The 72,089-nt window shown below is 36.7% G+C and overlaps 2 protein-coding genes across 2 annotated transcripts; both read right to left on the bottom strand.

Annotated features, from left to right (window-relative positions):
- Nucleotides 1-12,750: 12,750 nt before the first annotated feature.
- On the bottom strand, nucleotides 12,751-46,262 carry LOC139726088 (lactadherin-like). The gene is made up of 9 exons (XM_071637169.1): nucleotides 46,230-46,262; nucleotides 44,673-44,679; nucleotides 33,463-33,648; nucleotides 31,921-32,025; nucleotides 30,554-30,883; nucleotides 28,393-28,712; nucleotides 26,087-26,170; nucleotides 23,798-23,947; nucleotides 12,751-12,894 (listed from the first exon to the last, which is right to left on the bottom strand). The coding sequence occupies exons 1-9, from the start codon at nucleotides 46,260-46,262 to the stop codon at nucleotides 12,751-12,753; spliced, it is 1,359 nt and encodes a 452-aa protein (XP_071493270.1).
- A 14,554-nt stretch (nucleotides 46,263-60,816) lies between these two features.
- LOC139726087 (lactadherin-like) lies at nucleotides 60,817-70,046 on the bottom strand. Its single transcript, XM_071637168.1, has 7 exons — nucleotides 70,001-70,046; nucleotides 68,454-68,558; nucleotides 67,806-68,135; nucleotides 66,943-67,265; nucleotides 66,365-66,521; nucleotides 64,478-64,692; nucleotides 60,817-60,960 (listed from the first exon to the last, which is right to left on the bottom strand). The coding sequence occupies exons 1-7, from the start codon at nucleotides 70,044-70,046 to the stop codon at nucleotides 60,817-60,819; spliced, it is 1,320 nt and encodes a 439-aa protein (XP_071493269.1).
- Nucleotides 70,047-72,089: the final 2,043 nt, after the last annotated feature.

The following is a 72,089-nucleotide window of genomic DNA, read 5'->3' as shown; positions in this document are numbered from 1 at the left end:
TACTTCAAATTCACTGGTAAGTCTTCAAATTGAAGAAAGTTTTCGATTTTAAGTTGATATTTGTCCGCTTTTTTATTCTGTCATGATCGTGAATGCTACAATGCGTAGCACCATTACGCTATGCGTATGGGGCTGCTGGTCGTAGTTGGCCTACTCCGTACTTGGCTATGATCGGCAGCGGACATGTATTCACAATCGACTTCTAAGTGCTGCCAGTGACTCAAGCATCTCGAGTGCACTTTCGAATTACAACGATAAAATCATTACTAATCCACATGTAAACTAATAATAGTAGACCGAACTTCAGTAGAGTCTAGTTCTGTGTTTTCAAACTGATTAGTCAATTAGACGTACGTGATACGTGAGCGTGATTGTATCCGATGTACAGAGTGCATGCTATCAAGTGTGTGTGCAATGTGAATGTGTTTTGTAGTGCTAGCTAGCCTAGCTAGCTAGCTATCGTAAGCGACATGACAGTTAAGTTTTCTGCATGTTGTACATTGATCGGACGAACCTCGTGAGTGCAGTGACATGTTTACGCACGAACGTATGTACATGCACAACACCATAGAGATATATACTACATCTCTATGGCACAACACACACACACAACACACACACACACACATATGGGTCAGAATTTTGAACGATGTACAATTGAGTCAAAACAAGGCAAATCTTAAAAAATAGGAAATTCTCCAAATCATTTATCTTACCTGAAAGAGTATATCTCAAGCTTGAATATGAACCCAATTATACTAGGATTTTCCCAGAGGAACAAGTTTTTATTCACCGAGGAAGTTAACCATGTCCAGAGCAGCGAACGTCCGTGGGGAATAGTACTGCACTTACATTTGAATACCATTTAACATAGTTTGCAACGATCTGATTCAGTTCAAAATCGTAACGAAATATCTTAAGGGACAGGTGGACGTGTTGGCAGAATATCAAGCTTGTACTCTTAACCTGTACGTAATGGTAGACAGCTGATGATTTAACCGAATTCGTCATTTCTGTTGAAATATTGCTCTTCCGCTAAACACTTTCTCCACTTTACGCGCATTTTACAGAAACTCAATATATCGACCTCTTATTTCACTATCCCATACTTTAATCCTCACTCCCAAATAATAACATACCCTTCTATCATGTATCTGATCTAGGCAGTCTCTATAACCCAACAAACATAGCATAGTTTTCATCACGGAGGTTCGCATATAGCTCACGGACGTTCGGAACAAACAAGATATTGAACAATACAGCTCTCTTGAGTTGGAAACGCATTCTATTCACAACCAAACGCAATTTCATGTCAAGAACAAACTCCTCCGCAAAATCCTGAATAGATATTCCCAATTCTGAATTCTAAAAACTTCTAAAAGCTTGTTTATCTTCTCATACAGAGGAATCAAAGAAAACAATTTTTCCATCTCTCGTAAATGATAGTAGAATCGTTTGTGTAATCTCAGTGACGTAGTCCATCCTTGAGAACGAATATATTTATCAAAATATCATCACGAAGAAAAGGTTCAGGTCCTAAATTTGTTATGTAAAGTCTACATTGCAAAATTCGCTTTTAACGAACATGGTCACAGCTAATTACGACATAGAACTAACATAGAAAAACAAAAGAAATGTGCTCCGTTATAGAAATAGAAAGTTTCGCTGGGGAGGGCAAATGAATATACGTTAGGAAGAAATCCCTCTGCGTTTGCTTCTTGTGTTACACACTGTTACCGAGGAGAATTTGTGTTATTGTATTAGTCAAAAATGACATTAGGTTCGATACTGCGAAATTTCGTCATAACAAGACACAATAAGTCCATGTAACTTGGACGGATGTTTGTGACTTCGATATTGTACAATATGGTTTGTTATAACAAACATTTTGTATAGGCATAGCGCGTCATTTCGGAGTCTTGTTATTCATACAGTTTGTCAATCCGAAAATTGATAGAGTTCGTATAATCACGAAGCTTTTATTCGGTAAATGATAAGAATCTCCGAAGGTTAATCGAAAGGTTTATAGATTGGAAAATGAACACTCAGGTTCGCTTATCCCAATGTGGAGAAACAAGTTAACAACCAAATCCTCAAAATTTCAAAACCTCATGATAACCGTTTTCACCTAAGTGAATGTCAGGCCAATTCCACTTTTAGAAGAAAGGACCTAAAGGTAATGAACTTTAATATTAAATTTTCGGACTAACAAACTTTCGGAATAGGAACATTTTTAATAAGAAACCTTCTGAATTAACTACGATTTTTTTTTAATTTTCGGAATAGCAAACCTTTAGACATTCGGATTAACGAATCTTTGGAAGAGCGAACGTATCAAAGTGCAACCTTTAACCTATTCTTAATCACTGCTTTTTGGGCATGTGTTTTCAAAGTAAGCACAAAAGCAAAAACAAATGGACGATCCCTCTGTCTGTTAAATGTAAAATGAAAAGAAAATAATCTTTGAAAGAATTACAGATTAACATTGCTTTTCATTGATGAGTATAAAAAAAAAACACAATGTCATGATAAGCGGAGGATTTGCGTGTTTTCATCAGATAATAATTGTATACTGCATTATTTTTGTTCGCTTGTGACAGCATTTCGATGAATAAAAAAATAAACAAAGAAACACAAAAAAAAAAACTTCTCCAGAGGAATTTGGTATAACTGGAGTGCACTGGCAAATCTTTTCCCTGTTTGTTGGAGCCCGATTTCTTCTCTGTTTCTCCTCATTTTCATTCAACTGCTTCCACGTCCTTTGAAACTTTTCCGTTTCTTCTTCAACACATGCCCATTACAGACTTCATATGTCATTATCCTGAATGTGATTGCGTAGCACTTTTCGGATTTGTTTTGGTTTGTTTTGTTTTGTTTTTGTTTTCTGCTTGGTCGCAGCATGTTCAGGCTACTCAGGGAATGAGAGAAAAATCGTCGTGAACGGAAAAATAGGAATGAATGAAGGCATTTAATATCATGACAATTACAGCGAACGTCCGTTATGGAGACCAAAACTGGATGTGTTCTGTTTAAGACGGCAGCTACCATACTTAAAAGATAACCACTTGGAGCATCTGTCACTAAAAAGTCGCACTGTTCTTCTGTCTCCTACTATGTAATCCCTTGACTTATTCTACCAACGAACATCCGTGACCAAAACGTTTTCCATTTGTTATTACAGGTAAATTGAGAGCTGAATGCTATTCACTTTTGGGTATGAGAGACTTGGTGATTTGGTAATATTTTCAAGTAACATTAACTTAATGTGCAGTGATATATTTGTAATTATCAGAAATTTCCTTTCTCGGACAGAACGTCCGTGAACGAAACTTTCAGAACATGTAACAGTACGAATTGCCTCCAGAACCTCATTAGAAAGAAATTTTAATGCACTGAAATTACAGATTACACAAAATCCCATTTTCCTATAACTTTGTTTTCAGTGTTAAGTTGTTTTTTGTATAAATAGAGGGAAAACAATCGTAAAATTGCAAGTAAATTTCCAACTGTTTGTTCATCATGATCACATAACGCCTTAAAAATTCTGAGACTACTGCTGTAAACTCATTGTTTACTTTTTAAAACTTTCCGTGTCGCTATTGGAGCCAAAAGTTTTAAAGAATACAGGACACTTTCGGGACAAGTTATACCTATCGGTGGGGTTGCTTACGTCTCGGACGTTCGCTGGAATTGTCACGGACGTTCGTTCTACAACTAGGGTCATTTTCCAGGACGGATAACTAATCGGCAGAGAGTACCTAGCCTTCCTAACTCTTTCACAATTTTGGAAGGTATTGTCAATGCAAATTATAAGAATTTTGACATCCTTACAACATATGTATTGCTCAGAGGGGGGGAAAATGTGAATTTTCAGAGAAAAAAATAATTATTTGCTTGGTTTTCGGTGAATTGTATGGTCAAAAAACTGCTGACAAACCTCAGTCCGCTCCAAAAATGACATGCAGCTCCTCGGCTAGAGAGCCAAAGGTAAAATGTACCTTCGCCATCAAAGCAAGATGGTGTCCCACTCGAAAACGTTTTAATCATTACGGACGTTCTTTTTTTTCTCGGAGGTTCGTCTAAAAATATAATTTCGGTTCCTATTCGACAAAGGATGGACAGAAACTCAAAACAAACATATTATCTTGTGGCTAGATCTTAGTTGATTACGACTCAGAACAATATCGCCAATAACGTTTAATGGGCTACGATCTTTATTAGAAAATAGAGGAAGCACGTCCGTGACGAAAACTGGGTATAATTTTGCATAAAAGAATGTAACGTCCCATGTACAGACAGCAGACGTACAATTTTTGCAGGAAATGTTCATTAGGTGGAACACCAAATTTTCATATACATTACAATTGGGACAACAAAGTAGAATTTGCAGCAGCGATAGAATTAAGAGCATCACGGACGTTCGTCTGTTTAGGGCTTTGATATTTCAATTGTTCTCTGTAATTTTATACGTGCTCATAAAGTTCTTATAAATTTGTAATACATACCCATGATATGTCAGATCCAGAACATGGTCAGAAATTAGATGCCACGTACCATAAAAAAGGCACATCGTTAGTTTGAAAAACAAAAAATATTGTGAAAATAGCGTTTTTACCGTATTTTTACGCTTTAAGTCCTTGTCAAGTGAAAAATATCAGGCTAAAGTCAACCAAACCATACATTTCCTGAAAGGAAATTTACCAATCTTTGAGATGACATGAAAAAATCTGGTTTCTTAGATCATCCTGGCGTGTCCTAAGGGAAAGAATGTCATAAGGTGCGAAAATTGGCAATTGTACATCGTTCAAAATTCTCACCCATATACATATACATACACAGGTACGAGTAGCTACGCTGCATCGGGTGTGCGCTGCATGCACACGCGCGATCGATCCACACAATAATAATACGTATAATAAGAAATACGTTTCATGTGTACACAGAGAGTAGGCCTGTGGAAATATGCGAGTTGAGTCTGTTCATTGTGTACAAGTTGGCCCAGCTATACACGCGCTTGCGCATTTCAGTATTTCAGCTCAACCAATGAATAATTCATGTCCCATAGCGTTTCCATGTACGAAAAAAATATTCGCCGCCGAAACAACGCCAGTCCTGCGCGTATCATCATACAGTAATTATTTTTCACGAGTAGGCTACACAGCTGATGTCGGCGTAGTCGCTGCGCAAACCCTACGCAAACCCCGGTGTAAACCCCCTTTTAAGGATAAAATGCATGCACATGAATAGAATAAGCACACGTTTTCATGTCCTTGCATTACACATCTCAGGACAAATAAAGATTAACAGTGACAGTGGAATTTCTCATTTCATTTCATTTCATTTCATTTATTAAGTTTCCACACAAATCATTAAGTGTGGTATCTACAACATCCATCCATGACAATGTAAAGTAACACATAGATTATAAGTTCAGAATATACAAATAGCCCCAAATCAATTCAAATCAATCTCAAGTACATACATGATAATGACAGACAAATAAGATTGTGTGGCAGGAACCTATATAGAAGCAAATGCTTGTAAGAGTAGGTTCCACGAAAGAAAGTCAAACACAGGCAGTTACACTCACACACACACACACACTCTCTCTCTCTCTCTCTCTCTCTCTCTCTGCACGCACGCAAGTGCACATGGACAAGCGTGCGTCCTCACACTCACACACAAGGAGAAAGAGAATAAGAAAGAAGAATATCTAGAGAATTCAAACTCTTGCCATTGTTCAGGACTATTGTCTGGGTGTTAAACACTCCCATACACACCAATTGACCCCTGTGCAAAATTAAAGTGTTGTACAGCGGTTTAAAAAAGAGCAAAATCTGACGCCTAACCTTTTATAAGAGTAAATGTTGAATTTAATGCAACTGATATATGCTTTCATTCTTTAATTACCTCTGATAAAATTGTACATTATTTAGCTATTACACATATCAATGCCGTTGGTATCTGATATATAGTGTTTTAACTATTAACAATCAAAAGGGGGAACTTTTTTAATATCTAGTATCATACGTTTGTATTACAGCTGTAGATATTGTTTGAATTTGTATTTACTTCAGGACATTTAACCTTCAAATACGAGTTGATGATGCGTCTTTGCGATTTTTTTTTGTATTATTTGGATGTGGAAACAAATAAATGACATGAAATGAAATGAAACATTCAAAGATTTCACACTCATTAATAGACAGGAAATTGCGATTTCAGAACCTTTAATATTGTGTGTCTAAACTTTTAACATGCTTACTACTCATGACATGCTTGACATAAAGTTCACAACCAGAGAAGAAATTTTTATTTTCTTTACGAGTGTTTCACAAATGTGACTGTGCATCACAAAACCAACAAATGTTGCACGGCCTGTTTTTGTTTTTGTTTTCTTTTCATGAGGACTCAACACAGGTGAAAAGCGAATAACAAGTCAAACTTTTGTTTTTCTTATATTCTCTGTAAGAGTAATTCTGCTTCGAATATTTCTTAAGTTTTGGTCATCAAACAAATAGGAAATAGAATACCTGAATATAGAAACGACCCAAGTCATTACACAAAATTTAGAAAAAATAGATATCTTGAAATGATTTTCTTATTTTGTTATTTTTTTCGGCGAGTGGAATGTCATTTATACAAATCTAAATGTAAAACAATCATTTGACCAATTACTTATCTTTGCATGATTTCGTAAAGCGTCTCCAAAGACGATAGGCAAATTTGGACCTGGATCGTTTTTTATATTCAGGTATTAAATTGTCTATGTGGCAGGATTGTTTTTTTTTTTGTGGAACACTTTGTTTCGGTCTGACGAAGGTGTTTTTACGGTCGATTTAGTGATTCGGAGCACAAATAACCCTTCATTTTTTCCCATCTCTAACAACTTTTAAAATGATGATGCTATGATTTTGGAAATTAGTATCAGTGATGAATAGAATGTACATGATAATATTTAAAAAGAATAATTAGTTTAGTAATCCCTTCACAGTGGTTATTATAGATTCTTATGTCCTGTACTTTGTTTCCTTCATTGAAGAGAGCAATAAGCCTTAGCTTTAAACTTTTTTTTTTCTCGTTACACACTTTTCCGTAGTGTGTACATTTTTTCCATTATCTAGATGGGTAGGGATAGTCCATTTCTATTGAATTATGTGTCATTTAAAGCTTAGAGTCTGCTCAATTCGTATCCACCCTACCAGAAATCAATTCATGATGTCTTTTTGGTAGTTTTGTGATGCAGGGTCACAAATAGTGATTAGACCACTATACATATAAGCAGAATGCTGTTATAGTATACATATGCATTTAGAATTTTTGAATGCACTTGACATCATCTTAAACTGTTTATATTACAAGAAATCCACTCTATATTTTTTTCAAAACTTTTATTACGTCTACCTTTGTAACTTTGTAGCTATAGAACAGCATGTCGTCAAGAAGCCACAGCAGAATTAACATACATGATGTTAACTTGTAAAATGTGCAGCACTAATTCTACGGGGTCATCCCACGAGACCGACATCCATGAGTCATACAGCCCACGATTTCGACACTAGGCAAATAAAGCCCATGAATTCGACAATAGGAAAAAAAACCAGAGTTCGACAGATACAGCACGGGGTTTTATATGTCGGTCTCGTGGGCCTTGTTAGCTTAGTGTCAAACCCATGGGCTGTTTGACTCGTGGGCTGTATAACTCGCTGGTGTCGATCTCGTGATGTGCACCTTTAATTCACTACATATTGATGAATAGACAGGACATTGTCATAACAGTACCATAAATATTGTGTGTAACAATGTTGTGTTTACTATTCATGACATGCCTGGCAGAAATGCCAAGGCCATGTGAAAGTTATGATATTCGTACAGAGTGGGTCACAAATGGCGATTCTGCAATCTAAATACCTGCAAACTATAATATACAGTTAGATCTAGCATGCACGTGATATCACCCGAACCTGCTTGTATTACACAATAGTCAGCACAAACCTTACATTTTTTTTTTATATCTGCATATGCCAATTCTGTTGCTCAAACAACATTTTGTCAAGTAGCAAGCGCAAGTAACATTTAGCTTGTACAATGTGCATCACTCATTCACTGCTCGCTGTGTAACGGATAAATAATTGTCATTCCAGTACCGCGTTAGCATTTGTCACATTATAATTACTTCAGGACATGCCTGACAGAAAGCTCATAACCTGATAAGTCATTACATTCTTCGACAGTGTTTCACAAACAGCGATTCTGCAACCTACACACGGGTAGAATAGTTAACATTCAAGAGTTGTAAGATGCATGCGATACCATATATATATATATATATATATATATATATATATGTATATATATATGTATATATTTAATCATTATTAAAAGTAATCTAAAGCGATTTTACATAATTTATAACTTATCGCAATTTTGTTGCTCAGATATTGTGTTGTCAAACAGCAAGCAAAAATAACATATCCCATAATATAAGCATCACTCATTTACTGCGTTGGGTGCATGCTGATTTCAGACAGGGAATTGTCATCGCAGTATACCACTATAGCGTGTATCACAGCTGCATTATGTTTACTTTTCGTGACACACTTGACAAGATGTTCAAACCAGAGCAAAGTGCGTTTTATCTTCCTAGAGTGTTTGACGAATAGAGATTTTGCAACCTTCATGCTCGCAAAAAAAAAAAGGATTTCGCCATATAAACACGCACGTGATACCAATTAAACTTGTTTTAACAACACGAAAATTCAACCCACTGCGTTACTTCTAACAGTTACTTATGACGAATATAATCAGTGTAATCAGCATGGTCAATAGGAAACAGTTCCAGTCTTGGAGTTTGTTTTCGTTAGAGTCTACTATTTTACAGAGATATGGCAAATCTCAAGTCATTTTAATACATGTAGTTTTATGTATAAAAAGCTCAAGTAGTATATAGCTTGTAAAATCTGCATCACTCATTCACTGCACGCTGAATAACAGATAAGGACTTTTCACTGCAGTACCGCGTTATTAGCGTCTTTCCCAACATTATAATTACAATTCATGACATACCTGACAGAAAGTTCAAAGCCAGAAAAGTCATTTACATTCTACGACAGTGTTTTAGAGACAGAGATTTGCAAACTACACACGCGCAGTATACTTTACATTCAAAAGTTGTAAGATGCATGGGACACCACCTATTATTTTTTTTTTTACAAAAGGAATCTAACACGATTTGTACATAATTCTATATCTAACTTAATTGCAATCTTGTCGCTCAGATATTGTGTCGGCAAATAGCAATCATAATTAACAAATGCTATTATATAAGCATCACTCAATTACTGCGTTGAGTGCATACTAATTTCAGACAGCGAATTGTCATGGCAGTGCCCGGCTAGCGTGTGTCACAGCTGCATTACATTAACTTTTGATGACATGCTTGACAAGAAGTTCAAAGTGGAGCAAAATGTGTTTTATCTCCCTAGAGTGTTTCACGACTAGAGATTCTGCAACCTTCATGCCCGCAGAAAAATAAAGATTTCGTCATTCTAAAACGCACGTGATACCAATTATACTTAATGAAAAAAAGATAATATTATTCAGAGGGGTGAAGGCTCAGGTTTGAGTTTCTTCAGTTTGTCTCCCTCTAGAAATGAAAATTTGTGAAGATCGCAACTGCTGATCTGTAAATTAACAAAAAGGGAACCAGTGGGACTCGAACCTGTCATCTACTGCTTTCCGGGCAGCGACACTACCACCAGGCTGTCCCTGGTTGCCGCCAGTGACACGATGAACATGGAATAAAATACCCAAGCTCCGAGATTCCGACATTGTTATGTTAAGTAGTCCATGTTGGACATGGCATAGGATGAACGAAAGAAAGATATTATTATTCAGAGGGGTGAAGGCTCAGGTTTGAGTTTCTTCAGTTTGTCTCCCTCTACAAATGAAAATTTGCTAAGATCGCACTGATCTGTAAATTAACAAACATGTCGGAAAAAAGGAACCAGTGGGACTCGAACCTGTCATCAACTGCTTCTATCTTGGAGCTTGGGCTTTGTTCCATGTTCATCGTGTCACTGCCGGCAACCTGGGACAGCCTAGTGGTAGTGTCGCTGCCCGGAAAGCAATAGATGACAGGTTCGAGTCCCACTTGTTTCTACCAAAAAATGTTTATTCTACCAAAAATGTTCGAGATAAACTGCTAAAGAAACACACTTTTCTGCCCGTTTTATGATACCAAATTTTGGCATAATGTAAAAGAAGGCCCGCTCTTTCAGAAAATACGAAAAAGTCAAGTTCGGCACGGTTGACCCATTTCACTTATTTTCAGTCCTCACGCAAAATCAATGTGTGCGACTTTATGTTCGTTTTGAGGTGCACGGTCACATATAGACTATTTCAACTGTACCTTGTTTTAAGAAAAAAGTTTGAGTGGGTAATGCATAACAGATTTTAGAAGTTTTCATTAAAAAAAAAGAATATATAACTATATATATATGCATTGTATATTACATTGTACTTTACTTTGTTTGTATGCCAATGCAACATTGTGTACTTTCGTCAAAAATGAAATAAGATGAAAAGAAATGCAATGTGCGAGCCTGTATGGTTTCCACAAATTCTTTTTAACTGAAATGCCTATTATTGAAATACAAGATCGAAAAAATAATGAAATAAAAGTCAATGAAAATGTAATTGGAATATTATATGGATCTTTCAGAGGCTTTTAATTGTATTTCTCATTCTATTCTGTTAAACAAATTATAGTATTTTGGTATCAGAGGTATTTGTCTGAAATCATTTGAGAGTTTTTGGCAGAATGCAATATACTGTTTTTGATTCTGTTTCTTCTGATATTAAAACGATTTGCACCGGGGTTCCACATGGGATGATTCTAGGTCCTTTTCTTTTCTTTTTTATTTTGCTTTATATGAATGATATTGCTATAAATTCTTGCCTGATTCTACCTTTCGTTTCATATGCTGATGACACTACCATTCTTGCTCCACATAGTAATATATATATATATATATATATATATATACATATATATATATATAAAATAGAAAAGTTGCGCAGTTTGTTGGCGTTTTAAAACGTTAGAAGTTGAATTATCCCCCTTTCTCTTATTTCATATTTACATTTTTTTTACCTCATTTGTTGTACTGAAATATTATATGGGGAAACACTTTTACTTACAGACTTGCGTCATGCGTCATGTTACAAAATCTTCACATTAAGCTCACACCTAAATCACTTATTTAACGATTGAAAACACTAAAGTTGTATGATATAAATAAAGTTCATATAACTTCCGCAATGCAACGTTTTCACACATATGCACTCTCTTCTTACATCATGAATAATCACATGTTCATATTAAAGTAAAATATACATACTTATCATACACGGAGCTACAATAATGTTCATCAATGGAAATGTCCTTGTACGAAATTAAAGCAACTCTTTGTCATGCAGGACCAGTTTTTTGGAACCCGGATAAACCCGGATAATTATAATAAGCAAAAATAATGATTTATTAAAGAAGCATCATAAGAGGCATTATTTTGTCTTTTCATTAAAACTACGTAATTAACCATCTTTTTATGTCTGTTTATTATTCATTTTTTTTTGTATTGATGTATGTGTATGTTTATGATTTAGGTACCTTCTATATAAAACTGATTTATGATTTCCGAAAATAACTTACATTCCAATTTTAGATAATTTTGACAACGGTGTCCGCGCGCCTACAGGCTTTTTTGTTTTTTATGTGTACACCGTTTTCCATTTTACTTTTTGCCTGTTGTAATCTTTAACAATTTATGACTGTAATCTTCATGTTCTTGATGTGTACTTTATATGTCATTGCTTATATGTTTTATCTTGTAACACTGGATGTTTAATGTTATATTTTGTGATTTGACGTCGAGAAAAGGGATTTGAATTGAATTGAAGTAGTAGTTGGTCACTTGTCCAACATATTTGAAAAATACGTGAGGAAAAAAAAATCTAAGTTATGGAACTAAAGGATAAATGATCAACAACCGTAAGAAAGTGAGACACGTAGTAACTCCATTGTAACAGTTGGCAAGAGCATGAAGAGCATATATCAAATATGAATCTCTTACCATTGTGCATTAAAGGTTTCAGTAAGTATTTTTTTTGTGTGTGGAGGATTGGATGGGAGTTAGTGAAAATCTACAAAAGAAATTGTAAACTATTAGCTCAATAAACCTCGTAAACGTTGTTGTAAGTATTTTTGTTTCGTTTTAAGTTCGTTTATTTTGCATTGTTTTGAGTGGGGAGGGAGTGGGAGAAACAAAAGCTCTTATCACCATAAGTTTCAAGATTATGTCAACTGAAAAATAATTGTATCAATGATATCAAAGTGATATCATGATATAGAAATTGATTTGATAACATGATAAATTAAAACAGACATGCAATTAATTTCATGTTTAATGTTAGACAAATTCAAAAATTCATAAACATGGAAAGAATGATATGATAATTGAAAACTGCAAACAAATACGATTTCATAATGAAGGATCATAATTACGCGAGAAAACATGATCATTGTTAGTCTACTGCACAATAAAAAATATATATCCACAGAATTCCATATTTGGCCAATTGAGTTGCCAACACAATTACATATAGGGACATAAAAAAGCAAAGGAGACGATACGAACAAATAAATAAATCCAATTAATTCACTTGAGGGATCATTATATGAAGAAGCCCTCAAATAACATGGCCCAGAACTTCGACTCTCATCGATGGAAAGTTCATGGACGTGATTGGATGGAACCTGACGTAACGCGCCCTCACCGGCTTAGGTAGTAACGAAGTCACGTGGGAGTTTCTGTCATAATTAGCTGGGTACACCTGATAAGATATCACACACAAAGAAAGACAAACTTTAGCACAACAGTCAGACCGCAACTGTTTATGATTATAGAGATAATGAGGCAAAAACCTGGGATTGCATGCAGTACACAAGGACACGTGAGACCTCTTTGTCCATCTTGCATTATACTTCACGAGTTCAGACACCGCTTTTTGAAATTGCAATAATTCATGATCACATCATGTGCTTTGAAAATATGAGCGTGAAACTTGATAGGAGATATTTTGAGCTTTTTAACTCTAGATCATTCTGTTAACTTGACCCCTGAGTAAGTACTATCAAAAAGATGAAGTAAGCATTAACAAATTGAATGTCCTGTTTTTATTCATTAACTACATTATTGAATCAATCTGGTTCATTTTAAAGGTTTGTACAACATTTTAAAGAAATTCATTTTAGTGCTTTAATAGTTCAAGCGCCAGGAAAATAACAGGCAGAAGCAAAATGTACTAACGGATCCAGCATTTCAGGTTTGTGATTAGCTAATTGTAAACCAAATGAGAGTAACTCTAAGACAAGACGACCCGTCATCACAACCTTGATGTGCGCCAATAGGGATTGTTTTGTTCATTTTCCTTCGTCTAATCATAGCTTAGTAGTGAATTCTCTTTCAAGTATTTTTTGTTTTTTACATGAGCATGATTGTGGGTGAAAAGTAACCACATGCATTCGTTATTGTGCGAGTGGAAAACATTTAAAGTACTCATAAGGAGAAAAAAAATAGCCCGATTTCATAAATAAGGTGAACTGTAGATTTCTGGAAAGCTTAGATCTGTAGAAATATGGATAATTAAGTTTCAGAAGGTGAAAACGATGGATAGATGGTGTTTTGAGATTCTTTTCTGACCACCAGAACCCAATCTGACGGCAAAATTTCCGGACCAAACTTATGACGTCACGCAAGAAACGAACCAGCTAGCCCTGCGCTGATGCGCTGTTGTTACACATCGCCGTGGTTCAAAGCGTGAGTTCTGCATGATCTGTATGAACATTTCAGCGAGGCATCTTCCTAAGAAAGGAGGTACGTGAACTTTGTTACATATAATTTTCGATTTTTTTTTCGTATGTCTTGCTTAGAACTAAGAAGAATACAGCGCTACTTCTATACTTTTACTTCAAGTGCTTTTGTGCCATAGTATCGACCCTCGAACAGTCGGTACTTGCTAATTCGTGCTAAAACTAGAAGCTCGTAACAGTCTGGTCGGGCTAGTAATTCCCTTGAAATTTTGCACATCCATCTTCGTCTGTATAGATCTAACATGTTATATCTTTAGATAGAGCTAACGTTAAAGATCTAGACTAGCAAATTAGTCCTATTCCTAGAGTCCTGAAAAAAAATGTTCCCAAGACACCCTCTGAACCCTGGAAATTTCAGGATTCTAGCTAAATACATATGGGTGAGAATTTTGAACGATGTGCAATTGCCAATTTTCGTACCTTATGACATTCTTTCCCTTAGAACACGCCAGGATGATCTAAGAAACCAGATTTTTTTCATGTCATCTCAAAGATTGGTAAATTTCCTTTCAGGAAATATATGGTTTGGTTGACTTTTGCCTGATATTTTTCATTCCACAAGGACTTAAAGCGTAAGGATACGGTAAAAACGCTATTTTCACAAAAAAAAATGTTTTTCAAACTAATGATGTGCATTTATAATGGTACGTGGCATCTAATATCTGACCATGTTCTGGATCTGACATATCATAGGTATGTACCACAAAATTATAAGAACTGTATGAGCACTTATAAAATTACAGAGAACAATTAAAATATCAAAGTCCTAAACAGACGAACGTCCGTGATGCTTTTATTTCTATCGCTGCTGCAAATTCTACTTTGTTGTCCCTACTGTAACGTATACGAAAATTTGGTGTTCCACCTAATGAACATATCCTGCAAAAATTGTACGTCTGCTGGCTGTACATGGGACGTAATATTCTTTTATGCAAAATTATACTCAGTTTTCGTCACGGACGTGCCTCCGCTATTTTCTAATAAAGATCGCAGCCCATGAAACGTTATTGGCGATATTGTTCCGAGTCGTAATCAACTAAGATCTAGCAACACGATAATATGTTTGTTTTGAGTTTCTGTCCATCCTTTGTCAAATAGGAACCGAAATTATATTTTCAGACGAACCTCCAAGAAAAAAAGAACTTCCGTGATGATCAAAACGTTTTCGAGCGGGACACCATCTTGCTTTGATGGCGGAGGTGCATTTTACCTTTGGCTCTCTAGCCGAGGAGCTGCATGCCATTTTTGGAGCGGACTGAGGCTCGTCCGCAGTTTTTGGACCATGCAATTCACCAAAAACCAAGCAAATAATTAATATTTTCTCTGAAAATTCACCTCCTGATCCCCCTCTGAGCAATACATAATGTTGTAAGGATGTCAAATTTCTTATAATTTGCATTGACAATACATTTTCAAATTTTTGAAAGAGTTAGGAAGGCTAGGTACTCTCTGCCGATTAGTTATCCGTCCTGGAACATGACCCTAGTAGTAGAACGAACGTCCGTGATAATTCCAGAGAACGTCCGTGACGTATGCAATCCCTCCGATAGGGATAACTTGTCCCGAAAGTGTCCTGTATTCTTTAAAACTTTTGGCTCGAATAGCGACAAATAAAGTTTTACAAAGTAGAAAATGAGTTTAGAGCAGTAGTTTCAGAATTTTTAAGGCGTTATATGATCATGATGAACAAATAATTGAAAATTTACTCACAATTTTACGCTTGTTTTCCCTCTAATTATACAAAAAAACAGCTAAACACTTAAAACAAAGTTATAGGAAAATTGAGTTTTGCGTAATCTGTAATTTCTGTGCGTTTAAATTTCTTTCTAATGAGGTTCTGGAGACAATTTGTACTGTTACAGGTTCTGAAAGTTTCGCTCACGGACGTTCTGTCCGAGAAAGGAAATTTCTGACAATTACAAATATATCACTGCACATAAGATTAATGTTAGTTTAAAATATTAGCAAATCACCGAGCCGCTCATACCCGAAAGTGAATAGCGTTTAGCACTCAATTTACCTGTAATAACAAACGGAAAACGTTTTTTTCACGGATGTTCGTTGGTTGAATATTAAAGTCAGTGGATTACATAGTAGGAGAAAGAGGATCAGTGCCACTTTTTAGTGACAGGTGCTCTAAGTGTTTATCTTTTGAGTATGGTAGCTGCCGTCTCACACAGAACACATCCAGTTTTGGTCTCCATAACGGACGTTCGCTGTAATTGTCATGATATTAAATGCCTTAATTCATTCTTATTTTTCTCTTCATGACGATTTTTCTCTCATTCCCTCAATAGCCTGAACATGCTGCGACCAAACAGAAAACAAAAACAAAACAAAACAAACCAAATCCGAAAAGTGCTACGCAATCACATTCAGAATAATGACGGAAGAAGTCTGTAATGAGCATGTGTTGAATAAGAAACGGAAAAGTTTCAAAAGGACGTGGAAGCAGTTGAACGAAAATGACTGAGAAACAGAGAAGGGATCGAGCTTCAACACACAGAGAAAAGAAATGCCAGTGCACTCCCGTTATACCAAATTCCTCTGGAGAAGTTTTTGTTTGTTTGTTTATGTTTTTTATTCATCGAAATGCCGTCACAAGCGAACAAAAATAATGCAGTATACAATTATTGTCTGATGAAAACACACAATTCCTCCGCTTATCATCACATGGTGTTGTTTAATACTCATCAATGAAAAGCAATATTCATTTGTAATTTTCTCCAAGATTTTTTTTTTCATTTTAAATTTAAGAGACAGAGAGATCGTCAATTTGTTTGTGCTTTTGTGCTTACTTTGAAAACACATGTTAAAAAAAGTAATGATTAAGAATAGGTTTCAGGTTGCACTTTGATACGTTCGCTCTTCCAAAGATTCGTTACTCCGATGTCCAAAGGTTTGTTATTCCAGAATGGAAAAAAAAAATTGTAGTTAATTCAGGAGGTTTGTTATTAGAAATGTTCTTCGAAAAATAGATATCAAGGATCATTATTTTTAGGTCCGTTCTTCTAAAAGTGGAATGGGCCTGATATTCGTTTAGGTGGAAACGGTTATTATGAGGTTTTGAAATTGGAGGATTTTAGTTGTTAACTTGTTTCTCCACATTTGGATAAGCGGAAATAATTTGTCATGTTCCAATTAATAAGCCTTTCAGTTAACCTTCGGAGATTCCTATCATTTACCGAATAAAAAAGCGTCATAATTATACGAACTCTATCAATTTTCGTATTGACAAACTGTATGAATAACGAGCCTCCGAAATGACGCGCTACAAAAGGTTTGTTATAACCTGTTCCATACGGGAACCTGGTGGCCTCTGTATTAAGTCTATGGGGGTTTCAAAATTCAGTGTGGAACGGGATAACAAACCATACTGTATGATATCGAAGTCACAAACATCCATCCAAGTTATATGGACTTATTGTGTCTTGTTATGACGAAACTTCGCAGTATCGAACCTATTATCATTTCTGACTAATATAATAACACAAATTATCCTCGGTAACAGTGTGTAACACAAGGAGCAAACACAGAGGGATTTCTTCCTAACGTGTTCGTTTGCCCTCCCCAGCTAAACTTCGTATTTCTATAACGGAGCACATTTCTGTTGTTTTTTCTATATTAAATCTTTGTCATAATTTTAGCTGTGATCATGTTCGTTATATAAAAAGCAAATTTTGCATTGTAGACTTTATATAACAAGGTAAGGACCTGAATATTTACTTCATGATAACGAAATTTTGATAAATATATTCGTTCTCAAGGATGGACTACGTCACTGAGATTACACGTACGTTTGTACGTTCATTTACGAGAGATGGAAAAATTGTTTTCTTTGATTCCTCAGTATGAGAAGATAAACAAGCTTATATAATTGAGAATTGGTAATATCTATTCAGGATTTTGCAGAGGAGTTTGTTCTCGACATGAAATTGCTGTTTGTTGTGAATAGAATGCGTTTCCAACTCAAGAGAGCTGCATTGTTCAATATCTTGTTTGTTCCGAACGTCCGTGAGCTACATGCGAACCTCCGTGATGAAAACTATGCTATGTTTGTTGGGTTGTAGAGACTGCCCAGATGAGATACATCTTAAAAAGGTATATTATTATTTGGGAGTGAGGATTAAAGTGTGGGATAGTGAAATAAGAGGTGAAAATATTGAGTTTCTGTAAAATGCGCGTAAAGTTAAGAAAGTGTTTAGCGGAAGAGCAATATTTCCACAAAATCACGAATTTAGTTAAATCATCAGTTGTCTACCATTACGTACAGGTTAAGAGTACAAACTTAATATTCTGCAATCACGTACACATGTCCCTTAAGATATTTCGTTAGGATTTTGAACTGAATCAGATCTTTGGAAACTATGTTAAATGGTATTCAAATGTATGTGCAGTACTATTCCTCACGGACGTTCGCTGCTCTGGACATGGTAAACTTCAGCGGTGAATAAAAACTTGTTCCTCTGGGAAAATCCTGGTATAATTGGGTTCATATTAAAGCTTGAGTTATACTCTTTCAGGTAAGATAAATGATTTGGAAAATTTCCTACTTTTCAAATTTTGCCTTGTTTTGGCTCAATTGTACATCGTTCAAAATTCTGACCCATATATATATCAGATTCGTATCCCAGATATGGATAACTAACTAAGGGTTTGGCTTTAGTCCGTAGTTTGTTTATAGGGAAGCAGAGCTAGATATAGTATGTAGGTTTAAATTAGACTTTAGAGGTCTACAAGCTACTGCAGAGTTCTACAGTAAACAGTCCCTATACTTTTGTGAGACGTAACTATGCCCTGCCTCTAAAACACACCGCCCCATTTTATCAAAAGATGAAATCGATATTAATTTCCTTACCACACAAGTTGCCATAGACTTACAGTTGAAATTAACTTTATAATCAATTTTGACTCTTTATAAAACAGTGTCCTTTTGTCCTAACGGCTTCTGCTGCTAGCTTAATTGCTGCTGGCGACCGGCTGGCAGCTAGAATGCGTCCACTAAACACGCTTTATAAGCTACGGTGCCCATAACCCTAGCTACTCGTGTATCAGTATTCAAACAAATGGTAGTGAGAGCGCGTTTACACCGAGCACGTTAACGCCAACCATCATGATTTTTTTTTTTTTTGGGGGGGGGGGGGTGGGGGGTGTAGGCTATGGTGCGAAAAAGAGAATCATTTCTGGTTCTCTTAAGAAAAAAAAAGACAGTATTTCGACAGAAAATCACCAAAAAATATGGTTCTTATGTTTTAATCAACGGCAGCAATCAGTCACCAGTAAAAGTTTACTTAATAGCGATATTAGGGAGGTTTAGATTTTCGCGACTGAGAGGTTCAGAGGAAAAAAAAAACATGCTTTGAGCATGCGCAGAATCGCATATCAAAGTCGATGCATATAATATAGCTTGCGCACTTGAGTTTTCACTACGCGTTAGCAGTCAGACCGCGAAACCCTGAAAAGCCTTCGCATTTATAATAACGCATATGCATGGACCTCCCGGACATGAATAGGTAATGAGCTGGTAGACCACATTTTTAGAGTCCCTGTAAATCTAAATGACATTAGCAATCAACATGATTATTCTATGCATCGATAAAAAGCTGAAGAGTTGTACTTTGATGAAATCCTACCACTCGATAGGTTGTGACATATGAAATATATTGAAGAAGGAAATTATAAAAAATAAAATGTGCATATTTTTTATTTTTCTTTGGGGGTACACTAGACCAATGCAATAAACATGGACCAAAATGGAAGAGGTATAAAATGAAAGAGGAAATAATTATTCTATGAAAATATTGGTTGTCGAATAAATCATTGCGTTGTACCATTCATTTTTGACAAGATTTCAGTTTGCCGCGAATGCGCGTACCTGATTTGTTAATTCTCTCGGAGTGGAGAGTTGAACGAACTTTCGCGGAAGGACAGTAAACGTGAACTTTATTGACCGATTCTGTGACGCGGTATGTGTATTTTTGGCATGGGCGCAGCCATAGTGGGTGTATCGGCCGACCCCCCCCCCCCCCCCCCCCCACTCCGCACTCCCCCACCCCTCTCCCTACATTAGCACGCGCGCAGAATGAAAAACTGCTTTAGCCAATGGGCGTCTCGTACTGAGTACGCGAATACTTGCTAGTGCGCGAACCTTGTTACAAGTGCGTGATAAACATGTTGCCCGAGGTGGGGGAGAGCAGGGGGGGGGGGGGGGGTCGGCTGATACACCGGCTATGGCTGCGCCCTGTGCCGTAAAATGTCTGCTGCCCTCAACGAACCCGAATCGGTCAATATACATGTAATACTCTGTATGTAGATGACAGAGTAGGAACCTACGTGTGTGTGTGTGTGCGTGTGTGCGCGCGCGCACGATGTATGTATATGCGCTCTGGCTCAGGCAGCTGCAATTAACTCCACGTAAACAACAAGAACTACAATCCACTCTGGTCGACAGCTCAATTTTGGCTTGGATTTTGTTTACTCAATTAGATACACTTATTGTTGCATTAATGCATTCCATATTAATCAATAATAAAAGATCTAACACTGACTTTGCACACATGAGTTCTTTGGGGATCTCTTTTTTGTATTAAAATAATCATTCCATATTGATCCACTGTATACATCGCTGAGTAATTTATCTAATGATACCCTTGGAGCGCATGACCACGCATGTATCTTAAATTTCCACACCATGATTTTGACCCGACGAGACTTTCAATTTTTATAGTTTTCTAAGCGAGGGACCAATTCAGTTCTGACAGTGCTGTTATAAGAAGTATTTCTAGAACGTTGAATATCAGTAATGAGGTGATTCAACCTTGGAACGGGTCGGGTGAACAATAAATAGAAAGCCTTGCCATAATTTGTCTTAGGGTCGTTTTGAAAATATCGATATAATGCAGAGATAAGAATGATGGTATCATAAGGTCATTTTATATGATGTAAGCATTAAATGATGTGATTTATTTCAAATGTTCACAAACCATGTCAATTAGTCACTGATAGATGTTCATGTCGTCAATAAGTGACTCACAATTTCAGAGCCCTCCCCCTTCCCCTCTCTCCCTCCCACTCCTCTCTCTCTCTCTCTCTCTCTCTTCCCTCCCTCTCAACTCTTCTCTTGGTCAGCGATGCAGGCTAACATGCAATGATTTTCCCTAGAACAACCAATAGAAATCATTGTAGGCGGTCAATGCAATATTCCTTTCTAAACAGTTGTTTTCAGAAAAGCTGCAGAACACTATGCTATTTTTTTTCTTTGGGGGTTATCTTTCTTTCTTTTTTTCTTGTAGATGGGGGGGGGGATACCGTGGATGGGGTAGTGTAGACATCTTGGTCATTTTCGCTGTTTTGCACATTTAAAATTTGTGAATTGTATGTTTCTTTTTTTTGTACTGATCATAATCATAGACATTAACATAATGTATCCCTATATGACCGGGTCGCTGTGTTTTCAACAACACGCATGTCAAATTTCGCATATATTTTTTGTACATTTTGTTGAAAAGTGAAAATAAAATCTGAATCTAAATTTGAATTGGAATTAGAATTAACATGGACCAAACGAATGCGGTGCATGGTATTATTATCATTTTTTATTGTTATGATGCACGGACATGAGGAACAGCCCTTTTGGCTGAATCATGTGCTGTCCTGGAGTAAATGCAATTATGAAATTAATAAAAATGTATTCTTATCAACCATGACACTCTTCTTCTTAGTATGAATTATCTTATTGGTGATCTTTGTGGCCATCACCTTATATATTTTCACATTACTGATACCTAAAAACAACGTCTCTTATTATTGCAACAAAATGTCAATTACTCTTGCCCTAAGAGAAAAATATTCCTGGGTAAAGTGGCCATGTATTTAAGTGTAGTGACGAGTATGTATGTGTGTGTGTGTGTGGGGGGGGGGGGGGGGGTACAGTGCGTTATTCCGAAGATTCGTTATTCCGAAGGTTTCTTAGTGCAAAGGTACGTTAATCCGGAGATTCGTTATTCCGAAGGTTCGTTAATCCGAAAAATGACACAAAGCTCGTTATTCCGAAGGTTCGTATCAAACCCTATTTCAGTTTCAGATCAAAGAACCTTCGGAATAACGAACCCTATTTCATTTTCGTATAAACGAACCTTCGGAATAATGAACCCTATCATTTTGGGATAAACGAGCTTTCGGAATAACGAACTTATTTCATTTTCGGATTAACGAACCTTCGGAATAACGAACAGCACCTGTGTGTGTGTGTGTGTGGTGGGGGAGGAGGGGGGGGGGGGTTGAACGGACATTAATCGCCTTTCTTGGCCGTAATACATTGAGATCGCTCTCGGTTACAAATCATACCAGGTCTAATCTGAGGACTTGTCTACGCCACTGCCCCCTCTATACCGTCGGAGCTTTTGAATTTCTCAAGAAGAATTCAACAATCTTTGGCCGGTGCCCATTTCGGTGGAATGATATTTAAAATCTTTTTAATTAAATAGATTCTGGGACAGTAGGATTGCCTGAATCATGGTATCTATCAACTCTTGATCCATATGTTGTCGGTCTTCGTGGTTCGCTCTGACATGTGTGTTGGAAGTTGACAGTGGGGCTCGGGGGAGGGTGTGGGGGGGGGGGGGGGGCGGAGACTTTAGAGGATGTCTCCGTCCCACACGAGGGAGTTTTTTTTTTATTTTCAAAATTGATATGATTTGATGCGTATTTGACGGAATAATTGCTTTTTTTAACCCGTTGAGGACGAGTCCCGAGTATTCTCGGGCAAGTGTCTGTGGGAAATGCGTTTTGTAGCAAATTCAGTCCGTCCTTAACGGGCTAAAGAGAGGAAATGTACGGAAAATTTGGCTGAATTTGTTATTATTCGCAACCTCTTTATCCAAGATCGACATAATATGCGCGTCTTCATTGTGTGAGAGGTGGACCGAATGCATTTTCAGAATCAAAGTCAAACCATGTGATGCACACCTTTGGTGAAATATTTGAGAATGTTCAATCAAATATTAATACATTGTAATCTTCAACATGTTCCCATTGCAGATCATCGTGACAAGGTCTATAAAGAGTGCTAAAAGAAATAAGAAAGCTAAATTAAAAAAAACAAACAAGGGGGGTGATCCTCAGAAAATATATATGGTATATATATATATATATATATATATGAAGGGTTTGTTTGCAAAAACCGATAAGTCCATTTTTGAAGATTTTGATGTACGATCTCTGTCATAATGTACAAAATAATACCTTTTAAATGATATATTGGTCACTACATATAAAGGAATATTTTTGAAGTTATGGTCAAAAGAAGCACAATTTTTCTTATTATTCTCTTTATTTTTCTTGACCTTTAATCGCAAATATCTCCATTTGGCAAATATGGACTTATCGGTTTTTGCAAACAAACTCTTCATATATATATTTGACTTTTAATATGCGCCATCACTTCGTCGCGCTATTCCCGCGGATTTCGCGGTCCTGTGATTCCAACACCAGTGCTAATGATCGATAATTTTGATCGGTATCGCCTCGTTAATCTGACGTGTTGGAACGGCTCGATTTAAGACTCTTCTCGGGCTAGCACTATAGGTACTAGCACCGAACTTGAAATCACACAATGTCCCGCTGCACTCGTAAAAGGTCTTGAGTCTTTTGTGACGTCACAGTTCAGGGCTCGAAAAGGACGCGGCTGTAAATTGTTGTTCAGTGAATTGATTAGTTTTAACTCACAATTTCTCAATGGCGCGAATATATTTTGATAAGACAAAATGATAATCTGTTTCAGGAGTATTTCCCTCTTCTGTGATACTTTTTCTTTCATAAGATATTCCTAATATAAATATCTCGTTCGTTGCACTTTAACTCTACCTTGGGTCCACGGGATAGCGGGTCGGTTGTAAAAACCCAATCGGTATCATCCAGGGAGGTGGAGATGTACATGGACGTTGCCCATTGTTCAGCATTTGATCTACCTTGAGTAACAACACCTGTGACGATGTACTCCTCTCCGAGGTCAATCTATTGCAAAATAGAAATATAACAAAGTACATTGTACAGTGATTGGGTTTTGTCCCCTAAATAGAACGAGGAGTCCTTCTAGCCTATTTCTTTCTCTTCTGTTTCCTTCTCACTACATTCCATTATGGCTATTCCTTTTTCCTTCGTATTCATGTTTCTTTCTTAGCATCACCTGTGTACTTGACCATGTATGTTTTATTGGGCCAAATAGTTTGTTTTTGTTGTAGCTAAGAGACATCGACAGTTGATTAAAACTGTTTAGTTCTTTGTGCACTCAATGAGGCCCCAATATTAAGGTCGGCATACTGAGTATCCTCCTGTATTGAACTTTGATTTTTTTTCCTTTAATTATATCCCTGTTCTCTGTCACAATGATTTGCTTACCCACATATGCAAAATATCCATGAATAATAATGAACCACGTGTAAGATGTGCATATTCCGAAAGTGATCATAGTTGATTATACGTACCGTGCAGAAACAATAAGATGAAATGAAATGATATAAAAACACTCAAGTGAACAAACAGGACATTGACTAAAAGTAAATGTTAGGTCTTATTCATCGACAAACCGTGTTTTTCTCCATGATATCAAGAGGATCAGTATTTTTTTCCGAATTCAGGTAGGATTCAATTGTTATAATGAAGACAGACATATGTTTGTAGTGTGTAGATCTGATGAATATCATTTCTAACGTGAATCAATGAAAATGATGTCAGTGTAATTTACGATATTGATATTCGAAACTGCAAACAATGTGACTGTTGGGTATGTACGTATGGACAAACATTTTGCCAATTATGAAATTGATCGAATCGCCAATCAACTTGAAAAAAAAAATAGTAATCTTGTTTATGAACGTTTTCCGTCTCAGAATAATGAACTTCCTTTGGAATGCGGCGAGACACAAATGACTGAAAAGAAGGAAAATGTCAAGAGGTTTAGATTGACATGGCACAAATTTCTAAGATATTCTACAATGTTCACCGCTGATCATGGAAAAATCACAAGGAATACACACTAACATTCCCCTCTACCTGTCCACAGTGAATATTATGGTACATAATTCCTATGTCAGAGTGTATAAAACCATATTATAGTTTTAAGAATGTATACCTCATTTTATGTTCTCATACTTCCCGATCAGGAAAATAGCAGTTCCTGACACAGGATGAATAGAGAATGAATGATTGAATATCTAAACAATTGTACATTGTAGTAATTTGCAGTCAGTCACACTCTTTTTATTTCTTTGAACCAGAACACTGTCTGGTTCTTCGTACAGATTTCACCGATATCCAATTGTCTCATTTTGCCCTCTTTGAAATACTGTATACAGATTTGGGCATACTGCAGTGATATTGTCAAGTCTGTTAGAAAATGTTAGATCTAAGACTGATATTTTTCGTCAATGAGTAAATGTCCGTTGTGTGCATGTTTGTACGTGTGTGTGTTTGTAAACATGCTTAGTATACTTTATCGTTGTTGTTTCCCCCAGCACATTTAGACTCTTATTATTTTGCCCTTTCTGTACACGTTTTCAGAACTTGACGTCATTAAATTATGATTATGTTCTGCCTTCCTGTCGAGTACTTACTTATTCATAAATTCTGTCGATTACGTATTTTATCAGTTAAAAACATGCCTTCAACTCCTTCATGTATTTGAATACATGCATTTGTATCTATCTGCGTCTCAAATGTATTTAGATTGTCGGGGCGATCGTTAATAATCGTCCCGGCGCTGTATAGGCATGCTAACCTAGAAACATTGAATTGCATATTACTTGAATATGACACAATTCTGAAGCAAATAAATTTCCCACAATAGATATACAATGTACTCTTAAATGAATCCCAGAAGGATTGGAACAATCATCCCCCAGCATTCCACTGATTCCCACTGATCAGTTTTACTAAACATCCCCTTTAAATGCAAAATGGTATGCACGGAGAACCCGATATCAGTTTTTGTCTCGTGAAAGTAAAGGTAGTAAACAATTCTTACTTTCAGCCATCCGTCTTGATCAGAAGGATGTGGTTTCCATACTGCCGAAATACCATGCGAAGCAGGATTCATGTTCAGCCGGCCATGCTGCGGCAGGGTAACGTGGTTGTATGTAGAAGACGACGACATACTTGAATCAGGAATCCGACCATCTTCGACCCCGAGAGGGACGCCTTGATCGAGTGGACAGAGCTCACTCTCGTTATCAATTGCGGCTAGAATCAATAACCATTAAATAGCCAGTTTACTGTTAGCTTATGTGAGCAATGATACAATTCACTTTTTCTCTTTTTCTCAGTTGGTAGGTATTTTACTTCTTTTAAAATAGCATAATGCACAAGCTTGTCCGACGTAACAATTCGTGGAATTCATGTTCAAAGAAGAGAATAAGCTTGCGTCTATACTAGTTGACCAGAATTGGGTCAGCAACCACTTCATTAGACACCCATGCCTTCATTTTTGTATAGATAACGTTAACCACCTTTTCTATTGATATCACCAAATACATGCACGCTTGCCAAGCGGATAGGCTCGCCAGCACCATATATCGCGATTATGGATATTGTTGTTACATTATAAAGGATGGTTATCTCAGTGAAGTTAAAAGCCAACATGCCTGATTATATAACCGACCTTTTGATAATCATGTGCGAAATAAAACTGTGAGCTCCAATATCATGTCAAAGTTTGTTTACAATATTCGTGCTTATATCTGTAATAAAAACATAGCGAATAACCTCACACAAAAACGAACATACAATACAATGTAGTGTGAAATATTTTATACCTATGGTGTAAATTATGGAAATGTAATTGATACATAATTCATTTTATCTTCAAATCACGCCTCTTATCTGTATATCGACATATCCTGTAACATTGCCAAAAGGAAATTTCATTTATGTGTACAGCTATGAAGAAAAGAAAATAACGACAAACAAAATAATCAAACAATGTTATCTATTCTTTTTAACTTGGAAGACGGAGTAAATAATAATTAACAAACAAAATAGAGTAAACCAGCACAACACAGAGACCATCGCATAGAGACTCACTTATACAAACACGGTCACGTAGTGAATACATTGTGAAAAAAAGTGAAAGAGTAATTACATGGAAATGCTGCAAAAATAAAAATCGAAATAAGCTATATTTCAGATATCTGTCCTCAATCAAAACAAATAGTTTAGAAAATATGGAACTACATGTAGTATGCTTGTTTGTGAATGTGAGTCAAATCGTAACTTACTGTTTACCTTCATTTTCACTACTAATAAGTCTTTGCCCTACAGGTAAAGTGAACCACTTCTTGCAAACCTTTTAGGATCTTTCCCATTACAATCATGCCAACAATTAACATCTATAATACATTGTTTATGCCACTCCGGTCAATCACTCTAAATTGTTGGACTTTTTCATTTCAATTTACACGCATTTTGACAGACGGCCCAGCTGGAGGAAGAGGTTCTGTTAAAATCAATATACACACTCTTTATAAACACATAATGCGTGTTTAAATTGTTGCCCTGTTCGTGGTGTCGACATAGCCTGATACAAAGTTGGGACCGTGCACATACTGATATGAGTGTGTGCTTACATGTCTAAAAATCAAGAATATCTACCGATATTATATTGCACAGGTCCATAGCCAATCAGCTCCAGTCGGAGACTCATGTACTGGTAGTAAGTTTGTGGATGGAGTCGAATATATCGCGCAAACATAGCTCGCCTGAAGTAGTGTCTCACTTGACTCGTCCTATCATAATTAGCGGGAAATACCTTCGATGGCAAGAACGTTATGAAAAACACTAGTGAACAAACGGCAACAATTTATGAATTATTAAAAAAAGGGTTTCTGTGAAGTGCACACAAACTAACTTACTGTTCACACGAAAGTAACTGTTAAACCATGAATACTTGAAGAGTTTGTTCGCAAAAACCGATAAGTCCATTTTTGAAGATTTTGAAGTACGGTCTCTGTCATAAAGTACAAATACCTTTCAAATGATATATTGGTCACTACATATAAAGGTATATTTTTGAAGTTATGGTCATAAGAAACAAAAATGTTCTTATTATTCTCTTTGTTTCTTGACCTTTAATCGCAAATATCTCCATTTGGCAAATATGGACTTATCTTCATTTTTTTATTATACATTAATAACTTCGAATGTATGATAGGTAAACGGTATTACAATAAATCGGGTTTAAAAGCTATTACCTTAACATTCTCATTTCTTTACGTGTAGCCTTGACGCGGCTCTTGGTAAAGTTGACATGTAGATAATCTTTGAAAACGATGATATTAATTTGGTTTTATTTAGAGAATCCTTTAATCATCATCTGCATGGTGGGTATATTTGCTGTCAATTTTGTGCGTGTCACAACCCTACCTTCGCCAGCATGAACAATCTGCTTTAAGAGGCATGAAACTCACCTTTACGCTGCTCGTGAAAGAATCCATATAATCTGTCCAAACTATACTGTCTAAGCTGTATGACAGTTTATATGACGTGACATACTGGTCAAGTGAGGCCCTTCCCTGTGTGATGATACCAGACACCAGGTAGTTCGATCCGAACTGAACCTGCAACCACTGAAATGTGTTTAGGACGCTGGTACTCCACGATTCAGGTCCGTTGAGACGAGCGTCTTGGGTACACTGGCCATCGTAACACGATGAAGCGGTGATGCTGGAGTCTGGAATGGCGCCACTTTCGAGACCAAGAGGAGTACCAGGAAACATGCTGGGACTCTCTGAGAGATATTGTGACACGGACAAATAAGATATGAAAATTCTTACCCGTTATTTCAGTTCATAATATATGTGACTCTGCACCTCAAAACAAACACAAAGTCGCCAGACATGAACTTTTAGTTAAGACCATATACTGAAAAGAGCAGACTTTAAGCTTTAAAATGATGTATCACTCAAATAAAATGGACTCTCCTAACCTATCTAAATATTGGAAAGAAAGCAAAAACTCAGGAAAAGTGTGAACTGAGAAAAGAGGCTCTGAAGTACAGTGTCTATTCAAGCGCTTAATCTTTACCAAACCGTGCTGGCTGTGCGATGAATGGGACAAAAAACAGGAAGTAAACCACCAGAGTAACAACAATGAAGGGATTATCAGATTAAACTGAAATTAAGCATGCCTCATTAACACATTCTGTCCATAATTAATGCCAACTTTCAAAGCAGTAGCACTATCTTTTCAAAAGTTATTAGAGTTGAAAGTGAAGAGTGTGGACAAGGTTTTTCAGAAATGAAAAAGGGATTCTAAAGACACACCGAATCACACTATTCTACCAGAAATGTTCGAGATAAACTGCTAAAAAAACCACACTTTCCTGCCCGTTTTATGATACCAAATTTTAGCATAATGTAAAAGAAGACCCGCTCTTTCAGAAAATATGAAAAAGTCAAGTTCGGCTAGGTTGACCCATTTCACTTGTTTTCAGTACTCACGCAAAATCAGTGTGTGCGACTTTATGTTCGTTTTGAGGTGCACGGTCATATATATATATATATATATATATATATATATACATTGTATAGGTGACACTGCACCTCAAAACAAACAAAAAGTCGCCAGACATGCATTTTTAGTTATGACCATATTCTGAAAGAGCAGACTTTAAGCTTTAAAATGATGTATAACTCAAATCAAATGGACTCTCCTAACCTATCTAAATATTGGAAAGAAAGCACAAACTCAGGAAAAGTGTGAACTGAGAAAAGAGGCTCTGAAGTACAGTGTCTATTCAAGCGCTTAATCTTTACCAAACCGTGCTGGCTGTGCGATGGATGGGACAAAAAAAAAACAGGAGGTAAACCACCAGAGTAACAACAATGAAGGGATTATTAGATTAAACTGAAATTAAGCATGCCTCATTAACACATTCTGTCCATAATTAATGCTAACTTTCAAAGCAGTAGCGCTATCCTTTCAAAAGTTATTAGAGTTGAAAGTGAAGAGTGTGGACAAGGTTTTTTCAGAAATGAAAAAGGGATTCTGAAGACACACCTAATCACACTATTCTATCAAAAATGTTCGAGATAAACTGCTAAAAAACACACTTTCCTGCCCGTTTTATGATACCAAATTTTAGCATAATGTAAAAGAAGACCCGCTCTTTCAGAAAATATGAAAAAGTCAAGTTCGGCTAGGTTGACCCATTTCACTTGTTTTCAGTCCTCACGCAAAATCAGTGTGTGCGACTTTATGTTCGTTTTGAGGTGCACGGTCACATATATATATATATATATATATAAACAGTGAATATACATGCATGAAAATACGAGTGTTATGCATATGAACGCAAATATATATATATATATATATATATGGAGAGAGAGAGAGAGAGAGAGAGAGAGAAAGAAATTCTATATGCAATTGGTATGTGTGCGTTTGTGGATATATAACTTCATAGGACGTGTACGGTCCGCCACAAGTATATACAATTGCATGGACACCATGGAAACCCAAATATGACAGCTGCATACGTGCTATCCAGCCATATCTGCAAATGGAAAATGAGAACAGACAAACAAACACGCAAACATAACACTCATACGTAAATATGAAACATATCACCTGAACAACACACAATGCCGATGGTAGCGTCTACACCATCATCTGTCTCTTCGTCCATCCAACAGTCGGTGATATTCGTGGAATTTGTTGGGCAACTGACCACACCCACTTTGGCGTATACATCCTGTGACGATTCGCCGTAGAAGTTCCCATTAACTGTTCCGTAAAATCCCTGGAATCCGAGGTACTGGCAGACCAGACGAGATGCATTTACCGTCCATTCATTTTGGCGTACGAGTCTAAATTTGTCTGGGCTGTAACGAGGTGCAAAGACGATTCTCCCTTCATTCCTGTTTCCTCCAAGGATTCTGACAGTTTCGATGAAAACAGCTGAGAGGAGTGATCAGAAGTCCCAAAAAAGAATATCTCAAATGAAATTATGCATAAACACGAAAACAAATAAAAGAAAAATCCTCACCCATGTATATAAGTTACAATTTAAAACTAGTTTGTGATTATTATAGTAAAACCAACGGAAAACACTGATGAGAATTATACACTTTGGCGATCTCTTTTGAACACACGTTTTATAATTGAAAAGAATTCAACACCAAAAAAAGAATCAAGACAATGGACTCTACCGCATGAGGTAATCTTCTGCATAAAGGTATTCAAGAAGAGGAAGCTAAATTTACTACTAAGACATCATTTGTGACAGTGCACCTCAAAACGAACGTAAAGTCGCACACAATGATTTTGCGTGAGGACTGAAAATAAGTGAAATGGGTCAACCTAGCCGAACTTGACTTTTTCATATGTTCTAAAAGAGCGGGTCTTCTTTTACATTATGATAAAATTTGGGATCATAAAACGGGCAGGAAAGTGTGTTTTTTAGCAGTTTATCTCGAACATTTTTGATAGAATAGTGTGATTAGGTGTGTCTTTAGAATCCCTTTTTCATTTTTGAAAAACCTTGTCCACACTCTTCACTTTCAACTCTAATAACTTTTGAAAGGATTGTTCTACTGCTTTGAAAGTTGGCATTAATTATGGACAGAATGTGTTAATGAGGCATGCTTAATTTTAGTTTAATTTGATAATCCCTTCATTGTTGTTACTCTGGTGGTTTACTTCCTGTTTTTGTCCCATTCATCGCACAGCCAGCACGGTTTGATAAAGATTAAGCGCTTGAATAGACACTGTACTTCAGAGCCTCTTTTCTCAGTTCACACTTTTCCTGAGTTTGTGCTTTCTTTCCAATATTTAGATAGGTTAGGAGAGTCCATTTGATTTGAGTTATACATCATTTTAAAGCTTAAAGTCTGCTCTTTCAGAATATGGTCTTAACTAAAAATTCATGTCTGGCGACTTTTTGTTTGTTTTGAGGTGCAGGGTCACATTTATGCAACAGATATTCTGTTTCCAACCTTTTTCACACCGAGTGCCCTGCCAACCGTCGAGACACGTGCAGTTGAAACCGTCGTCCGTCTCAGTACACTGGGACTGATGAAGACACGGGTCAGACAGACAGGCTGTTTTTACAAGAGTGTATAATAGATGGTAAATGTGTAAACACTATGTTATTCCTTTGATTATTTTTACCGTGGTAACTTAAAAGTATTTTTGAAGCTTCTTTACTTAAAAATCTTGCAATGTTCTTGCAATTAATTTGAGTTATGATTTGATTTTATTGTTCGAATTCTCAAGCACAAATATAATAATACAATATAAAGATGTAATACAATATAACAACACAATCTATAGAACATAAGACAAGACACAACGTCGTAATCAAGAGAACAGATAATTTAACCATCATGGAATGTTGGGAACCTACTAAAAAGCAGAGCTTGCATTGTATATATGCCAAGATGATAACGTTAGTGTCTTATTAAACAACATGATAACGAAAATGTTGAAAGAATGAAGCGGGGATTACAGGAAAGGAGAACCAAAAGATAGATTAAACCCACCAAGAACATCAGAAAATTAACAAATATGTCGGAATCGGAACCAATCTGACTCGAACCTGTCATTTACTGCTTTCCAGGCAGCGACACTACCACCAGGCTGTCCCTGGTTGCCGGCAGTGACACGATGAACATGGAACAAATACCCAAGCTCCGAAATTCCGACATTGTTATGTTAAGTAGTCCAAGGCGGACAAAGCATATTAAATGAAAGAAAGGAAGATAAGGTAGAGGGAGACAAAGTGAAGAAACTTGCACCTGCACCTTCACCCCTCTGAATAATATCTTTCTTTCTTTCATTTAACATCAGAAAAGTTGAATGCAAAGTTAGCTATTAAAAGTAAATATATTCTTTCCTCAACAATAATGATGACGAATGCTTGTCTCGGTTGTCCGGGTGTTCCCTACAACCAGTTCATAAATCGTATATAGAATATGTGAAGAAAAAAAACCCCGAGGATTTCAGACTCGCAAAACTGTACATCTAAAGTAGACTCAATATACATCATATACGTATACAGGACAAATGTATATTAGTATTTTCAGTGAGATTATTTTCATCTTCTATGACTTTTTCCACATCACCAACTTCAGCAACCTCTGTGCCATGAGTTGAAAGGAAACAAATAATTGTGTCTTCATATTAATCTATTGGAAAGAGAGTTTGCTTATGTATTTTCTGAGGGTCCCATCTTTATTTAATTTGTACTATGCATACTTATAATTATCATATTAAACGATACAATTATGCTTTCTTCATGTTGTTGCCCATCTTCACATGTTTTTTTTTTAATTACGTTTTTGCCTCTATAACGTTCTGCTTATAAATTGTATATAATTTCACTTTTTGATGAAAATAAAAATAAATTTGAACTTGAACTTGATAAAAATGTACAGATAAACAGCTTGTTTATTAAGTTGTACCAAGCCGCACAACGGAACAGTGCTCCAGTATACCATGTTGTATTACGTAAATCCTATTTAAGATTTAGGACGTACCTGGTCTCGTGCAGATGTATCTTGTCGGGTTTTCGGGAAGTTTCATTCCTGGCGGCAGCTGCGGTAAAGTGTATGCGTGCGACTTCACGGGTTTAGGTATGTACTGAATAACGGCCCCATTATCTGACAGCACTGAAGGGCATGGGGCTTGGGTGAGCTGGGGGCACACTGCAGTATCGCATGATGCTGCAAAAGAAATGGAATAGGAAAACATTGTCACTACCTTCTTAAGAAAAAGAAAAGACAGAATCACAAGATATCAACACCCTTGTAAACCCAGCAAATATTGTCATGTTAACATGGAAACTTTGGCATGGTGCATTACTTTCATACCCAACTATTGAAAAGTGTCATTCAAAACTTGATTACCACAAATGCCTTCAAGTCCCAATGGGATCAAACAGTTTAATACTCATGATGAAAAGAGAAACAAACGATGGAGTGGTGCGCAGAATAACTGACTGGACACATTGTTCAATGCTGTTTGACGTGGCGGAGGAAGTAAGATAAACCTTTTAGAAAATGATGACGATGACGATGATGAAGATGATAGTAGTAGTAGTAGTAGTAGTAGTAGTAATAATAATAATAATAATAATAACACTAGTAATAATAGTCGTAGTAGTAATAGTAGTAGTAACAAAAATATTAATAAAATCAAGATGATATGGTTTTCTTTGTCGAAGGTAGCCTATTTCGGATGGATCATGCTGTAACAGATGGCCTTGCTAGTAATATCACCCCTGCATTCTTGGGTACGTAGACCCGTTTTTACAACTGGGTCGAGAGGGAGGTTTAATTATTGCCACTTGGTCTACTTTCAGAGAGTCTACTTCCCAGCTCGTCTAATACTACAGGGTTAATCTCATTTAATCTACTATCAAATTCATCTAGTGTCCGTACGGTCTAATGCCCAGTTTGGCTAATTATCGTTTCGTCTGCTGACCAGATGGTCTACTTGCACCTTTGTCTCCTTGGATTTTTCCCACTTTGTCTAATAAACAGTGGGTATTACACGATATGGGCATAGCCCATATGGAAGTAGTAAGCCAACTGGTAATTAGGTTAAGTGGCAGTTGGACTAAATAATCATTAGGCGAACTGGCTGTACACGAAACATGATTTGACTATGTGGGTTGAAATTAAATGGCGATTAAACGAAGTGGGAGTACACCAAGTGATAGATCACCGAAAGGGCCATTGCCGTTGTGATTAAACCTTGCCCAAATATGAAAACACTAGACTGGGATCGAACTCGGGTCCTTTGATTGAATGCTAAAAGTAAAACGTTTATGTCACAGTGTCTCCACAGTGATCTCAATATTGTAAAGGATTAATTTGAATTTGAAATTTAGTATTTGAATATTTCGAAGGTATACAAAAGTGATCGTACATGGTATAATAATAAACATGTATATACATGTATATATAATATAACATGTATATCAAAATAATGCAGATAAGCTTTACTCAGATACAAGGCGGTCTTAATACTTTAGGAGATGAAAGAAGATTACAAAATAATTCATAGTTTGTAGAGGTGACTATTCAACAGAGGATTTCTGTGTGCGAAATTACACAGATACCAATGCGCTCATTCAGACCCAAGGATTTCTGCCGAACACGGCTTTCAGTGTTAATTGAACAGAGTGGCAGTTATTCAAATTAAGTATATTTTAAGCCTAAACAAATGTCCTTGTTTTAACGTATTGCTGTAAGCCGTATAGCCCATATGGAAGTAGTAAGCCAACTGGTAATTAGGTTAAGTGGCAGTTGGACTAAATAATCATTAGGCGAACTGGCTGTACACGAAACATGATTTGACTATGTGGGTTGAAATTAAATGGCGATTAAACGAAGTTGGAGTACACCAAGTGATAGATCACTAGGGAGAAAATAAGGAGAAAAGTGATAAAACCGGCTTTCCATGAGGGTACAATTTCAAACACTTTCACAAAATACAGCTCAGATTTACACTTTTGCTCATATTTTCGAACGGAATTGACTTTTGTATTATATGCTTTATCATTAGGTGAAATTTCATTGCATTTGATACATTAACGAGCAGCATATACCCAATATTTTTTTATGTGAGCGTTAAAAAAGAATCTTCAAATTGCTCAGAAAGATGGCGGCTTCAAGCATCGAACATCAAAGGCACAAATGCACCTGTGGAATTCTTTTGTCCATCCATAGAAAACTGACAGCTGATTGAATAATTATAGTCAGTTGTAACTCCATCTCTCGAACCTCCTGGACTGCATAATACTATCCCTGTGCAAACAGGTTCTTCTATATACATAGGGCCGCTTATTTGTGAGAGGAGATATTAAAACAGCAATTGTGCTTGGGGAGGCAAAACTACTATTTGCTGGCTTATTTTCATAAACGGTGTTTCGTCATCTCTTATGATTAAGATTACATGGATTTAGAAATGGTTGATAAGAGTTAAACTTTATACTTATGCTCTAGTCTTAATATTAGGTAATTGCATAGTCTGGCCACTTGACTTTGGAATGAAAATATTACCAAATTTGATAAATGAAAAGTTTGTAAGATACGAAAAAAAATGCATTTCCAATTGTCTCAATTCAACTCGTAATGAATTCGAACATGCAACCCTGTCGACATGTAAAGCACAGTTTACATAAGATCAATAGTGCAACATACAAAATATAATCTTACGATTTCATATCAGGGCTACTGAGCTATTTTTTTTTTTTTTTTTAGATATAAACATATAGAGGTAGGACTTATTGGTTTAGAACTGTCCCATTATCATACAGATGGAACTATTTTAACCAAACTAGCAAAACAGTTTCAAAATACAACTCAACTTTGTTTCCACATAATAATTATTAAAGCAGAACCTGTGCCGCCAACGTCAAATTTCATTTCATTTCATTGATTAAGTATTATGCAGTTTCCACACAAAGTATATAGAGTGTTGTATTTTGCAACATCCGTCCATAACAATGTAAGTTAACGCATTAGTTCAGTATAATTTACATGACAAAAAATCAAATGAAATCAATCTCAAGTACATTACAATCATGACGGATGAATAAAATTGTGCGATGAGAACCTACATAGAAGCAGATGCTTGTAAGAGTAGGTCAACAGAAAAAAGTCAAACCCAGGCAGTTAACCCACACATTACACACACTCTGCACGCATGCAGAGGACTATTGGGTACTGAAATAATATGTGCCCTGACATTATTGTTATAAATTTGTCATGATAACGTTATGGTATTTAGGGTCTTCCAGCGAGATTTGGTAAACCAGCATTTTTAACAAGCACTGCAACCTGTCATATCTCGAGGTATTGTAGAATATGGTGTAAACCGGAGGAGGGGAGCAGTCGGCAGTACACATTGCCTCTAATCCAGCCCTAAAGTCTGGCTATGATGGTGGAGATTAGAATCATTTTTACTTCAATAAATCAGTGCTTCTGTAATTCAATTCTTTTTTAATATTAAGAAGGTTGGTAATTGATAGCTTTTGTTTTACAATTATCATTATGAATGTAAAAAAGTTTGTGTCGGTTTGTGTCGTCAAACTTAAGTTCTTCGATAGAGTAGTAAGTGTTGGGCCCGGGCACCATGGGGATTGATGGCTTCGAGGCAGAGCACGTCTAAATAAAAAAAAAAAATCATCACATTGTCATATATTCTTATTCTACCCCCTTCCCTTCCCGGTTACAGCTCGTTGTTCCGAAGGTTCGTTATTCCGAAGGTTCGTTATTCGGAATTTCATTTTCGGATTAACGAATCTCCGGAATAACGAACCTTCGGAATAACGCCACATTAATGTTCGGATTAATAAACCCTTTTTCTTTTTCGGATTAACGACCCTCTAGGTATAGGGAATTTGTGTGTTTCGGATTAACGAATCTTCGGAATAACGAACCTTCGGAATAGCGAACCTTCGGAATAACGAACAGCACCCCCCTTCCCGGGAGAAGATAGGTCTTCTTCCTCAGTACAGGCCTTGTCCTCACTTTAAGCTAGGCACTCAAATGTACTACACAGTATAAGAAAGTGTTCGCTTGCCCCAATGAAAATTTGCACTATCGTTTAGACATTTCCATCACCCACCAACCCTGTTTTCTCCTTTCTTTTTTCTGCCCTTGATTGCCCTTGGCAAGTTTACGATTGGTCCCTGTCAGGCTATGTCATTTATCTGTGATCCCCCCTTGATTTTTTTTCCCTTTGCACTTTAACGCAGCGCTTTTGATCATTGTATCACTGTTGTGATACGTCATGATCACATTTACGCTCACAGTGTTTTAACGTGACAGGTGATTTTGTAACGGCGCTTTTAAAAAGACAAGGAGACGGTAATAGGAAAGTAATTCAATTCAATTCAATAGTGTATTTATTTCCATCATCAAAAAGAAAAGAAAAAGTTGACATAATTCAAAGTGATACAATTTTTTCATTTTTCTTACACTCGTCTGATAAAGGATTTTTTTTTTCAAATACAATATAAAGTATATGCACGATTGATATCATAAAAAAGAAACAATGGACTTTGCCATGGCAACAAAAATAGTAAATAATCACAATGATGGAAAATAGTGTTCCACTATTATCAGAAAGCCAAGCTTGTAAGACGTGGAACACTGGGACAAAACAACAACAGCACCAAGTTGTTATACCAATAAAACATATTCATTTTAAATTCTTCTATATACTATTAATTACTCATTGATATATGAGTAATATGTGACCTTGCATCACAAAACCAACAGTCCCCAGACATGTATTTTTGGTTGTGGGCAGATTCTGAAAGAGCAGTCTCTTAGCTTTAGAATGATGTATACCTCAATTGAAATGGACTCTGTTTTATCTAAACGAAATAAAGCACACACTCTGGGAAAATGTGAAGCAAGAAAAAAGGCTTTGAAGTACAGCGTCTATCTGTCTATTCAAACGCTTAATCTTTTCCAAACCGTGCTAGCTGTGCGATGAATGTGACAAAAAAAAACCCCAAAAACAAACAGGATGTAAACTACTGGAGCAACAACAATGAAGGGACAATCAAATTAAGTTGAAAATGAAATGCTTCATTAATACATTGTGTCCATGATTAATGCTAGCTTTTAAAGCGGTAGCGTTATCCGTTCAAAAGTTATCAAACTTAGAAATGAAGAGTGTGCAAAAGATTATCATGAAATAAAAAGGGGCCTCTAAGGCATATCTGATCTCACTACTGTATAAAAAAAAATAGTTGATATAGAAAAACTGCTGAAAATGCACTTTCCCATTCATTTTATGATCCCTAACTTAAGAATATTGTAGAAGAAGGGTAGCTCTTTCAGAAAAATATCAAAAAATTCTACGTTGACTGGGTTGACCCGTTTCACCTTTTTCGAGTCCTCACGTACATTCAAGGGGTGCGACTATTTTGTTCGTTTTGTGATGCACGGTAATATATGTATATATTTGAATGACACAAAATCTGGTGAGAGTTGCATGGTTTCTCGACATACGATTACAGAAAAAAAAAAAACTGTTTGGGAAATAGGGCCTATGGAGATCACTTACTATTCAACTATCTATTATGAACGAGAGCCCTGGACAAGTTCCATTAGTGAAATGACTGCATGGTTCAGTAATCAAGTTATTAATATGTGTGTTCAATACGACTTTCGAATGTCAATATTCAATGTGTCTCTTTCAATCTAGGCACTCAAAAGTACTACACAGTACAAGAGTGAGGACTATTTTTGTGTTATGTAGCTACAGAGTGCACCTTTGAATTAAAAACAAAAGTCTCCGCCTACCCCGAGGAGTATTTGCACTATCGTGTAGAAATTGCCATTACCCACCCTCCATTTTGTTGTACTTATTTTTTTTCCCTTCGAAAGCTTACAATTGGTAACTGTCAGGCTATGTAATTTATATCTGACACCTCCCTCCCCCTTACTTTTTTTTTCCTTGCAGGCTAAAGCAGCAATTTTGATCATTGCATCACCGTTACCGTGAAACATCACGATCACATTCGCCCTAACAATGTTATAAACGTGACAGATGATTTTATTTATTTATTTATTTTTTTTTTTTGGTAACGGCGCTTTAACAATGGTAACGAGGAGGTGCTAGAAAAAGTATATATATTGGATGACACAAAACTGGTGAGAGTTTCATGGCTTCTCGACATACGATAAAAAAAAAATGTCTGGGAAATAGGGCCTATGGAGATCACTTACTAATCAACTATATGAACGAGAGACCTGGACAAATTCCATTAGTGGAATGAATGGTTTCATTAAAGTTATTAATATTTGTGTTCGATACGACTTTCGAATGTCACTATTGCGCGCGTTGTCGGGTACGTCATATACGACCCTGCACCACAAACCATACAAAAAGTCGCCAGACATGGATTTTTAGTTGAGGGCAGATTCTGAAAGATCAGACTGTAAGCTTGAAAATGATGTATAAGTCAATTCAAATGGATTCTCCTAACCTATATAAATATTGGAAAGAAAGCACATACTCTGAAAAGTGTGAACTGAGAAAAGAGGCTCTGAAGTACAGCTTCTATTCAAGCGCTTAATCTTTACTAAGCCGTGCTACCCGTGCCAGGAATAGGACAAAAACATGATGATAACCACTGTAGCACCAACAATTAAGGGATTACCAGATTACGCTGAAATTGAGCATGGTCTATTACCACATTCTGGTAATGATAAATATTAACTTTCAGAGCAGTAGCATTATCCTTACAAATATTATAAGAGTTAAAAGTGATTAGGGTGCAAAGCATTTTCAGGAAATGAAAGGGGCCTCTTAAGAAAAACCTAATCACAATACTTTACCAAAAAAGGGGTTGTGGAAAAACTGCTGAAAACCCACTTTCCCATTCAATTTATGATCTTAAACTCAAGAATGATGTAGAAGAAGAAAAGTTCTTTCAGAAAGTATGGAAAACTCAAAATTGACTTGGTTGACCCATTTAACCTTTTTTGAGTCCTCACGTAAAATCAAGGGGTGCGACTTTTTGTTTGTTTTGTAATGCACAGTCACATATGGTAATTTTCATTCTTTTATACCAAGGCATAAGCTGGCAAATGTCTGGTGATGAATAATCTGCATCAACTTTTGGATAAAAAATAATACTAGTGTACATTTACATTCACTAGTCTCGTTCGCACAAATCTCCTATATGCGCTACGTTTGTGTGTGTGTGTGTATGTATGTGTGTGCATGTATTTTAGATGCCATTAACAATTCATAATTATTTAGAGAATAAACGTTTTGTTTATTCATGTTATAGGCAGCTTCCTGGTCTCGATACCAAAATTAGCGATATGATCATTTTTCCTTGTCATGAACTCCTTCCTGCTAAGAGAGATCAGAACCGAATTATTTTCTTTGCTTATAAGAGGCTACACCCCAGTTTTTCTCATCTTTTTTTCAGATGACTCTTATATTTTGTTTTGGTATGGATTAGAATATCAAGTAGAAGAGAAAACACGAGGTTGCTATAGGGAAATTTGTCAAGAGGGTAAAATAATATGATCCGTTTAATCATCGATTCGGGGCGATCGGACATCTGATATAGTCTTTTTTTTTTCCTTCTTCTTTTTCTTTTTCTTTTAGTAAATTACAGAATACCGGCAGCCGATCATGGGTAGCGCCTCCAAATTTATTTGCCCTGATAAAAAAAAAAGAAAAGCGTAATTAGTCCTCTTTTACAGCGAAGGTCGGTGATTCGGCTGCCGACGATTCAATTTGTTTAATTGTGACCCTGCATCCCACAACCAACAAGAGTCGCTTGACAAGAATTTTTAAATGTGCGCAGATTCTGAAAGCGCAGACTCCAAGCTTTGAAAGGATGTAAAGCTCAATTCAAATTAAATCTCCTATTAAACATATATAAATATTGGAAAGAAAGAACACACTGTGTAAAAGAGTGAACCGAGAAAAGAGGCTATGAAGTACAAAGTCTATTCAAGCGCTTAATCTTCAACAAACCGTGCTAGCTATACGATGAATGGGACAAACAAAAATAAAAAATGAAAACAGGGTGTAAACTACCGGAGCAACAACAATGAAGAAATCATCAGATCAGGCTGAACGTAAACATGCTCTATTAAAACATTCTGTCCATGATCAACGCCAACTTTCAATGCAGTAGCGTTATCCCAGGCCTTCAAAAGTTACTAGACTTCAAAGTGAAGAGTGTGCAAGGGGTTATCAAGAAATGAAAAGGGGCCTCTAAGGCATACCTGATCTTACTACTCTATATAAGAAAGCGTTGTAGAAAAAACAAATGAAAATGCACTTTTCCATTTATTTTAAGATCCCAAACTGAAGAATAATACAGTATAGTAGGGTAGCTCTATCAGAAAATATGAAAAACCTAATATTGAGTTTCTCTTGTGTTATCACGTGAAATCAAGGGGAGCTACTTGTTTTTCTTCTTTATTGTTATGCACGGTCACAATTTCGTTTTCCTCCATCTATGCGGTGAGAGTGCAGTATCCATGTTGTTCTCGGGGATTCAGGGGTGTCCCTCCAATAGTGTTCAGTCAAACCTATCTTAGCGGCCACCTGCTTATAGCGGCCACTGACAAATCTCCCTCACGAAATTCCTGTATTATGGACCCTTTATATAGCAGTCACCAGCCTCACTCGGTCAACGGCCACTCATTTTGGTGTCCCGTGGTGAATACCTACATGCGTTTAGCAGCCACAGAAATTTAACTGAACCATTAAATCAGCCATGAATACGTTGACTTTCACGTTCACTGTGTGCATTGTACCGAGTCCTACCTCAGTCACAATCACAGTCATGCTCTTTGCCATGAAAAGCCGTCTTACCTCAAACCTGACCAGATCTAGACTCAAGTATAACGTAATGCCGCTCTAAATAGATGTTACAAAGGCAAAGAAAGCTGCTAATAATATGGTAGAATTTGACCAAAATGCAAACAATTAGTGATTAAAATACTTTTGATTAAGGGTAATAGGGTTCATGTCTGGGCATTATTTGTTGCCTACGTCAGCTTCACACAATATTAATCCCCTCACACTCATACGTGAACACCATCCATGTCAACCGGTACGAACCAATGCAGTTGCTCAGGCCAGATATGCTATCAAAAATTTAAAAAAAGGATAGAAATAGCCCCCCCCCCCAAAAAAAAAGAAAAACAAAACAAAACAAAACAAAAGAAAAACAAAAGAAAAACAAAAAACAAAAAAAAAAACCCACCACCACCACCACCACCAACAACAACAACAACTCACCAAAAAGAAAATCAACATATACTAGCTGCCCATGCAAACTTACTTGCTTGGTTCTTTTATTTTTCAAGAATAACATGCGGTATTTTATATCATAATACAATGCAAGTGTTGAAACTCAAAATGGTCACGGACCTTTCTATAGAAGCCACCTGTCCATAGCGGCCTCTTTTCTTGTTTCCCTTGGTTTGCCGCTATAGACGGCTTTGACTGTTCCTCTACATCTTTTTTTCCCCTTATTTTTCTGGGGGGGGGGGGGGAGGCAGGGGTTGGCGGGGCCTCAATCTTGCAGTCCTTATTGGATATCAAGTAATGTGCAGTTTACTGCTTCCAGGTTAGCGTCCCTGGTCAGTGACGGAGCATTAATCTGCACATTACTTGAATATGAGACCGTTCTGAAGCAAATCATTTTCACACAACAATAGATATACAATGAACTCTTGAATGAATCCCACAAGGATTGGAACAATCATCTCCCAGCATTTCCACTGATTCCCACTGATCAGTTATCATACTAGCCTTCCCCTTTAAGATGAAGAGAATGATATTATCCATTGCTCAAGTAACAAAGACAGATGTAATGGCATTTTGAAAGGGACCGACTGACGTGGAGATAACACGCAAAGCAGTACTTTTTTTAAAGGTAAACTCAATTGACTGTTCAATTGTAAGAGCGTCATCAAATCAAATAATCGTGTTGATGAGTGCAAGGATTTTTATTTGTTACGTATGGTACTGCATATGGAAATTTGGGTAAAAATTGGTCTAGAATACATGAAATATGCTAAGGTGAGAGTATTTTTCTTCTTGTATTACATGCAATATTAATTAAATAAATTCAAATTGATCTTTCAGAATCGATGAACCATCAAGTCGCACAAATCACAATGTCTACAACTCATCAGCATGTGGAATTTGTTAAAAACAAGGGGGGGGGGGTGGTGGTTGGGACAGTTATAGTTCGCCCTAACAAGCTGGTACGGATTTAAAGTAGACATTTTTCACACATTTTCATTGTGTATTTCACAAGAATTCAATCGAATTCAAAGACGTGTCCTCTTTTCTTCACTTATGCGCATATGGGTGTACAAGAAAAGTGAGAAAATAAATAAGAGCAAACGCAAGTTTATGCAACCGGCGACACTTCGTGGTGGAGTCAAGAAAAATGCAATTTGCCATTACACCACTGACAATTGACAAGGACACAAATATATTCACACATTAACTACCAAACACTCTCTTCTGACCCAGCCCAGCGCGAAAAATCAGTCGCGCGAAAATATCCACTTTTACAGCATACATGTAATACATTTGATCAGCTGTTAGAGGTAAAAAATATAAATGAAATTATTTCCAAAAACAATTAACCTGACATCACCTAAAAAACAAACAAACAAACAAACAAACTACTCTGATCATTCATTGAATTATACCAAAATGATAATAATACATTTCAGTAGATCCACCCAACATAATCATATTCCGCATCTAATATACAAACATTGGGAAATTTGTCTATAAATATAATAGCTGGATCATCACGTAAAATATGTTGCTATCAGGTTTCATATAAAAATAATGTCTAGCGCTGGAGATACAGACAACGATGCTTTTGGAGAATAAATATGACGTCTTGCAGATGTCACGGTTGGGTGATCGCAAGGAGGAAAATATTGAGTCCATCCCAAGATCATGGAAAAATAAGTGATGTAAGTTTCATGACAAAAGACGTTAAACTGTTGCTTGGGACAACTAATGATTCACAAGCAATGTATAAAAAGAAAAAACAGGTTTGAAAACAATTAAAGAAACAAACAAACAAACACACCGATTTGTTCAAACACAGTTGGTTACTTATTACACGGAACAGTTATTTGACGAGAGAACAAAAACAACAGCAACAACAACAACACCACAACAACAACAACAACAACAAGGCATTACTTACCAGACGGCTGCCACAGCAGAAACGAGAACCATATTGAGACTAAAATTCCCTGGAATTCATTGAGAAAAAAAAATCGAAGCGTTCCTCAATAATAAGTAACAAAAATATAACGAGTAAGATCTGTTCTTTGTATTTACTTTCAAGAAGTACTAAGTAGGCCTAATGGACGCTATAGCAGTCATTCAAAATAATGGCGTCTGACATCATCATGTCTTCATTGATGCCAATTAATGTATCCACAACCGGGCTATTTGAAAACCGCTATTATGTTAAAAAACATTGGTTAGAATACTAGAAGCAACACCGGATACTTCAATGTGCTATATATATCATGATAACAGCATTATAACTCAATTATCCACTAAAGCACATGGTACGAATGGCCGATCTTCTTATTTGGTGAGGGGTATCTGACTTGTTTTCAGAGTGAAATAAGCCTTAGTGATGATATCTATAAGATTTCATTCAAATGAGGAATGAATTGGAGTAGTCTAGATGACCAGAATGATTTGTCAATTAACGTTTGGGAAAGGGCCCAATTCATGATTTTCACTATATGAAGAGCTTGCTCACAGAAGGTAGTAAATCCATTAAAAAATGATGTATTTGGCTTTTTTTCGGGAGCAAACTTTTCATATTTACAATCTCGTTCTATTCATATTGCCAAATACTACCTTTCCTGTCATGTGGATGTGCTTACAAGCGGCATATAAGGATTACATGAATAATCATTACATCACAGATGCTTACCCCAGTTAATTTAGGAACCAACACGGTTGTTGGTATTTTAAAGGATGATCTTTTCTTTTTGCTCATGGGGAAGGTTGAAGTACGGACTGGCTTATTGTGCCAAAGCGTGATAAAAAATTGACAGAAACCAAAACAAAGGAAAATTGTTCCTACGTCATATATACAAAGTGAACTTTAAGATAAGCAGGGCGTATTCATGATTTCAGTAATTCAATTCAATTCAAATTCAATTCAAGGTAAATAAAATGAAGTGCTTCACATTATTTCTGTTTCCGTCGTAAAGGAACCAGTAGGAAGTCATTTATCATCATCTAGACAAGTGTCTTAGAAACAGGTTTTCGAACTAATCTAATAATATTGATATCAGATCTGGAAGTAAAAAAGAATAAATAAATAACATCGACATGCAATAATATATGACGCGTTTAATTGACAAATTCTACCAAGATATTTAAGTTATAAAAAAAGCACAATATTCTATTCTAGACGTTTTGTGTCGAGTATACTTTCCAAATCTGGTTCATCGGCGATGGCCTAATATTTAAAGTCTAATGTACACTCGTTTTATCCTAATTTTGCTCAATTAGATTATGCTGCTAGAAATTGAGATACATATACGTATAGTTGCTATTCCAGTATTAGTTCAAGAATCCACACGCCAGCGGGTTGAATCATTCAATAATTCCAAGTTCCAAATGCTTCGGATGTGACGTGGGTATTGGCTTCAATGCGTCGGCTCGTTCACGGCATTCGCTGATCACTTTCTGCTCAAAATAATGTTTTCATCAGTTTATAATGACAACTTACCTTTTTGTCACAAAGATTCCTCAGTCTCTTCATCTTGTTTGTATTAGAAGATTTTGCTGACACTGTTTTTCTCCAACATGCCGTTTTTCTCATAACATGTCATGTAAACTTTATTATGCTGTGCTCAGACAAATTCTCCCATGAACATGAAAACTCAGTTGTGACATGAAACTCAGCTGTATCGATTTTGATAAGCCTCGTCAATGGTTTGTATTTTTACGGCTGCTTGTGCTGTCGCGCGGCTCCCAAATTCACGTGAGGAACTGTAAAGCATAATTACCTACTATTGACGAAAGACATGCACTCAGCTACATATTCAACTGGCTAGAGGAATGATTTAAAGAATAATTCGTGGACTAAGAGCCAACAGGTGTACTTTAAAAAGCTCTTGTCAGCTTGGAATTTCTTCTTTATTTATTCATTCATTTCCGTTTTCTTTCCATTTCCAAACACAAGGGTAATGCAATCGAAGACCTGAATATAAGAACGACCCAAGTTCAATTTTTGGCCAAATTCAGTTTGATATGGGAAATTGAAGCTTATGCATAGTCTCATCTTATGTATAAATGATAAATCCTAATTACCCCTGGAAGTGTCTGAAATAAATGAGTTAAATCTTATATGAATGTAAGAATGAAGAACTTGGGTCATTCTTACACATTTATTATAGCGCCCTCTCTCGTCCTTCTTTTATCTCTATAGCGGAATATCATGTATATTAATCAAAGAACGACCCAAGTCCATATGAATCAAAGAACGACCCAAGTCCATCACACAAAATGGCCTCTCCACAATTAATGTAAATGTTAATTGTCATAATAATATATGTTCTAATTTGTATATACAATGTTGCCTTCCCATTAGAGTTAGATAGAATATTGTTGGACAAATAAAAAAGATCTGAAGTTTTTTAAAGTTTACTCGAAATGGTCTTCAATGGACTTGGGTCGTTCTTAAATTCAGATACTCAATCGTCAAAACGATGGTACATTCTTGTAACATGATTATAATGGCACATAATCAGTGGGAATGCATCGTGTTTCATTAAGGACGTTCCTCATTTAAAGTAAAGTCCATGTTATTTTCTTCCAACTTTCCATACCGTAACTTTGACCCATCCGAACCCCAAATATGTAAATAAAACCATAGGTTCATGTCCTTGCTTTTCTTCTACGGGACTTTGAAGAATATGACTAATCTGCCGTCCTGTACCAAAATAGTATAGCGTTACAGGATCAAGACCACAATTGGCAACAAAGTCTGCAATGACAAACTTAAATCCCCATAACTCACGTTATTTTCTCCAAATTTCCAAGAATTGCAGAAAAGGATACCCAAAACGAGGGAAAAGTTTTAAAGTTAGTGCGTACACTCTCATTCACGCGGAAATCTCTCAAATCCTTCTCATCGACGTTTTCTGTTAGGAGTGAGCAAAAGGACAAGGTTCATAAAAGTTATGCTGTACATTCAAAAGCCATGTCATTTTCACGAAACTTGACCAAATTGTAGAAGAAGGCTTACTAATTCCAGAAAACAATAAAAAGTGAGGGTTCATGTCCTCGTTTTTGTGCTAGCAGCGCCCCCATGCGACATATGTGACCGTGCACCTCAAAACGAACATAAAGTCGCACACACTGATTTTGCGTGAGGACTGAAAATAAGTGAAATGGGTCAACCTAGCCGAACTTGACTTGTTCATATTTTCTGAAAGAACAAGTCTTCTTTTACATTATGCTAAAATTTGGTATCATAAACCGGCAGGAAAGTGTGTTTTTTAGCAGTTTATCTCGAACATTTTTGGTAGAATAGTGTGATTACGGGTGTCTTTAGAATCCCTTTTTCATTTCTGAAAAACCTTGTCCACACTCTTCACTTTCAACTCTAATAACTTTTGAAAGGATAGTGCTACTGCTTTGAAAGTTGGCATTTTATGGACAGAATGTGTTTGTAATAAGGCATGCTTAATTTCAAGTTAATCTGATAATTCCTTCATTGTTGTTACTCTGGTGGTTTACTTCCTGTCTTTTGTCCCATTCATCGCACAGCCAGCACGGTTTGGTAAAGATTAAGCGCTTGAATAGACACTGTACTTCAGAGCCTCTTTTCTCAGTTCACCTTTTTCCTGAGTTTGTGCTTTCTTTCCAATTAGATAGGTTAGGAGAGTCCATTTGATTTGAGTTATACATCATTTTAAAGCTTAAAGTCTGCTCTTTCAGAATATGGTCTTAACTGAAAATTCATGTCTGGCGACTTTTTGTTTGTTTTGAGGTGCAGGGTCAACATATATCATCGTAAGTCCCAAAAATCTGGTCAGGCACCTATGCAGGGGTGCCCTGACAGGGTGGGTTAATAAATCTCGCACTGTACATTCAAAACCCATGCCAATTTTATGAAAATCGACCAAATTGTAGAAAGAGGCTCACTAATACCACGAAAACAATCAAAAGCGGGGTTCATGCGATAGTTCTTGTGCTAGCAGCGCCCCTATGCGACATATATCATCGTAAGTCCCCAAAATCTGGTCAGGAACCTATGCAGGGATGCCCTGACAGGGTGGGTTCATAAAACTTATGCTGTACATTCAAAACCCATGTCAATTTCACGAAATTTGGCCAAATTGTATAAAGAGGCATACTAATTCCAGAAAAACAATCAAAAGTGGGGGTTCATGTGCTCGTTTTTGTGCTAGTAGCGCCCCCATGCGACATATAACCATCGTAAGTCCCCAAAATCTGGTTAGGAACCTATACAAGGATGTCCTGGCAGGATGCTTTCATAAATCTCACACTGTACATTCAAAACCCATGTCATTTTCACGAAACTTGACCAAATTGTAAAAGAAGGTTTACTTATTCCAGAAAAATAATGAAAAGTGGGGGTTCATGTGCTAGTTTTTGTGCTGGGAGCACCTCCATGTGATAGAAATCATCCGAGGACCCCCAAATGTGGTTATAAACCTAACACGGGTGTCCTGATTAGGTGGGGTTCATGAATGTCATGCTGTGCATTCAATACGCATGTCATTTTTGCGAAACTTTATCAAATTGTACAGAAAGGATTACTTTATGCAGAACAATTGTAAAAATGGGAGGTTCATTTACTAACACACGCTCGTTTTTGTGCTAGCAGAGCCTCCTTGCGACAGAAATCATCGTAAGACCCCCAAATCTGGTCAGGAACCAACGTAGGGATATACCCTGCTATAATGCATGAATCTCCGATGTCGTTCACTCAAAACCCCACTTTTCTTTTCTTTCTTTCTTTTCAAAAACAAAAAAACAAAAACCAAAAACGTGTCACAATTGCAGTGATATGGTGGAAAAAATATCCAGAAATTAAGGTCCAAGTGCGTTTATGTTATTTCCCTTTACACAGCCATGATATCATGTTGACGTAAGCGTGGAAAACATTAACATGCTTGTTTGTTTGTTTGTTTTGTTTTTACCCACTTGCTGTTACCATGTGCAGAAAGTTCTAATGGAGGAAAAAGAATAAGTACAAGGAAATGGGAGTTTTGGCATCAGTTGGCGGTCCTCCAAAGGAAAAACAAATCTTAATTATGTTGCATGTGTTGGTTGTTGCAGTGGTTGGTAAAGTGCGTGTTGTAAACTATGGATAACATGTACCTTGAGTACCTCCCCCCCCCCCCGACCTTTTTTTTTATTCTCCTTTTGTTACACCAGATTTGGTAATCAAAAATTAATATCTGAATGGTGAAAGTGATAAATACACATTTAATAATACTTTCGTGACCTTGTATATTGTAACCAAAAATAAAAACAAACAAAACAAACAATATTTTGCATTCATTACAAAAAGGTCTACACGCGAACGGTGACAAAGAGATAATGAGCTGTCACGTAGATCCGTCATTTGCTTACCACCAATCACAGTGCATTGAGCGTTAAAGAATAATACATATTCATGATGCAATCACGCGCCGCAAATGCTACGTTGAGCTAATGTATTAATGAAATCTAAATAGTAATAAAGACGCGCGCACCTATTGTCACGTCACGAATTTGCATACGCGCTACGTCACGATCACGCGTTGACCCGATGCGACGTCGTAAGGCCAATGACATTTAGCCAATCAGCGTAGCGTATTCAAGTGAGTAGCACGCAGGGACGCGAAATTGCTTTATAGTGTATCAACATATTGGTGGGTTAATCACTCGGGGCTAAAACTGACATGGTTTATGAATACTCGAAAGGTTCCGATGCCGAAGTTTCACGAAATTCCTCCAAACTCATAGTAGAGGCTACTATGTAATCCCGTGAGATTTTTGTGCCAAAATTGATTTTTTTTATTGGCTAACTTTGTCAATTTGGGGGTGCTGAATCCAAAAAACTTTGGTTCCATTTTTTCCAACCACGTCTTCAGCCGCCATTTTGAATTTCAAAATGGCCGCCATAGCAAACTTGTATTTTGACCCATATTTCATAAAGTGAGCATTATTGAAGCTTCAAATTTGGTGCAAAATGTATGAGTGTGACGTCATACACTCTGATGTATCTTTTTTTCTGATATTGTGGATTGTTTTGATACAATTTGTAGGCTGCCATCTTGAATTTTAAAATGGCCGCCATGGGAAACTAATAATTTGACCCATATCTCATAGAGTGAGCATTGTAGAAGCTTCAGATTTGGTTAAAAATGCCTCGTTGTGATGTCAGACACTCTGATATATCATTTCTTAATATTGTGCATTGTTTTGTCCAGTTTGTAGGCTGCTGCCATCTTGAATTTCAAAATGGCCGCCGTAGCGTTTTTACCCATATCCTAGGTTGCAATTATTGTAGAAGCATCAAATTTTCAAGAATGCGCATGCTTGTGGTGTCCAACGTTCCAGTACAGCTGTTTCCTAATTGTGGATCATTAGACAGGTAACCATGTTGAAATTCAAGATGACTGCTATATAGAAAACATATAATACTGTTGTAAGCGCCTTTGATGAATATGCCAGAATAGTTCTAGTTAGACCGAATTCATTTCCATTTCAAGCAGAATGACAGCCATCTCTCAATTCAAAATGACAGCCATCTCGCAAAATGGTCGCCATAAATTCAAAATGTAAGGACGAGGTTCCAATGACGTCATCAAGCCATGCTGAGGGGCAAAAACTGAGCATGGGGGGGGGGGGGGGCATACCCCTGTCCCATACATGTGGGCAAGCAAGCAAGCATGTAAGCGTTACATATCCCATATAGCCAGGCGGGTATATGCGGTTCCCGAATTGCGCGCTAAAGCGGTTTGTTTTTGCCTCTCAGGGAACACATCACTTTGCATCGTGGAACGTCGTTAATGATTACATTTAATCCCAGTCAGTAAAATATTTGTACAAAAGCAACCATTGATACAATTGAAGGTGATCTTCAAAAACGTGATGCTGCCTCGAGAGATTGAAGACAAACAAGAAAAAGTCTCGCAACGGCAAGAAATGCCACGGTCCACCCTACCAGCCACCCCATTCACAAGCTTGTTTGTTGGCCACAAACTGAAACTAGATTTGCTAGACACGAGATATATTATTTCTGGAATAATGCAGAATGAATAAGGAATGAGTAGCCTCTTTCCCCTTGAGTGGGTCATCTTCAATTATTAAGACTTCCAAGATGCCTATGATTCTAAAACAACAAAAGGAGCAATAATAGCCTCAGTTCTGTGGCACTTTGCATGTATCAGAATTCCTCCTCAATTTAGAAGACCATCACATGAGGGTAATCTCAAAAATTGTCACTGCCTTGAAGCTGATGAATATGGTGTTTGGCAGTCAGCTATCGGAAACATGCAAGGGGGATATTCTAGAAAGAGATGAAAAGGGCAGTTTTCATCTTCTGTACAAAGAATTCGTATCTAAGAGAATGAAAATATATTCATTTCTCGGATAGTATGAAAAGGCCAGACATTCAGCTCGTGCAATCAAAATATACACCATGTAAGATTGGGTCCAAAGTCATTAAGCATAAGAGGATCACCAACTTCTCAAAACATTTCTAAAGGTTCTACAGTCTAATAGACCTGTCATTATCCAGTCATTGCTGGACGATACAATTATCGGAAAGTATAAGTTCTAAGTAATTCTACAATCACTCTTCATCTCATAATTTCATGGCCTTTTCCTCATTCTCACTAACAAAGGTTCATTTTTCATACCCATGCCTTAGAAATCCACAAAACTGAGCCAAATAATTGGCCTGAAAGTTGAAATACTTAGCAGTCATTTCTATCTGACACAGAGACCACATCACGGAAAGAAACGAAACAAAGGGTTCATCAAGATGCCATGGGAGCTGTCACCCGTCACTCACAACGAAGAAACAGATAGCCTCATTCCATTGCTTGTATTCGATGCTACTTCAAGAGCAACGGGAAAATCAGAGATATTGATGATTATTACGTTTACACTGACATTTCAATTCTCCTGATGGATCTTGTAAGTTTGCTTTACTTTATACTGCATTGCATGATGTCTGCTCCATCACTGAAAATTGTTAAAATGATAAAAGTACAATTGACATTATTGAGAGATTGTGTTCTGCAATTCGTTGTGAAAAAAACAACAACTATAAAGGTCTGCTTTTTCATGCCTTTCATGGTGCTGGCTGAAGTTGAAAATTTGAGGATGTCTCAAAGAGCAGATGGACCAAGCAGTATCTGAACCTGAAATCATGTAGAATGTGAAATGACACAGTCCATGTCTTCCAGAAGTTTAGCGTGGATGACTTCAACCAGGACAATCTCCCGCTTTACCCTAGTAGAGTCTTGATACAACACATCGAGAGAGCAAACCTCGTCAACTCTCACAACCTAATTTGTGCCTCTTCTACAGGGAAATATGATATATTAAATTGTAGCTATTTCCAGAGGGTATCCATAAACTGTTAAATTAAATACTTGGAGCTCCTACACCAACGAAATGCAAAAGTCATTGTTTCGGGAAGAATTTTATAGAACCGATCCTCCTCGTGTACAGCCTTAAAGTGCTGTGACTTCAAAAACTCATGCACGGAATGAGCCTAGAAGACATTATATCTATTAAAGTGACTATCCCACAAATTTTTAGAATATAGGGCTAATATTGTAAACTCTACAACCAAATCGTCTAAATGGGGCATTTAGTCACTCAGACACAGTTATCAAGGGGTTATTTTGAAAGTCATTTGTTTTGACGTCAGAATCACATGATTTCCCATTCACATTATTACCTAAACGCTACGCTTTTAAAGGAATGTTTCCCATGGCTGCCATTTTGCATTTCAACATGGCAGTGTACCTACGGGACAGGAAGTAGTCCCGCCTACGCAATTCACTGAAGTGATTGACTTACACATGAGTGTTCCAGCATGCTTGGGTTTGCAGTTTAATGGTCTTACAGCACCAAATATGGTCGAAATCCATCTTGAATTTCAAGAGTGGCGGCCAATGCGAATAATCCATTATTACAGAATGTAACGGCCCTATGTGTGTGTTTTTAAAAGAATGTACACTGTAAGCCACCATGGAAATTCATTGCTTGTAACCAGAGATACTAGCTGAAAAGCAGCCATTTTGAATGTTAAGATGGTCGCGTCGAAAGTGATCTGCAATTTCAGGGAGGGGAAAGTGCATCTGAATGTTCAACATTATAAGCCTGGTATATGCCCGAAATGTGAATTTTCTTTATTGCTTACAACAGCCCCTAGCAACATGAGATATTGGTCAAAATATACGTTTTGGTATGGCGGCCATTTTGAATTTCAAGATGGGCACCTTCAATATCAAAATGAACCATCGTTTCAGAAAAAAAGATGTTTCAGAATGTCTGATAACATACGCATGCTCTTTGCCCCGAATTACAACCTTACTCAATGTATACGATATGCGATACAGGCCCAATTACATTTGTTATGGTGGCCATTTTGAATTTCAAGATGGTCGCCAATAAAATAATCCATCATTTAAAAAAAAAAATGTATATGTTAGTATGCCTGACATCACAAGCATGCTTTTTACCCCGAATTTATACTTTCCATAATGCTTACAACCTAAGATATGGGTAAAATATATTTAGTTATGGCGACCATTTTGAATTTCAAGATGGCTGCCTAAAACTTGTATTAATACTATCTACAGTATCAGAAAATGGTGCACCAGAATGTCTGACATCATAAACATGCTTTTTTCATCAAATTTGAGCCTTCTACGATGCTCACATTATGAGAATTGGTCAAAATACAGTTTGCTATGGGGGGCGGCATTTTGAAATTCAAAATGGCGGCTGAAGACGTGGTTGGAAAAAATGGAATCAAAGTTTTTTGGATTCAGCACCCCCAAATTGACCAAGTTAGCCAAAAAAAAAAAAATCAATTTCGGCACGAAAATCTCACGGGATCCAATATTTCGACATAGTAGACTGTACTATCAGTATAAATACACGTGAGTATTTGCTGCAACTCACTAGGCAGGTGCATTGTACAAAAACAACAGGTATGGCAGTAAAAAAGCCCTTCCAAAATGGCCTTCAGGCTTACAGTTGGCACAACGCGCCGTCAATGTAAAATTGCGTGTTGTCGTAGAGCTGATTGCGTTTGTACGGAAGCCCATTCGTGCCACGCAGGATAAAACTTTCAGTGGAGCTAACTGGCGGCCGCCAGATAATCATCGATATCGATACCGCTAAACGATAATCATCTGACCGCCGCCAGAAGAAAATTTTCTGGCGGCCGCCAGTTAGCTCCACTGAAAGTTTTATCCTGCGTGGCAAGAATGGGCTTCCGTACGTTTGCGTGAGAAATGACACCTAATTTTCAACTCGAAAGGTACCGATGTAAAAATTTCACAAAACTCTACAAATGAGGTATGTAGAGCAAGCTTCAAATCTAGATTTTCATAAAAACTAGGTGCATTTAAGCAAAAAGACATATTCTGGGAGGTATGAGTTCGCAAAGTCGAGGGCCGGGGATGTGTCCTATACCTGGTTGTGCGCTCTGCGCGGTGCATTTAAAACGCTCGTTTCCTATGGAGGATGTCACCGCACTTTTTTGTAATGTAGTAATGACAAGTTTAGATCTAATTTAGATTTTAACAGAGATATTCAGATTGTTTTAGTTGTAAGACCTAAAGATGAAATTTGTGTCATATGTTTGTTTTGTTGTTATTGTTGTTGTTGTTTGTTTGTTTTTAACACCTAGTCTAGTAGACTAGTAGTCCCCGACTAGGGCCTATAGGCCCTAGATACCTTAGCACTCGATTTGACCATGTTAATTGAACAGATAATGAACTGCATGTCACAAAACAGATCGATGTATTGAAAATGGAAACAGCTCAGTTCCACTTCCAAGCTTCCCGATTCCGTCGATCAGTGTTGTGCTACCATGACTATGTATATGCGGCTCGGACCGCTGAACTTTGCGTAGTACGTACATTGTAAAGCGTACAGTTGGCGTGCGAGCCGAGCGAGGCCGCCCAGCGCAGCCGCGGTAGGGAGCTGTACAGCTGTCGGGGTATCCGTACGTACCACACTCTAGCGCGATCTACTACGGTAGCAGCTGCTCAGCTCAGCTTGGTCAGCTCATCACTCGTGCGTGCGCTTCTACGCTCTTTGTTACGTCACTGAAACCTGCGCAGCTAGGATGCGTACAAACTCAACTGAGGAACGTCCTTAAGGACTTGATGGAAATAAAGAATGAGGGGCTGCTAAAAAGCGAACTTGTATCGTGCTGTCCCCTTACTTACCGTACATTACTACAATACATTTTAATAGAAAGCTTACAAAACTGCAATACATGTACCGAACAAATAAATCAACACAAGTATCATGAGTATACACTTATCATTATATCGATGGTAACATGAGGCATACGTATGCACACACACACACACACACACACACACACGCACACACACATTGTGCACACTCATACACGCGCGCACCTTCACATTGGCGCTAGAGAAAGCAAGAACGCACAAAACAAAGTCACCTGGATATGTGTCCACCAATAAAGTACAGAGAAGAATGAGGGGGCGGAAGAGAACAAGGGAAGAGGCGGGGGGTGGGGGGGGGGGGGGAGAGAAGGAGATGGGGTAGAAAGAACGAAGGCCGATCAGAATATTCTCGATGCACGGCGAAGAAAAAGAAACAACGTCAACAACAGCAATTCCAGTTCAGGTAAACTAATCATGGGTAAATATCATAAACTACTAAAATGTTTCGTTATAATCAAAAAAAAAAAAAAAAACGATTTCAAACTAATATAATATTTTATATTTTTCGTGGGAATTCCATAATTTGTGTGCTTCATCGTGCTCATCAGCTCATCTCCCTTATTATCTGTCTATCTCCCCCTCCCACCCCCTCTACTCCCCGGTTTCTCATTCCCTCCCCTCCCTCTCTCTCTCTCTCTCTCTCTCTCTATATATATATATATATATATATATATATATACATATATATATATATATATATATATATATCGTTTTTTTTTTCTTCTGAGGCTCACCCAATGTTTTTATTACACGAAATCCTATCTATATTTTTCACACTTTTATTTCGTCTACATATTGCAACTTTGTGGCTGAAACAGCATGTTCTCAAATAGCAAGCAGAATTAATCTATCACTACTGTAAAATGTGCATCACTATTTACTGCATATTAATTAATACACAGAAATTTGTCATAACAGTACCACGACATCGTGTGTAAGAATATTGTGCTTACTATGCATGACATTCCCGTCAGAAATTTCAAAGCTAGATGAGAACTATTTTTTGTAAATTCATACGGAGTGTGCCACACAATAATAGCGATTCTGCAGTCTACACCTACACGCTAAATGTACTTAAGATCAAAGACGCATGTTATTTCACCCTAAACTGCTTGTACTAGGTGTTTCAAAAAACACTTCCCACTTTTGATATTTAATAATTCATAAACTATATATTAGATAACACTGTCATTGATATGAGTAATAGCTGAATTGTGTACAATTTGGTTGAAGGTGGTTTGAATATGAAAACATAAATCAGTTTCATGAAATCCATGATTAATTTCACAGTTAGGTTTCAGATTTTGCTCTATTTTCAACCCTCTGTACAAAATTTCACTTTGCACAGGGGTCAATGGGTGGGTATGGGAGTGTGTGCTTAACACCCTGACAATGGTCCTAAACAATGGTTAGGGTTTGAATGCTTCATTATTTATTCATGAGAAATTCCACTATCACAACTAGTCTTTATTCAGCCTCTGGCAGTATCTGTGTAAAGTCAAACGCCTGCCGATACTGTCGTTGGGTCTCGACAGTGCTCTCCCTACATCTGACAAACGAAATTACAATGAATACCTTCCGTTCTATCGCAAACATGGTGACAGGAAGCAAAGACAATCAATAAGAGTATACATTTGTGTAAACGGAGCCTTAAATAAATCTACTGTGAAACATATCGCCCCAATGATAAATGCTGCTGAACTCTTTACCAAAAATGATTTCTTTTTATCAAAAAGCGAAAAATTTGTCAGAATATTTAATTACTAGTAGACAGTTGTATTAGAATGAAGAACTTTAGATCATTTATTCTTATTCATATTCCAAATTTAGTGATATGTGAAGCAAAAATTTAAAATGATTGCCAGCTGGAATGGAATGTGGTGTTTGCAAGCACATGGAAACGTGTGCTTCCTTTTTCCATGTGCATGCAGTTTACCCTTTACCGTGCTTGAATCCAGACTGGCAGTGCCCAGGGCAATCCACATGAATTATTGATTAAGCATTCATGTGCCTGGGAGCACGAGACTGACGCCTAGTCAACAGGTGGTTCAGGCATGTCCATTGTTCAGGGCCATTGTCAGCACACACTCACATACACATCACTGGTTCCTGTGCAAAGTTTAATTTTTTACAGAGGATTAGAATTTGACCAAAATCTGTAACCTTACTTCAAAATCAATCTTAGATTTAATGAAACTGATTTAAGCTTTCACATTCAAATTACCTTCAACCAAATTGTACACTATTCAGCTATTATTTATATCAATGACAATTTTATTAGATGAATAGTTTTTGAGCTATTAATGATCAAAAGTGGAAAATGTTTTTTGAAACACCTAGTATTACACGATAGTCAGCACAGTACCAATTCTGTAGCTCAAGCAACATGTTGTCAAGTAGCAGGTGCAAGTAACATTAGCTTGTACAGTCGCATCACACATTCACTGCACCCTAAATAATAGATACTTTTCACATTAGCACGGTGTTTATAGCGTCTTTCACAACATTATAATTACTTTTCACGACATGTCTGACAGAAAGTTCAAACCCAGAGATGTCATTAAATTCACCGACAGTGTTTCACAGACAGCGATGCTGCAATCTCCATCCACGCAGAATAGTTTACGTTCAAAAGTCTCCTGCGATACGAGAGATGCATGCGATACCACCTATTTTTCTTTTAATTACAAGGAATTTCGAACAATTTTTACATGATTGTATATCTACTTAAAAAGTTTGTTGCTCAGATATCATCTTGTTAAGTTGCAATTGTAATTTTCATCTCCTATTCTATCTGTTTTTATTACACAATAATTCTTTACAACAAAAAATTTTACAATTTTCTTTTTGCTCAAACAGCATATTGTGAAATAGAGATCACAAGTTGACATAAAGCCTGTAAGATCTGCATCACTCATTCACTACACGCTGAATAATAGATAATACATTGTAATTAAAGTACCACGCTAGAGTCCTTAACAGCTTTATGATTACTACTTATACATATAATGCCTGACAGAAAATTCGATAACAGAAGTCATAACATTCTCTGACAGTGTTTTACAGACAGCAATTCTGCAACATATATACGCGCAGAATAGTTCACATTCAATAGCTTTATGATGCATGCAATACTACCTATAACTTGTTTTTATTACAAGGAATATGACACGATTTTTTGTCATGATTGTATATCTACTTACTGTAAGTTTGTTGATCACATATCATGTTGTTAATTACCACGTGTAATTTACATCTATGCTATCTCCATCACTCATTCACTATATACATGTAAGGACTGCATACTTATTTACAGACACGGAACTGTCATTTAAATACGACGCAAACATAATGATACATTATTCATTATGTCCACTTTTTACGGCATGCGTGACAAAAAGTTCAAACCAGAGTAAAATGTGTTTTACCATCTTAGATTTTTTTTTTCACGAATTAACCTTCTGTAACCTTCATATCCCCAGAAAAATAAAGATTTCGCCATTCTAAAACGCACGTGATGCCGATTAAACTTGTTTTGACAACACGACATTCAATTCATTGTTTTATATAATCTTATAACAGTAACTCATGACGAATTTAGTCGGTGTCATCAGTGTGATCAGTAGGAAACAAGAGTCCTGGAGGATTTTTTTTTTTCGTTAGAAACTACTACTTTACAGTGATATAGGCAAACATATAGTCCTTTTAATACAGATATATTATAAGCACACATTTCACGCCCGGCCATTCAAGAATCGTAATCATTTCATATTGCAATTAATGCTTTATTGTATTGATAAGACCTCGATCATTTTTTTTTCTTTTTTGCCTACCACAACGTTTTTGGCCACAATTTATTCTGTACACTCTGGTTTAGCCAGAAAAATCTGGGAATCGTTATTTTGCTCCACCGTATATCGTGGCATGTTACGTCACTCACATTTAGATATTATGAGTACTTTCGAAGAAACACGATATCTGATCTAGTAGTACTCTGTCCTTTGTCCAACACATATTTGCAAAAAAGTGCATCAGAAAAAGACAGAGAGTGGTGGCACTAGAGGATAAATGGTCAATAACGATAAGAAAGTAAGACAAGTAGTAGCTCCACGGCAATAGTTGGCAAGAGCGAATCTCTTACTATAGTGCTATGATTAAGGTTTTCAACCAGTCAATAACTGTTTTTTTACCGTGCGGGAGACGGGAGGGGAGTTAAGTGAAAATCTACAAAATAAACGATGAGCTATGAGCTCAATACAACTCGTAAACTTTGTTGTATTGTGTTTTTGTTTCGTTTTAATTAAATTCATGTATTTTGCACTGTTCTGAATGGGGAGGGGATATGAGAAATAAAAGCTCTTCTAACCTAAGTATAAAGATTACTAGTAAGTGCACTAAAAATATTTATTTCAATGATATAAAGTGATATCATGATGACACAGAAATTGATATGATGGGAATAACTGCTGGAGACAGACATGAAATTACTTTCATGTATAATGTTACACAAATTCAAAAATTCATAGACATGGAAAGAATGATCTGATAATTCAAAACAGCAAAAAAAAAAAAATGCAATTTCATAATCAACGATCATTATTGGGGGAGAAAACATAATTATTCCAAGTCTATACTCATCTAAACTCATCAAAAATACTAGTCAAACTAATACTTATCTATACTCAACTTTAAGGAAAAAAAATCCATATCCATGGAATCCTAGGTTTTCAGATTGAGATATCAACACATTACGAGTATGGACATAAACAAAGGAGATGATACAAATAAATAAAATTAAATTAGATAATCCACGAGATGGATGATTATACAAAGAAGCCCTCAAATATCATGGCCTAGAACTTCGACTCTCATCGATGCATAGTTCCTGAACGTGATTGGATGGAACCTGACGTAACGCGCCCTCACCGGCTTAGGTAGTAACGAAGTCACGTGGGAGTCTGTGTCATAATTAGCTGGGTACACCTGATATGATATCACACACAAAGAAAAACAAACTTGAGCTAAACAGTCAGACCACAACTTACACTAGAGATAATGGGGCGAAAACCTGGGGTTTGCATGCATTACCCAAGGACACATGAGACTTCTCTGCCCACTTTTGTTTTATTAAACGTATAACATTGTTTTTCAAAAACGGTGAGATCTGTACAATCTGGTTTGAGCGATATTCATGAGGTTCATCACTTCATTCTTTATACTGATTTTTGTACCGGTATAATTGTAGTTGGTCAAGATAAACATATCCGTTCTGGGTATAACTTCATGCCTATGAATTCGGGAACCTACAGTTTTACAAGCGTTATAGCTTTTATGTAGGCCCCATATATATATATATATATATATATATATATATATATGAGATTAAAACCTAAAATGGCATTAAAACGCTTTATCCTGGCGAGGAAATTAAGCGCATGTTTTAGAAACAAGACACCAAACAGGTTAGTCATCGCATTCTTCATCAGCGACCAGGATATATGTATATATATATATATATATATATATATATATTGTATTTACTTGTGACATCCAGATGATATGACCATATGTGACCCTGCACCTCAAAACAAACAAAAAGTCGCCAGACATGAATTTTTAGTTAAGACCATATTCTGAAAGAGCAGACTTTAAGCTTTAAAATGATGTATAACTCAAATCAAATGGATTCTCCTAACCTATCTAAATACTGGAAAGAAAGCACAAACTCAGGAAAAGTGTAAACTGAGAAAAGAGGCCCTGCTATTCAAGCGCTTAATCTTTACCAAACCGTGCTGGCTGTGCGATGAATGGGACAAAAAAACAGGAAGTAAACCATCAGAGTAACAACAATGAAGGGATTATCACATTAAACTGAAATTAAGCATGCCTCATCAACATGTTCTGTCCATAATTAACGCCAACTTTCAAAGCAGTAGCACTATCTTTTTAAAAGTTATTAAAGTTGAAAGTGAAGAGTATGAACAAGGTTTTTCAGAAATGAAAAGGGGATTCTAAAGACACACCTAATCACACTATTCTACCAAAAATGTTCGAGATAAACTGCTAAAAAAACACTTTCCTGCCCGTTTTATGATACCAAATTTTAGCATAATGTAAAAGAAGACCCGCTCTTTCAGAAAATGTGAAAAAGTCAAGTTCGGCTAGGTTAAACCATTTCACTTATTTTCAGTCCTCACGCAAAATCAGTGTGTGCGACTTTATGTTCGTTTTGAGGTGCACGGTCACATTATACAATTGTGTTAAGTTTTTTCTTTCTTCTTTCTTCTTCAGTTTAAAGATCTGGTTGTATGTATTTAGTATTCTTGTTTTACTGTCAATCGCTTTGTAATATCATTTCAGTTCAATTTAATTTCATTATGGAGAAAATGGAAATATGATAAAAAAAAAGTAAACTTGAATTGAACTTTGCATTATACTTGGTAAGATTAGATACTGCTTTTTGAAATTGTTGTGTGGTTTGACAGCTAATATCGTATTATCGTTTATCCTCTTTCCAGTATTTCTTTATTTCATTATTATTTTTCTTTTTGCATAAGCATGATTTTCGGTGTAAAGAAAAAAAAAGGCACATGCACTAGTTATGGTGCAAGTCGGAAACGTATAGCTCTACCTTGGGTCCACGGGATAGCGGGTCGGTTGCAAAAACCCAACTGGTATCATCCAGGGAGGTGGAGATGTGCATGGACGTTGCCCATTGTCCAGTATTTGATCTGCCTTGAGTAACAACGCCTGTAACCATGAACTCTTCCCCCAGGTCGATCTAAAGTAATAGTTGTGTGTGTGTGTGTGTGTGTGTGCAAAAACACAAACAAAGCAATGCACAACAAATAACATTGTTAATTACAGTGTGTTTTGAGATGAGATTGTAAAGCGCATAGGGAAAATTCATTTGTTATATGTGCTATAAAAATTTCATTACAATTATTATTATTACAACTCAGGCAAATACAATTACGACAGGAATTTGAAATTGACTGAAAATAAATGTTAGGTCTTGATTATTCATCACTAAACCGTTTTTGCATTATATCAAAGGGATTATCCACCTTTTCCAATTTCATTTAGTAGGCCCTGTATAATATTGTTATGTGATGATAGAAATATGTATTGTAGAGTTTTAAAAAGTTTTAGATTTGATGATTATCATTTTAAATTTGAATCAACTGAAAATGACGGACGCGTGAATGAAAGTTACGAAATTGATATGCAACACTACACAACATTCATTAATTGACTGTTTGGTGTAAATGTATGACCTAAGCTCAGACTACACAAGCATCTTCTCATTTTCGAAATTGATCGAATCACCAATCAACTTCCAAAGAATTATAGTTTTCTTGCGTATTAATGTTTTCCGTCTCAGAATAATGAACTTACTTTGAAATGAGAGGAGAAACAAAGGACTGAAATAAAAAAAAATCAAAAGGCTCAAGTTTAGATTGACATGGCATAAATTTCTGAAAATACTTCACAACTTTTCTCTCTGATCATGGACAAATCACAAGGAATACATCCTTGAAACCTCTATACCAATCCTAACTAAATGTTATGGTATCCCTTTGTAAATTTGTATGTGGTTCAAGGGATTATGGGATACCCTATTTTAAGCACATTTGAATTTAGAAATTGCAGTCCTGGACACAGAGAGAAGAGTGAATACATTATTGAATATCTAAATTAATGCGCGGTACCTTGTGTACTACAGTCATACCTTAATATATGATTTTTTTTTCATTAACCAAGAAGACTGATAGGCTGTTATGTCTTTTTTTTCATATAGATGTCCCTATAGAGTGTATCCCATCCTCTAATTCTACCCTTTTAGAACTATTGTATGAAAATCTGGGCAAAGTGCAATGAACATAACATGCCAAGGCTTTTAAAATTACACAAAAATGGCATTCGAGTTATTTTTCACAGTGATTAATGTACTTATGTATATCATAATGTACAATATTCACGTGCATGTTCTCGTAATAATATTACATATTATGCTCCCTGTGTCTCTGACGAATTGCTTTAAGTTTAATAGCCTGATGCATACATGTGTACCAATAAGCGTTTTTATTTTTAATTTGTTTTATCATCACTTTATACCTCTGTATAAACTTGCCTCAAATGTCAACATTGTGTGGTGGACAAAAATAAAAAATCTGGGATGGGGTTCCAGATGGTGATAAAAATCATCTTAAGAGTTATTTTGTTTTACACTTGATTCTTAGAATATTCATGTGCAAGGAAATTCTAAATCTGAGATTGATATCTTTTAATCCGTGTGTGAATGCCCACTATGCATAATGTGATTATTTGTATGTATTTGTGTTTGTATGCGTGCTGAGAGTATTTTCTTGTTGGATATTCTTGACCTTATTATGTATTGAATGAAATGTGATTGTAAATGCGAAATGCTAAGCACGTATTAAGAAAACCCGCTATCAACTTTTATCTCGTGAAAGGATAGGGAGTGACCAGTCCTTACTTTCAGCCATTTGTCTTGATCATCATTATGTGGTTTCCATGCTTCCGAGTGAATTCCTGAAACATGTTCGCCTTTCAGCCTGCCATACTGCGGCAGGGTAATATGGCTGTACGTAGAAGAAGACGACATGCTGGCATCAGGAATCCGACCATCTTCGACCCCAAGAGGGACACCTCGATCAAGTGGACAGAGCTCGCTATTGTGATCAATGGCGGCTAGAATCAATGACCATTAGAAAGTTCACAATTGGCTTATGTGAGCAATGATACAATTCACTTTTTCTTTTTCAATAGTTTGTAGGCGTTTCATTATTATTTTTTTTTTTTACGTAGCATAATGCACAAGCTTGCCCGATGTTACAATTCATGAAATTCATGTTCAAAACAGAGAGTGGGTTTGCGTGTAGACTAGTTGACCAGAATTGGGTCATCAATTACCACTTCAGTGGACGTACATGCTTTCATTTTTGTATAGATAATGTTAACCACCTTTTCTATTAGTATCAACAAATAAAGAGCTTGTTCGCAAAAACCGATAAGTCCATATTTGCCAAAATGGAGATATTTGCGATTAAAGGTCAGGAAAAATAAAGAGAATAATAAGAAAATTTTTGCTTTTTTTTTTACCATAACTTTAAAAATGTAGCTTTATATGTAACGACCAATATATAATTTAAAAAGTCTTATTTTGTACTTCATGACAGAAACCGTACTTCAAAATCTTCAAAAATGGACTTATAGATTTTTGCGAACAAACTCTTCAAATACAGGCACGCTTACCAAGCGGATAGGCTCACAAGCACCATATAATTGCATAGCGATTATGGATATTGATGTTACATTATGAAGGATGGTTCTCTCAGTTAAAAACAAACATGCCTGATTATACAAAAGAACTTTTTAATTAAGATGTGCGAAGTGAAACTGTGAGCTCAATTATCACGTCAAAGTTTTTTTCACAAAAATCGTGCTTCTTATAACTGTAATAAAAACATAGCGAATGGCCTCATACAAAAACGAACATGCAATGTACGGTGTAAGTCTTTATACCTATGATGTAACTTATGGTAATGTGATTGATACATAATTTATTTTCTTTCTTCAAATCATGTCTGTTATCAGTATATCAATATATCCTGTAATATTGCCAAAAGGAAATTCCATTTATGTGTACAACTATGATGAAAATAAAATAAAAACAATCAAATCAAACAATGCTATCTATTTTTTTTTTCAAGTTGGGAACCGGAGGAAGTAATAATTAACAAACAAATAGAGCAAACCAACACAACACAGAGATCATAGCACAGAGACTCACTTCAAATATGCAAACATGGACACGTAGTGAATATATTGTGAAAAAAACAAGTGAAAGAGTAATTACATGGAAATGCTGCAAAAATACAAATCGAAATGAGCTATATTTCAGATATCTGTCCTCAATCAAAACAAATAGTTTAGAAAACATGGAGTTAGTGTGCTTGTTTGTGAATGTGAGTCAAATTGTAACTTACCGTTTACCTTCATTTTCACTACTAATAAGTCTTCGCCCTACAGGTAAAGTGAACCACTTCTCGCAAACCTTTTAGGATCATTCCCATTACAATCATGCCAACAATTATTATCTATAATACATTTGTGTATGCAACTCCGGTCAATCACTCTAAATTGTTAAACTTTTTTATTTCGATTTACACGCATTTTGACAGACGGCCCAGCTGGAGGAAGTGGTTCTGTTAAAATTAATATACACACTCTTTATAAACACATAATGCGTGTTTACATTGTTGCCCTGTTCGCGGTGTCGACATAGCCTGATACAAAGTTGGGACCGTGCATATACTGTTATGAGTGTGTGCCTACATGTCTAAAAATCAAGCATATCTACCGATATCATCTTGCAAAGGTCCATAGCCAATCAGCTCCAGTCTCAGACTCATATGACCGTAGTAAGTTTGTGGATGAATTCGAATGAATCGTGCTGCCATGGCTCTCCTGAAGTAGTGTCTTACTTGAGTCGTCCTATCATAATTAGCCGGAAATACCTTCGATGGCAAGAAAGTTTTGAAAAAAAAAACCACTAGTAAACAAACGACAACAATTTATAAACAATTATTATAAAAAGGTATTTGTTAAGTGCATACATTGAGACGAACTCAAATTAACTAGGTGTTCACACGAACGTAAATTTTAAATCACGAATATTTTTATAAACATTATTACTATACCACACTATAACAACTTCGAATATGCGATAGGTATACACAGTATCACGATAAATTGGGTTTAAAAGTTATTACCTTATCATTCACGATCTTAATTTGGTTTTATTTAGAGAATTCTTCATTCGTCATCTGCATGATGCAGATGGTTATATTTGCTCTCATTTTTGTGTGTGTGTGTGTGTGTGTCACAACCCTACCTTCGCCAGCGTGAACACACTGGTTTCAGAGGCATCAAACTCACCTTAACGCTACCTGTGAAAGGATCCTTATATTCAGTCCAAACCATGCTGTCTAAGCTGTATGACAGTTTATATGACGTGACATACTGGTCATATGACGCCCTGCCCTGTGTGATGATACCAGACAACAGAAAGTTCGATCTGAACTGAACCTGTAACCACTGAGATGTGTTTAGGACGCTGGTACTCCACGAGGTGGGTCCGTTGAGACGAGCATGTTGGGTGCAAAGGCCATCCCTGTGGCAGGATGAAGCGGTGATGCTGGAGTCTGGAATGGCGCCATTTTCGAGACCAAGAGGACTACCAGGAGACATGCTGGGACTCTCTAAGGGAAAATATGAGACAAACATTTTTTACCGTTTATTCAGTTCAGTAAAAAAAAAGAAAAACAAATATATATAAACAGTGAATATACATGAATGAAAATACTAGTATTATGCATATAAACGCACACGTATATATAGACGAATCTATACATACATGTACAGTGTAATTATTATATTGTATACAGTATATGTATTATATATATATATATATATATATATATATATCATGGAAAGAGAGAGAGAGAGAGAGAGAGATTCCAGATGCAATTGGTATGTGTGCGTGTGTGGATATAACATGATTTCTTTTTTAATAACTTTAGTAGTCTTTCATCCTATACTACGAATAAGCATTAAGCTGTACGTATACTAATACATAGGACATACGGTCCTCCTCAAGTACATACAACTGCATGGACACCATGGAAACCCAAATATGACAGCTGCATACGGGATATCCAGCCATATCTGCAAATGCAAAATGAGAACAGACAAACAAACACGCAAATATAACTGCCATACGTAAATCTGAAACATCTCACCCGAACAACACACAATGCCGATGGTAGCGTCTACACCATCATCTGTCTCTTCGTCCATCCAACAGTCGGTGATATTCGCGGCATTTGTTGGGCAACTGACCACACCCACTTTGGCGTACACATCCTGTGACGATTCGCCGTAGAAATTCCCATTAACTGTTCCGTAAACTCCCTGGAATCCGAGGTACTGGCAGACCAGACGAGACGCATTTACCGTCCATTCATTTCGGCGTACGAGTCTAAATTTGTCTGGGCTGTAACGAGGTGCAAAGACGATTCTCCCTTCATTCCTGTTTCCTCCAAGGATTCTGACAGTTTCGATGAAAGCAGCTGAGAGGAGTGATCAGAAGTCCCAAAAAAGAATATCTCAAATGAAATTATGCATAAACACGAAAACAAATAAAAGAAAACTCCTCACCCATGTATATAGGTCACAATTTAAAACTAGTTTGTGATTATTATAGTAAAACCAACGGAAAACAATGATGAGAATTATACATCTCTTTTTAACACACGTTTTATAATTGAAAAGAATCAAGACAATGGACTCTACCGCATGAGGTAATCTTCTGCATAAAGGTACTCAAGAAGAGGAAGCTAAATTTACTACTAAGACATCATTTATGCTACAGAAGTTCTGTTTCCAACCTTTTTCACATCGTGTGCCTTGCCAACCGTCGAGACACGTGCAGTTGAAACCGTCGTCCGTCTCAGTACACTGGGACTGATGAAGACACGGGTCAGACAGGCAGGCTGTTTTTACAAGAGTGTATAATAGATGGTAAATGTGTAAACACTATGTTATTCCTTTGATTATTTTTACCGTGGTAACTTAAAAGTATTTTTGAAGCTTCTTTACTTAAATATCTTGCAATGTTCTTGCAATTAATTTGAGTTATGATTTGATTTTATTCGAATTCTCAAGCACAAATATAATAATACAATATAAAGATGTAATACAATATAACAACACAATCCATAGAGCATAAGACAAGACACAACGTCGTAATCAAGAGAACAGATAATTTAACCATCATGAAATGTTGAGAACCTACTAAAAAGCAGAGCTTGCATTGTATATATGCCAAGATGATAACGTTAGTGTCTTATTAAACAACATAATAACGAAAATGTTGAAAGAATGAAGCAGGGATTACAGGAAAGGAGAACCAAAAGATAGATTAAACCCACCAAGAACATCAGAAAATTAACAAATATGTCGGAAAAGGAACCAATCTGACTCGAACCTGTCATTTACTGCTTTTCGGGCAGCGACACTACCACCAGGCTGTCCCTGGTTGCCGGCAGTGACACGATGAACATGGAACAAATACCCAAGCTCCGAAATTCCGACATTGTTATGTTAAGTAGTCCAAGGCGGACAAAGCATATTAAATGAAAGAAAGGAAGATAAGGTAGAGGGAGACAAAGTGAAGAAACTCGCACCTGCACCTTCACCCCACTGAATAATATCTTTCTTTCTTTCATTTAACATCAGAAAAGTTGAATGCAAAGTTAGCTAAAGTAAATATATTCTTTCCTCAACAATAATGATGACGAATGCTTGTCTCGGTTGTCCGGGTGTTCCCTACAACCAGTTCATAAATCGTATATAGAATATGTGAAAAAAAACCGAGAATTTCAGACTCGCAATATTGTACATCTAAAGTAGACTCAATATACATCATATACGTTGTATTCATACGTTTATATCAGGACAAATGTATATTAGTATTTTAAGTGAGATGATTTTCATCTTCTATAACTTTTTCCACATCACCAACTTCAGCAACATCTGTGCCATGAGTTGCAAGGGAACAAATAATTGTGTCTTCATATTAATCTATTGGAAAGAGAGTTTGCTTATGTATTTTCTGAGGGTCCCATCCTTATTCAATTTGTACTATGCATACTTATAATTATCATATTAAACGATACAATTATGCTTTCTTCATGTTGTTACCCATCTTCACATGTTTTTTTTTTATTTACGATTTTGCAACTATTACGTTCTGCTTATGAATTGTACATAATTTCACTTTTTGATGAAAATAAAAATAAATTTGAACTTGAACTTGATAAAAATGTACAGATAAACAGCTTGTTTATTAAGTTGTACCAAGCCGCACAACGGAACAGTGCTCCAGTATACCATGTTGTATTACGTAAAATCCTATTTAAGATTGAGGACGTACCTGGTCTCGTGCAGATGTATCTTGTCGGGTTTTCGGGAAGTTTCATTCCTGGTGGCAGCTGCGGTAAAGTGTATGCGTGCGACTTCACGGGTTTAGGTATGTACTGAACAACGGCCCCATTATCTGACAGCACAGAAGGGCATGGGGCTTGGGTGAGCTGGGGGCACACTGCAACTTCGTACGATGCTGCAAAAAAACATTGTCACTACCTTCTTAAGAAAAAGAAAAGACAGAATCACAAGATATCAACACCCTTGTAAACCCAGCAAATATTGTCATGTTAACATGGAAACTTTGGCATGATGCATTACTTTCATACCCAAATATTGAAAAGTGTCATTCAAAACTTGATTACCACAAATGCCTTCAAGTCCAAATGGGATCAGACAGTTTAATCCTCATGATGAAAAAAACAAACACACAAACGATGGAGTGGTGCGCAGAATAACTGACTGGACACATTGTTCAATGCTGTTTGACGTGGCGGAGGAAGTAAGATAAACCGTTTAGAAGGACATGATGACGATGACGATGATGATGACGATGATAGTAGTAGTAGTAGTAGTAGTAGTAATAGTAATAATGATAATAATAATGATAATAAAACTAGTAATAATATCATTATTATTAGTCGTAGTAGTAATAGTAGTAGTAACAAAAATAATAACGAGACATGAAAACTCGTCACATTGAGGACGAGTTAGGTGATACGCTTGTGGTCATTAGATGACGGTCATCTGTGATCGACAAGAAAAAAAATGTGATATAGGCACCTTGAAGTTATATTGAGCGTGCATGCGAAACCGTTTCTGTAACCACTCGGCCACGGGTCATCCACGGAAATGGTAAGACAAAAAAAAAAAAAACCCAACAATGTATAGATATAAGAGGGGGAAAGTCAATGCCCACTCAACTAACGTGGCCATGTGAACATCTATTGCATTGCTAGACGGAAAAGCGGCCTTGTAACGACTGAGGTCGCTATGCCATTTCTGGCAACTTGGGAAAAATACGTCCCGCAGACATAAAACCTATAATCGGCTGGTTTTGATACCTTTCCTTTAATCACAATTTTCAGTGTAATGACGTCATCAAATTACAAAACAATGACATCGTCTTGAAAGACAATTGTTCAAAGTACAACACCTCAGTCGTCGTCATTACATACTATGATCGGTTTGACAAAGTCAACCTGTAAAATTTTGCTGCAGTCGAAGCAATGTGGTCTCCAACACAAAACAGAGCGATTGTGTGTGTGGGTGTGTGGCAGTGTATACGTGCTTTTATATACGAACGTGATTTCTACATGGACGAATGTGTAATACACCATTGAAGAAAAAAAGTAAAAGATGTATTTTGTTTCGTGCTCTTATGGGGTTCGAACCCGCACGTGTGCAACCTTACGTCTCTAAGACGCCGCCTTTAACCTCTCAGTCATACGTCTCGACGAGAAAATATGAGGAACGTAAGCTTATATGTGAAAGATGAATCAGGAATCGTTTCGTCCACCTTCCATTCTCATTTTCAGTTTTATGCTGCAAAATTCTCAACCTGGTGAGAAGATAAAAAAAAAAATAATGAAATGTATGATTACTGCAGCTTATTGTCTCAGCTACAACATACTTAAGTTTCAGAGGAAACGAAGCAAAATCAAGTGAGGTAAAGGTACTCGAGCGTTATCGAGTCAATGCATGGTTAAAAAACAAAAATCCACTCCCATAGACATAACGTATAATCTTCGCTGATTTCGGTATCGTACCTTTAAATACAACTTCTAGCATGATGACGTCATCAAATTAAAAACATCGATATGGCCTTGAAAGAAAGTTGTTCAATGTATAACATATTCATCGTACGTTTTCAGTTTGCTATTGACATAACAATCGAGCATTCGAACATGAGGCAGCTGTTAATACCTGTATGAAATAATTGTAGACATGGTTATCAAATTCCCCTAAAATTTCCTTATAATTGCTTTATTTTTACACACACTTAAGCTATCCCTTTAAACTCTTCACAGTTGAATTAGAATAATTAACATCATACATTAGTACCATATTCAGTTCCATAGCTGATCACGTTTGCTAAT

This window comes from Diadema antillarum, unplaced genomic scaffold (assembly GCF_040938485.1).
Source record: "Diadema antillarum isolate AM-2024a unplaced genomic scaffold, OU_Dant_1.0 seq00000079_RagTag, whole genome shotgun sequence".
In the NCBI taxonomy this organism is placed as follows: Eukaryota; Metazoa; Echinodermata; class Echinoidea; order Diadematoida; family Diadematidae; genus Diadema; species Diadema antillarum.
This window is presented reverse-complemented; position numbering and strand designations above follow the sequence as displayed.

Bases quoted from the DNA above. Each gene is read 5' to 3' on its own strand.
- LOC139726088 (XM_071637169.1), bottom strand. From the start codon at position 46,262: ATGAAGAGACTGAGGAATCTTTGTGACAAAAAG. The intron at 26,171-28,392 runs GTGAGTTTCATG...TATTGATTCTAG, and splicing joins CTTTCACGAGCAGCGTAAAG to CCGCAATTGATAACGAGAGT. The intron at 23,948-26,086 runs GTATGTCGTCGT...ATTTTGCAATAG, and splicing joins TGGTCGGATTCCTGATTCAA to ATTGACCTCGGAGAGGAGTA.
- LOC139726087 (XM_071637168.1), bottom strand. From the start codon at position 70,046: ATGAAACTTCCCGAAAACCCGACAAGATACATCTGCACGAGACCAG. The intron at 67,266-67,805 runs GTGAGATGTTTC...ATTTTCCCTTAG, and splicing joins CGGCATTGTGTGTTGTTCGG to AGAGTCCCAGCATGTCTCCT. The intron at 64,693-66,364 runs GTAGATATGCTT...CATTGATTCTAG, and splicing joins ACCTTTGCAAGATGATATCG to CCGCCATTGATCACAATAGC.